At 38.9% G+C, this 72,089-nt stretch overlaps 3 protein-coding genes across 9 annotated transcripts; 2 read left to right on the forward strand and 1 right to left on the reverse strand.

Moving 5' to 3' along the window:
* The first annotated feature begins 4,053 nt into the window (after positions 1–4,053).
* Positions 4,054–20,470, forward strand: map7a (microtubule-associated protein 7a). 3 transcript variants are annotated; one of them, XM_028437658.1, is made up of 15 exons: positions 4,054–4,410; positions 5,029–5,130; positions 5,828–5,899; positions 5,997–6,160; positions 6,269–6,368; positions 7,555–7,671; positions 7,836–7,996; positions 9,555–9,679; positions 9,772–9,992; positions 10,908–11,070; positions 11,266–11,434; positions 11,515–11,607; positions 11,724–11,774; positions 11,908–12,133; positions 19,694–20,470. In XM_028437658.1, exons 1-15 carry the CDS (start codon positions 4,251–4,253, stop codon positions 19,702–19,704), a joined length of 1,935 nt encoding a protein of 644 aa, XP_028293459.1. In that variant the 5' UTR covers positions 4,054–4,250; the 3' UTR covers positions 19,705–20,470. The 3 variants fall into 3 exon arrangements, with proteins under 3 accessions (XP_028293459.1, XP_028293461.1, XP_028293460.1); XM_028437659.1 differs by having other exon boundaries at positions 4,060–4,410; positions 10,923–11,070; XM_028437660.1 differs by lacking the exon at positions 7,555–7,671 and having other exon boundaries at positions 7,860–7,996.
* Positions 20,471–23,684: 3,214 nt separating this feature from the next.
* Positions 23,685–38,121, reverse strand: pole2 (polymerase (DNA directed), epsilon 2). The gene is made up of 19 exons (XM_028437661.1): positions 38,004–38,121; positions 37,797–37,897; positions 37,642–37,717; positions 35,954–36,031; positions 35,694–35,787; positions 35,520–35,594; positions 35,355–35,438; positions 32,600–32,656; positions 31,917–31,965; positions 31,734–31,806; positions 26,551–26,723; positions 26,386–26,475; positions 26,258–26,312; positions 26,102–26,161; positions 25,943–26,020; positions 24,419–24,527; positions 24,099–24,275; positions 23,930–23,997; positions 23,685–23,817 (listed from the first exon to the last, which is right to left on the reverse strand). The coding sequence occupies exons 1-19, from the start codon at positions 38,072–38,074 to the stop codon at positions 23,799–23,801; spliced, it is 1,587 nt and encodes a 528-aa protein (XP_028293462.1). The 5' UTR covers positions 38,075–38,121; the 3' UTR covers positions 23,685–23,798.
* Positions 38,122–38,723: 602 nt separating this feature from the next.
* Positions 38,724–49,365, forward strand: LOC114456111 (kelch domain-containing protein 1). Of its 5 annotated transcripts, XR_003672792.1 has the most exons (16): positions 38,829–38,862; positions 39,018–39,125; positions 39,269–39,405; positions 41,404–41,474; positions 42,098–42,215; positions 42,312–42,424; positions 43,142–43,229; positions 43,472–43,555; positions 43,670–43,750; positions 43,851–43,909; positions 45,394–45,503; positions 45,587–45,659; positions 45,745–45,829; positions 48,385–48,498; positions 48,624–48,676; positions 48,978–49,043. XR_003672792.1 is itself a non-coding variant. In XM_028437663.1 (15 exons), exons 3-15 carry the CDS (start codon positions 39,286–39,288, stop codon positions 49,120–49,122), a joined length of 1,200 nt encoding a protein of 399 aa, XP_028293464.1. In that variant the 5' UTR covers positions 38,829–38,862; positions 39,018–39,125; positions 39,269–39,285; the 3' UTR covers positions 49,123–49,365. The 5 variants fall into 5 exon arrangements, 4 of the variants coding, with proteins under 4 accessions (XP_028293465.1, XP_028293464.1, XP_028293466.1 ...); XM_028437663.1 differs by lacking the exon at positions 48,385–48,498 and having other exon boundaries at positions 48,978–49,365; XM_028437665.1 differs by lacking the exon at positions 48,385–48,498 and having other exon boundaries at positions 39,269–39,348; positions 48,978–49,365.
* The last annotated feature ends 22,724 nt before the right edge of the window (positions 49,366–72,089 follow it).

Below are 72,089 nucleotides of genomic sequence, written 5' to 3' on the forward strand. Positions count from 1 at the left end.
AATTCAAGGCCCGGGGGCCAAAACCGGCCCTTTAGAGCAGTGGTTCTCAACCTTTCTCTTATTTCTGAACCCAAGTATAACCCCTTTGTCTGACTACAACATTTTGCTTAGACAACTATTTAAAAACAACTATATATATATATATATATATATATATATATATATATATATATATATATATTTACTGGAGATTTATATTTCACAAAGTGAAAGTACCTCACATGGGGTCCCAACCCTAAGGTTGAAAAACACTGATTTAATGGTGCTGGTGTCATGTACTGAGTTCACATCAGACTGAGATTATATACGCATGCGCGCACATGCGCACTACCGAAAAAAAATTTTTGCTAAAAAATTGTAAATATTTTTTGTTTATTTTTGTTTTCAGAGTGAACGGTGTTTTATTTGTTTATTGGATTAAGTTAGGGTTAGGGTTATAATCTCAATACCTAGGTAAACTCAGTAAGTGACACCAGAATAGATTTAGTTCTATGGTTTTTATCAAGTCCGGTCACTTTATTTGTTAATTTTCCACTCTCTCTCTCTAGTACCCCCTGCAGTGCCATACACCTCTCATCAAGCTCAGTATAGTCACTGATATTCAGCAACCCAACCTGGAGAGTAAATGTGTGAGTATTGGGGTTTAGAGATTTGGAAAGATACTTCATCTTGAGATGTAGGGACAGCATCCAGAATGTTAAGCAAACTGCCAGAAAATAATTATTGACTGTCATTGTGATATTTTTATTGGATGTTATTAAAGCATACATAAGTAACACATTTGAATATGCATGAATAAGCAACCAAGACCTTTAACTGACACCTCTGACAATGTCGTCTAGGGTGAAGCACACGATGACCTGATACCAACCGTGCAATCTTATCCCATGTCAGTGCAGTGTCCACAGGCCCTTTTTTTTAGGCTGGTTATCAACATCTTATTCATGCTTCATTGACTCTGTGGGCTCACCACCTGACTGTGGTGTAGTGTGTCCTCGTGGCGCATTTCAGTCCCTGTGGAAGTAGATGTTTGGAACATCCTGCCTGTGACTATAGATGCAACTGGAGGCCGTGGTTCACGGCAGTGTTTAGAAGGTTTTGAACTTACCACAACTCAAACAACGGAACAAAGGGCACCTAAATATCTCTCCACCATTCAAAATAGTTAATGGCATATAACAACTATATACATCACATTATTAAAATGTTGCTGTTACTTACTAGCCTATTATTTCTCACAGTAATAATAGGCTAATATGAATATAAATATGAATAATACTTGTGCAGTGCCCATAGGAAGTATGTATTGCTATAGAAAAGTGGGAGGTTCAGTAGCTTTTTCATGAATGGCCAAATGAGGTTGTGTTTGAAGATGGGACGTCAGGGACATTTAGGTTTGTTGTGAAATGTGCAGAGTGATAACTGTTTTTATATATTTTAGCTTTTAGCAAGGACACTGTAGGGAATTGAACCCCATCTATTCTGATTCCAGTTTGTTGTCCTCGCAGATTTGGATCTCCTCAGACTAGTGTTGTGTTCAAGACCACACTATCCGAGATCAAGACTTGCCCGAGACCAGAATACACCGAGACCAAGACAAGGCCGAGACCGAGACCATAAACATTTTTTTTTAAATTAAAAAAATATATAAATAAATAAACTTATGACAAGGTTTGACAGTTAAATAAAATTCTCTCTTGAGTTTTAGTTTATTTTAAATACATTTGACGGACAAAAAAGGTGCCTGCAAAAAATTAACTAAAATATTAAAACTACTACTGCTACTGATAAATTCACAATTATTCTACATATTTGAAAACAAGATTTTTATGTCAGCTGAATGTACAGCAAGTGTTTAAAAGCATTTATGCCAAGAAATAACATGGTGAAACTAAATAAAACAAACTCAAACCCTGGAACAGTCATGTGACAAATCAATCAACAGCTCTTGTCGAGAAAGATTATGATTATTTTGGATACAGTGGAAACAGAAACTATAAAAAATAGTTATATTGTGAACCTATTTATATTGTAGGGAAGATATTATATACATAAATGTAATTGGAGTCTAAAGCCACAAAAAACACCACTTTAAAAAGAAAATAGATTAATAGAGGACCTGTTTACAGTTATTTGAGTCATTCTGTGCCTGCGCAACTTGCGGTGAAGACGCGCTGGTGACGACATAATCCAAGATGGCGGCGGCCAGGACTACAGCCAATACTCTGTAAATAAAGCCTTAAAAGACATGGATATAATGAAAAGAGTGGATGGACAGAGGCATAAACATGCAGACTTTCACACGGACACACACTTATTAAACACATGGACCTCGGTAAACGGAACAGGCTTCACCGGACGGCAGACCCGTATTGAATGCACAGGCTATAATATCACCAGTTTATCATTTTACCAGTTTCCGAGACGAGACTGAGAACTTTAAAATTTGGTCTCGGTCTCAAGACCGGTCTCGACTACTACAACACTACCTCAGACCGGAACAGACTCGGACCAGACTTGTTTATTGTCATTAATGCACAATAGTCATTTTAGATACACGGAATTTGTAAAGTATTTATGAAATTCCTTGTTTTTATAGATAGATAATTTATTAACGGTATCTTTGCAGTTTAAACAAATCCAACGTCGCACACCCTTGAATTACGCAGCAGCCATGTGCACGTTCCACAGGACGTTCTACATCACTGTAGAGGTAGGACCAATGTTCCAATAACATCATCACTGTAGAGCTAGGACTAATGTCACTGTAGTGCTCGGACTGATGACATCATCAAGCTAGGACTGATGACATCATCACTGAGTCAGTCGACTCAGAAGGTGGGGCGTGGGGGTGGGGGATCCAAACAAATCTGAGTTGCACTCCCTTGAACCAAGCAGCAGCCATGTTGAAAGTCTCAGGTCAGTCTGATCCGGATCCGCAGAGATAGTTGAGGAACACACACACAGACACACAGAGATTCCTTGCTTTTATAGAGAGATTATTATTATTAATAATAATAATAATAATAATAATAATAATAATAATAATAATAATAATAATAATAATAATTAATTATTTTGTTTGCCAAGATAAGAAACTATTTATAAATAAGGATTCAGGAAGATATGTAATGTGTCAGATATGAATAATTTACATTGTTGTCAAATATATTCAGTTTATTGGGCAATAAGGGTTTCAATTGCAGATTCAGTCAAACTGTCAATATATCTGCTCACCATATACGTAAATCCATTGCGTATACATATTTGTCAAATAAGATAAAAATACTAATAGAGTAATCCAGTGATTCCCAACCTTTTTTGGATCGTGACCCCATTTCGATTTCACAATTTTCTGACGACCCCAAAGACATATTTTTCCCTAGAATTAGTTTTTGATCACGTTTGTTACAGTGTTACAAATACAGAATTAGTGACAAATTGCGCTAACTCAGATATTTTCATACTGCATTTCATTTGAACTATTTGAGAAAGTGAAAGTATATAATACAGTTGATTAAGAATGTGTGTTGTGTTTTAATTTACGTAAATATTTGAACACTGATAGGAATTTAAGAATTAAAAAATATGTTAATCATTAATATTACTTTTAATCAATTACTAGAGATTTCAGGCGAGCCTTTTTAATTTTCAGGTGACCCCAAGGTTGAAAGACACTGGAGTGAGCCCTTCAAAGAGTGTTTTTAATTTGTTGTCAAGTCCTCCATCTAGTGGTGAGCCTTTATAATACATTAAGGATGATTCATTGGAAGGAAACAGAACATCCCCTATTAAGGTCACCGTACCCTCATTACAGAGATAGGCCTATCACATCCATGGATGTTAGACTGTATATGCAATTGAAGACTGTGTCACTGTTGTCATGGCAACCATTGAGGATGGCAATCCTCCAGATTTTCTTTCATTTGATTTGCCTGCAGACAGTCCTGCATTTTTAGGGCTGCTTCCAAAGTGTAACTGTGATGGAGATATGACATGACGCTGTTGTACCATGTGAGAAAGTCAAGCACAAGCCTTGAAATCTTTAAAGGGAAAGAAGCCTTTTTTTAACATAAGCCCTGTGACTCATCAGAAGAAACAGTGTGCTGCGTATGTGTGGATGACATCACAGAAAAGCTTGTTTATCAGTTTTTTTTCCTCTGTATTTGTTTGAAACAGATGGGTAAGCAGCTGATGCAGGAGGCAGGTCCTTGCACAGTAGACCCCAAGGCGTCCTGAAATAGAAAAGGATGAGAGGAGGAGGGGGTTTGAGCCAGAGCATTGGTATGCCAGCCTCAGTGTACAGCATGGCTGTGCAGAAGAAGCAGAGTGTTATCCCTCCATCGCAGGGTCCGCTTTCTACGCGTACCATCGAGAGCCAGAAGAAGACAAATCGCCTTGAAAAGAGAGGTTAGTTGCTTCTTTGTGCTTCTCTAGAAGTATGAGCTTATACTGCATTTAATAACATGATGCTGCTCCCTTTATAGAGTCAAGAATCATAGCAGCTCATATAATGATTCTGGAAATCCTTTAACTTAAACAAAAAAATATGGTTGTAAACATAAAACGAATGAGCCTATATGTGCTGCATATTACATAATCCACAGCATCAGCATCCTCTGACCAGAAACAGTGACATCCATGTAAATCCTTGTAATGTGCATTTTACAGTTTCTTGTGGAGTCTTCACAGTGAGATTTTTTCAAATATAGTCTCAGTGATACACATGTGGAGCGATCAGGTGCTACTAGCATGTTCTCTCTTCATCCACGCAGGCAGCTCACAACAGCTGTTCTATTTAGAGCTAACCGAACCCTAAGGCCACTTCCATCATCATCAGCAGTAACCCCCTTAGGAAAGCCTTGTTAACACCATTAGTTTGGGTTTTTTCACACTCCATTCAGACACGAGTAATTTCAGGCAACAATCGTAGGTCTGTTCGTCATAGTCGGAGGATCGACGAGATGTTTCAATACAAACTAAACCTTTCTCTGAATGACATGGTTTTTGATTGGTTTTTCCTTTCAGAGAACGGTTCTACAAGCACGACAATATCACAGACCAAGAAAAGCTCAGTTTCTCCAAAGAAGTTTGGTGAAAACTGGAACAAAGGTCCACGAAAAACTGCAGGTTTGTTAAATAATTGTTAAATAATTTATTAAAAATAATAAATCAAAATCATTATAATTATAAACACATTATCGAGACCAGACATGGGCAACTGGTGGTGGCCCCGGGGCCACATGTGGTCCTTGTTTTAATTTTATGCAGCCCCCAAAGTACACGCACAAAAGTTTTAAAGAAAAAACTACACACAAAATTACAAAAAAACTGCAAAAGGACAAACAAATTCACATATTTACTCCAAAACAACACATAAGGGGAGTACAAACACACTCAAAAATAACTGAAAAATAAGGATAACAACAACAAAAATTACTTCAAAACACAAAGTGACAACAGAAATACACAGAATGACAAAAACATACACTAAGTGACAACAAAACTACACAAAATTACTCCAAAAACATACCAAACAACCAAAAAGAATGCAAGTAATGATTCTATTAGACCAAAAAACACACAAAAAGAGAGAATGACAACAAAAATACACTAAACAACAACAACAACAACAGCGGACTAAACTCTGTATTGTTCCTCTGTATTCATCTTTAGATTGGTCATTATTCTAAACTGAGATGATATTCTGATATTGTTGCTCCCAGATCAGAAAATCCCCTTTTTATGACCTATACTACTGTGATAAAAGTCGGAGGATCCATATTGTTAATAGCTAATAGTAGCACTTGTCTGGCCTTGTTTGCAGGCAGTGGAACAGATTACGACGAGAGATTGAAGGCAGTACGAAAAAGAAAAGAAGAGTACCAGAAGTTAGTTGGTGAGCTTTCAATGTGTTACAAATCACACAATGCCCTTGATTTCTAATGACATTAACACACATGTCCTTCTATAAATACTGGTTAATTCTTCCCTAGCCTCTCGGGAACTGGACAGATTGAAGAGGGAAGAGCAGGCAAGGCGTCTCTATGAACAACAACTACAGGAACGCAAAAAGAAACTCCTGGAGCAGAGGCAGAAAGAAGAAAACAGACGCGCTGTGGTGGAAGAGAAGCGACAACAAAGGCTCAAAGAGGAGAAAGTGAGCTTTGATGTCACACATTCAACTTTTATCTCCATCATTTGGGAGATCAGATCTGGTGATTGGATTGGGGAAAACCGATACTGACCTGTGCTTTTCTACATGAAGGAGCGAAACGAGTCTGCAGTGCGTAAGACTCAGGAGAAAAGCCAAAGGGCCATAAAGCTCATCAATGAAAACCTAAGAGGACGGAAGAGCACAAAAAATGGTATCCATCTTTTTTCTTCTCCTGTTCTACTTTATAAGGAAGCCCATTCCCATCATTAAAAAAACTAAGTAAAATAAAATTATCTAAGTCATAATCACAAGATATAGTAAGTCATAATTATGAGACAGTATCTCATAATATCACTTAAGATATCTTGTACTGAAGCATAATTATGAGATACTGTTTCATACTTTCTCAATTACAAGATACTATCTTATACTTAATCAATTATGAGATACTATCTCATAATTATGATATACTAAGTCATATTTTATGAGATACCATCTCGCTTTTGAAACACTGACTCTCACTGGAAATGTGTAGATGTTATAGTACCTCATGAGAATGAATCTAAAAATGAGCTTCAAGAGGGCATTGTATACTTGTACATGACAATGCAGTGAAATAACAATGAATTGTATTTTTACACATAGCCGTGTTGCCTGCAAGATGTTTGCAACTGACAATCTATAACGGTCTATGACGGTCTATAAAGATCTAAAAAAAAAGGTTTTTACGGGTTTAAAAAGGTCCAAAATGGTCTAAAAAGGTCTACAAAGATCTATAAAGTTCTATAAACGTCTATAAAGATCTATAAAGGTCTAAAAAGGTCTATACAGGTTTAAAAAGGTCTAAAAAGATCTATAAAGGTCCATAAAGGTCTAAAAAGGTCTATAAAGATCTATAAAGGTCTAAAAAGGTCTATAAAGATCTATAAAGGTCTAAAAAGGTATATAAAGGTCCAAAAAGGTCTATAAAGACTGCATCTTCATCCATCTTATTTCGTCTCCTGCACAGTTGGTTATTTCTTTCAAACGTCTGGAGGCTGATTTTGATATTGTGAGATTCCGCCAAAACAACTAAAATTTCAACATTTGTGAATCCAGGTCAAAAGTAGTTTTTCATGATGATATACGTCTGTTAAAATTTGTCTTAGCCACTTCCAACTGTAGCTTTGATGCATCACATGGAAGACCATTTAGACCTCTTAGATAGTATCTCATAATTGTGACTTTGATTTATTTGTTTTATCTTATTTTGCTTTTCCTAGTTTTTTCATTTTACATTTTTACTGGCGGGAATGAGCTTCCATAGCTTTAACAATCCTTTCTTCCTGTAACCAAAAATCCTGTCTTGCTTTTGCTCTTTCTAACTGCTTTATTCACACTGCTGATTAATGCACTAGTTTCTCGTCACTTACCTCTGACTGCATGGGAGAAGAATCTAGTTACACGCCTCCTTACACCCACATACTCTTATCTGGCCAGGAGCAAAAGTGCAGGCTGTCAGTCAGGACAAGAAGGTACCCTAACTCGTGACAGCCAAAAGCTCCTCAATCCTTCTTAATTTCTGACTCCACTCTCTCAATTCCAACTTTATCAAATCCTGCTGGTTCATTTTTCATCCCGTTCCACTGTTCCCCTCATTCGTGCATCTTTTTCCAAACTTTCCAAACCATGGGCTCAGTTTTCCATGTTTGTCGCCGTGCAGTTTCATTCCACTCCACGAACACATCCACCACCCCTTCTCCTCAAAAACCTCAGCAGCATTCTGCTGCAGTCTTCCAAAGGCTTTCTGTCACCCCGAGTGCCAACAACAGGCAGCAGAGGACCAACAGTCCAGCACTGGTAAACCCAAATTATGTTCATTTGTCTACATTCATTTTGTAGCCTTGATTTAACCAGGGTTGGGATCAATTACATTTTAAAATTGCAATTACGTCTGCAATTATCCATGTTAATTACAACTCAACTACAATTACACTGACTGGCATTTTCACCATTTACAATTAAAATTACAATTACTATTTTCCCCCTGACAGTCAATGACAATTACGTTCTCAGTTAATAAAAGTTTTAATTACAATTAATCTCAATTACTGAGCCTTTAATACATAACCCCATAAAACGTGACTTTCCTCTTGTGTTTCTGTCAGTTTTGACCCATGTCTTAAATCAGCTGTAACCAGGGGTGGACTAAGACAAAAAATATGCATTTCTATCGTACTACATTATCACCATGTTATTAAGTCAGTGATTCTCAACATGTGGCTCTTTATTGTCTAAATTTGAATTATTATTCCCCCAGAAAATGAAAAAAGGAAAAATTTAACTTATTTCCTTAGGCCATTTTGCAACTTTCTTTGTCCCATTTTTGCTCCTTTTCTGACACTTTTTTTATATCCTCTTTTTCTTATTTTTTTTTTTTCTTCTTTTATCCCATTTGTCCTTTATCTAATTTTTTTTTCTCCACTTTGCATCCAAATCAGCTAACTTTTGCCCAATAAATACCACTTCCTTCCTTTTTTTAAACCTGCATTTTGCCGCTTTTTGTTCCACATATTTTCCCTTTTTCACTATTGTTTGTTTGTTTAAGCTACCCTTTGACTATACATACCACTTGGTTCCTCTTTATTTGCCCATTTTTTGACCACTGCTTTTGGCCCATTTTAGTCACTTTACACTCTTTTCTTGCCTCTTTTTGGCCAACTGTTACCATGGTCGCTCGTCAAAAATTAAAAACTAAACAAATAAAAAACCTAGCGGACTGGACTGGCCCGCTTTGGCTCGCGGGCCACAGGGACGATGCCCGGTAGATGTAACATACACTAAAACAATAATATCTATCAACCAATTTATTTGTCATCTCATGGTTACCTTGTTAAACTTCCTTATCCATGAAAATATTGGTTTTAATATTTTTGATGTGGGCGTCTGAGCCTTTTTCTGTCACTATACCCCTCAATTTCAAATGTTTTTTAAATGGTAAAATGAACTTTAAGGGAACTTGATATGAAAAGTATTTTATTTATTTTTTAACTATAGACAGTATGTGTGAGCCATAGAACTGGAACATGGTTCTACAGGTTTGCATTGAATTCAATTGTAAATGACAGTTTTTAATAATAATAATGATAATGCATTGGATTTATATAGCGCCTTGTTTTGGTCACACAACGCGATTTACATGGCATTAGTCTTAAAGTAGTTTTTGTAGAATTTCCATGCCAATTACAATTACAAAGTCAATTATTTGAACTCAATTATGATTAAAACAGTAGCATTTTTTTTTAATTACAATTACAATTATAATTACATCATGATGTAACTAAAATTATAATTGACCCCAACCCTGGATTTACCTAATGGTTATTTTCTTATATGTTTATTTTTTTTTAACTTGTAGACCAGATCACCAAGGCAGCAAAGCAGTGTTAAAATACATGCAAAGAATGACTTAAATAGTAGACAAAGTGCTGTAAAAGCGTCCACAGGTAAACATGGTGGCACTGCTTCTCCTTCACCACAACGGTAAAGACAGCTTCTCCTGGGCTTTTCAAAATACGCCCACAACACCCACAAGTTGGACTAAAAGTGTTTTCTCCCCCTCCTGGATTTTATAGATCTGCCAAACAATCAACCAGACGACGCTCATCTTTACTGCAGCAAGAGCTCCCATCTGTCCCAGAGGAAGATGTTACTATCTGCAGCTCTGCTCTCTCTCCTGGAAACTCCAGGCCTGTCAGGACATTTACTGAAGGTCAAATGCAAGGGAATTCATCTAAAGCGTCTCGTCCAAACCCTCCTGACAGAGAGAAACATAGTCTAACAGCAGATAACAGAGGTGAGCTTAAATGTGTTTAAAAGAAATAATGTTAAATGATTTAATTCTGTTTATAATAAAAGTATCTGCATTGTTACCGGGGCTTCTATTTCCTGATTATGGACGCAATGTGTAATGGATTAAGGAGGTTAAGTTTTGCCGCCGTTTAATAGAATTTATGTACTCAAAAATTAAAGGGCGTATTCTAAAGATAATTTCGGGAAATATCCGAAATGTGATAAGGAAAAAGTTATTAGATTTCAGGGATCAATATCCAAACACAATATGAGGGACTGCTGAGTCTGTACGAGTAGTTTATGTATATTTTTGTTGTTGTTTTGGGTATTTCTGTTGTCATTTTGTGTATTTTGGTTGTTTTTGGTATCATTTAGTTCATTTTCTCTCATCTTGTGTGTTTTTTGTTGTCATTTTTTTTTGCATTTTTGGAGTCATTTAGTAAATCTATTCTTTTTCATTTGGTGTTTTTAGTGTGTTTCTGATGTTATTTTGTATATTCTTCTCTGATGTTTTGTGTATTTTTGTTGTTTGTGTGTTCTTGGTATCATTTGTTTATGTTTTTGTTGACATTTTTTAACAATTGTCTTTTATTTTGTGTATATTTGGAGTCATCTCGTGTATTTTTCTATTAATGTGTGTGTTTTTTGAGTTATGTTCTGCATTTACTTTTGGGGGACGCAAAAAAATGATGCCATGTATTTAAATTTCAATTGAATATTCAGGGTTTTGTTGGGTTAAAGAGATCTCTTCCTACCTGTATTGCTGTATGGACAAATGCTAAACTTCCACTTCTTTCTTTTCCTGACAAAAGCCCTAGAATTGTGCCATACACTTTGAATAAAGAGCTCATTTAAACTTTCCGTTTTCAGTATCTACAGTAAAGCTTCCAGTATAAGGTGGAAGTGTGACTTTCCATAGTGTTTTTGCACTCAGCTCCATCAACAGCGAAAGTCAAAAATCATTCAGCTGGAACTACAAACCCAAAGGATGGCTATGGCTCACTGGCTGAAAAAAAGAGACAGGCTCACCTACAACGAGAAAGCGAGGAGAAGGAACGCCTGCAACAAGAGGAAGCAGAAAGGTACATTTAGCCATTAAACTGGTTGGAATATTGCTTTCACTAATCAAACATCATAATACGTCACTGTTTAGAATCGACTGTATTGAATTAGGTTCAAGAAAGGAAAATTCAGTGCATTCAGTTTTTTTTTTTTTACTTTAGCGTCCTGTTGTTAAAAGAAGGTAGGTGGTGTTGAATTTTATTGTGTATATTAAGGCAAAAACAACAAGAACTGGAGCTCAGGAGGGCAGAGGAGCGGGCACGACAACAGGCTGAAGCTGAGCTCTTCCTCATGGAGAAGATGAGGAGGGAGGAAGAGGAGCAGAGGCAGGCTGAAGAAGAGAGAGCCCAAGCTCTGAGGGAAGCTGCCCTTCTGCAGAAACGCGTAGGCATTATGGACTTTCATATTATTGTAAGAGAAAGAAGGGGCTGCATCTCATGGCTGATCACGTGTTTATCCTGCAGCGAGAGGAGGAACAAGCCAAAGCTGAGCAGATGAAGCAGGAGCAACAGTTACTCGCTCAAAAAGCAGAGGCAGAACGCCAAGTCAGGAAGAAAGTAGGAATTTCTATTGATAAAGACATGTATACATACCTGCTATCATAATGTCTGTGCAATCACCAGACAAGTGAAAAACATGAAAACGCTTTCTAACAAAGCTGTTTTCTTCTCAGCGACTGGAGGAGATCATGCGGAGAACCAGAAGGACGGATTCACCAGATACAGTAAGATTTACCGCTACTTTTACTTTGAAAGCGCCTTGCCTTAAGTCTCTGACGACACACAGAGCCACATTCATTCATTCCCAAAGAGCTTCACAGCTTGACTAAAATGGCTCATGCCTTTTAAAAATTACAGACTTCGGTACCAGCGAGGGTTTCTCCAAAGGACACACAACCAAAGGAAAACACTGAGCCCATGCAAAGCGACAAGATAGAAGATGCTGTCAGACTTCCTCGGGGGACTAAAACTGCACAGCTGCTAAATAACGAGGCCGACATGGTGCCTGCTGTGGCCTTTAAGGAACGCAGTTCCCTCAGAATGATCAGCGGGCTGGAAGAAATCCAGGCTCACCAACGAGCAGGTGAAGCACAAGCACAACCTACAAACACTTGACCTTCCTGTGCAGCCTCTGGAAGGTCCATTACGGTTAGAATATTTAGATTATGTGAACATAAAAGAGATAAGATAAGAATAACTTGGGGACAATTGAAATTGTAATTGTGTAATTGATAATTAATTACAATTATGAAGTAATTGTAGTTAGGGTGCGAAGGCCATACTGGACCAGAGTAGGAAGGAATTGGCGTGGAGGAGAATCAGCGAGGAGTTGGTGGTAGCTGGGAAAAGTTCTCTCTGTAGTTTTCATCTTTGAAAGTCAGCACTGAGCTACGATAGCATTAGCCGCTAATCACACCGGCTTTTTTCACTGGTGGTTAATGTTTGTGAGAGGAGAAAAAGGAGCGCAGCTCCTCGCTTCAGCAGGCAGTGAACTCACCAAGTTGGATGTGTCGCTGGTGGGCGGGGCTTTGCTTCAGAGGTGCGTATGAAGTGAATTGGGGACACTTTTTGATCTTGCGGACCCTGCAGTACGTTTCGTGTGGCAGACACGTCCGGTGCCGCAGAAGACGCATTCGGTGTGAACACAGTCTTTTCAGGATATTTTACCATTTAAAAAAATATCAAATATTAATACCAATATTTTCATTGATTAGGAAGCCAAACAAGATAATAAGGTAAGAGATGAGAAACAAATTACATGATAGATAATATTTTTTAGCGTATTTTAATGGGCTTATTAATTAAAGGCTAGGTAATTGCGATTAATTGAATTTGAACTTTAGTAACTGAGAACCTAATTGTAATTGACTGTCATGGGGAAAATTATAATTGTAATTGGGGAAAAATGCCAGTCAACGTAATCGTAGTTGAGTTGTAAATGAATTTGAACAATTGAAGACGTAACTGTAATTTAAAACTGTAATTGCCCCAACCCTGAGAATGTAATTGTAATTGACTGACAAGCCAAAAATAATAATTGTATCTTTAATTGTAATTGGAAAAAATGCTGTAATCATAATTGAGTTGTACTGTAATTGAACATTGGATAATTGAAGACATAATTGTAATTGAAAAATGTAATTGACCCCAACCCTGGTATGAATAATAATAGCAGTTCTGTGTTAGTTGTGAGGAAGCAGAAATTAAACTAATTTTGACCCTTTTCTTACGTAGGAAATCACAGCATAATGTCACGGCAAATTTTTATAAAAAAGGTTTATTATAAAACTAAGTAAAAAAGAGTACAAAGATGGACAAAATTAGTGACCGCCCGGGCGGACGTCTGATGATCGAGTGGCACACAGTTCTAACTCATCACGTATATTCCCCCTCAGTCCCCCTTCTCTCCTCCCCCCAGGAGATAAAGAGGACAGGGTGGAGGTGATAGAAGAGGGTGAAAAGAGACAGTTTCTTCTTTGGGTCAAAACAACCAGTTCTCTGGTATCTCCTGATTGTCGTGAGTGTTGGAGGTGTGTGCGTATATGGTGTTTGTGTGTATGAATGGATGTGTATTGGGTGTGTATGTGTGACTATGTGAGTGTGTGTAGGCATGTGACTGTGTGATGCCTCTGTGTCTGAGGGATAAGATGTGTTTTGGGAAGCTGACCTGGAGAAGAGAGCAGAAAACATGAGACAGCAGAAATGAAAAGTCTCAACTTAAAGCCTTAAAAAGAATAAGGTCTATGAGTAAATATGTTAATAAATATAACTAACACGTTTGGCCCTGACAATCCACCCTTTTTGGACAAAGTCCAACACATAAAAAAAAGGCAAAATTAGTTAGTGAAAATGTTTAACCTTAGCACAGCCTAAAACACAAAACTTACTAAAAAAAGTTAGTGGAATTGTAGCTCAACCTCTCGTGGTCTGTAGGACAAACGGTACTGACACCGTCATAACACTATGGATATAGGCATTGTTTTTCAGGGGACTCAGGCATCCCCAAGGTTGGAGCAGGAAGAAAGGAGGAAAAGACAAAGAACCCCATAAACACATAATGAATATTACGTGAGACAAGGTCATATGCACAATAAAATCAAATATCCTTAGCTACTAAAATCATTGGCAATCACAGCAATGAATATGGAATACATATATATATCTGAATCCAAATGCATTCTTATGTAAAAAAAAAAAAAAAAAGGGAAGGGAGAGGGCCAACGTCCCTCTGATTTTTGAGGTATATTATTTTCCCATGATAAAATATAAATCAAAAATCAGAGGGACATTGGCCCTCTCCCTTCCTTTTTTTTTTTTTTTTTTTTTACATAAGAATGCATTTGGATTCTTAAAACCTTATGATAAATATCATTGGAAAATCACTTATCTGATCATTTTGGATGTGTCTCCGTTTTCCTCTCTCTTGTGTCCGCCTGCTTTTGTGCCCTCCAGCCTCCTCGACCTCCTCCTCCTCAGCCATAAAGGTCAAAGCCAGGGTCAACTGTACGCTCCCTTTGGAAATTTGAAGATCTGTCGACACTTTCGCAGTTGGATTGGAAGTCTCTGTAGTCTCTTGAATAGATATTATGTTAGAACATCCACAATATGTCATACTGTCACGTGTCTAGTTCAATCTATTTCCCCTTTGCTTCCCAGTTATAGTTATGGACAATACTTCCCTTTAATTCTCATCCTTCATCATAAGAACAGTGACCAGGCATGACGGCTGAAGGAGGCAGGATCGGAGTCGAAAAGGCGGTGGCATTTTCTGTTAGGAAACACTCAGAAACAGAAAGAGAGGAAAACATTAAGACTTAAATGAATAATTTAAAATATCCCTTTTCTTTGGTTGGATTTGATTTGTCTCCTTTGAGTATACAGCCAGTGACCTGTATATTGAAAAAAGAAACAACACAATAACAACAACTAAGACGAAGACATAGACAAGTGCACACAACAACGAGTATACACATACAACAACAAAAACATGGACACTGAACATGAACAGTAAGGTCAGTCAAGGTCAAAGCCAGTCATTCCACTGAAAGTGGTATTATATATTGAAAATGTCGTTTGGTGTTTTTAAACACCCAGAAAAATAACCTTTAAAACCTGGTAAACTTTTTAGAAGGCCCAAGGCCTAAAACCATAATTCTATTAACAAGCAGCAGTGAGATCTGAACACCCCACTACATGATTGGCAAAAACAGGGAGAAGATCTAGTGCATCAAAACCCAGGAGGAAAGGAAGGTGAAACAGAGGAACATGTGTAGTCAAACAGCCAATCATCGGTCAATCACTCAATGACACGTCCACGGCACATTCGCACTCACAACGCGGTTCTCTCAGGCATACGTAACGTGTCATCATTCAGTCATTCATGCACCGCACATGTTCATGCCTCAATTTTCACGTCCATGCATTCACAAGGTTTTGCTGCATAGTGTCTAAGTAGAATATAGGCCTCATCTAACCCACCAGCGGCGATAGCCAGTCCACCTCCTCTCTCGTGGTCAATGAGCTCTTATTGTCCCCCCATGCTTGGCAACCTTTTAGCGTTAATTAATTGCTTTTTCACTGGTATCATCTGATTAATAAGAGGTATGCTCCTTTTTACTTCCGTCTTGGCGGAGTCTACACTTAGATTATTGCCCATGGTAGTACTGACAGTCTGCTATCTGCTGATCAGGCAGAAATGGCACGGCAGTGCACTAATAACCAAACTCAACCCCGGTCCGCAACCGGGGGAAAACTCAACCGCTGTCCGTCTCCAGAAAGTTAAGAAAAACCTCCGAATCAGCAGGAAACTCAACCACTACCCCTAAAGAATGAGGGGCTTGGGAATAACTCAACCTCGGTCTCCTACCGAGGGAAAACTCGACCGCTGTCCGTCTCCAGAAAGTTAAGAAAAACCTCTGAATCAGCAGGAAAGTCAACCACTACCCCTAAAGAATGAGGGGCTTGGGAATAACTCAACCTCGGTCCCCTACCGATGGAAAACTTGCACAACTGCCAGGACTTTTTGGGCACCTCTAATATTATTCAACATTGAACGGAGCACGCAACCTCTAATAACCCTCACTCTAAGAGAACGTAGAAATTTGTTCAGAAAAGTATTCGGTTATCAAGCATGTATCAAATCAGGTGGACCACTATCCCCCAAAGAGCGCTTCCCCTAGCAAGGTTTATCCTTTTTTTCTGCACATTAAACCAGGACTTCTTGTTTGAAAAGTAATTGCCTATGTACTCATAGCAACTAATGGGACAGTTTTCTCAGGAAAAATTTGGTACCCCCCCTGCTGTCGAGTGGCTTCGGGCCGGCAAGACAGTCCGACGCGGTAAGGAGGAGGCGCGCAAAATGAAAACGATGAATGTTGAACTAGGCTGTCTGTCGCAAGCAGCTTCAAAAGGGTAAGGTACAGATTGTTTACGAGGGTATCGGTCAAAAATGTCAAAATGTAAACTTGGTTGAGGCTGCAGTCCTCAATCTCTGTCTCAATTTTCCTGAAATTGAGTAAAAACAAAAGAGTAAAAGAAGAATCGTTCAGAAATAACAAAGGAGAAGAAACGTGTGAGCTCAAAAAAAAAAAAAAAAAATCATGGCCAATAAAAGAATTAAAAAAAAATAAAAACTTCAGCTCCAAAAGCTGAGGCAACAGAGGGCTCTTTCTTCAACGGATGTAACCATATCTTGCATTGTGGGGGTCTCCCCTCAACAAGAAAAAAAAAAGAAAGAAAAGCAAACAAAAACAAACCTATTAGTAACACTATTTTCTTCCCTTTTGTTTGTTTTTTCTCATAAAGGCAAAAGCAGTGTAAATAAATGAGCAACAAAATGAATAAAAGCAAAGATAAATGATGGGCACACATGGTCTCATGTGGCAAACAGAAGGGTTCTGTGTGAAGTTATGGTGGTCCTGTGTTTCAGCTCATAGTGATGAACGTGAGTGTGTGACTGTATGTCTGGGCTGTCTGCTTAGAGCACACCTTTTAAGTGTATCTCAAAGCGTGTGAGAGAATAAATGAAAACAAAATAATCTAGCGTACAGTCAGAAAATAGAGGGGTTAGTATTGTCCTATCGAAGGAGAAGCTTGTTGGCTATTTGCTAGTTGTCCCCCCCCCCATGCCAAAGTTCAAGGCTAAAGTGATATAGCACTACCACCAAAGGCTGTGGTGGACTTCTTCTGGCTTGGTATCCTCGTGGCTTTTGAAACAGTGTCTTTTTTGGTGAGGATGTTCCAGCAGACGTGTGATCAGTCTGCAGTTGCTGCCCATCATTCAGGCAGTAATCGTGGCGTTTAACCCGCAACTCATTGGTGGGGGAGTGTCCAACCAACTCCGATGCCCACAGGTTCTCAGTCTTTGATGATGGGGCAGGATGTGTTAATCCCAGCATTGGCATGCGGCCCATTCCATAGACGATGAAGAGTTGACTTGGGACTGAGCGAGTTATTTCGTTGCAGCATTGCTTTGCTGAATGGGAGAGTTGAGTCCTTTGATAGTCCATTTCCTTCTGAAGCTTGGTCCTTTGTATGATGTTGACATTTCATTAGCATAAGAGTTGGAGGTGATTTCATTCATTAAGAGCTTTCATTGAAGATGTCGTTTCTTCAGGGACAACCGCAAAGCCAACAGAAACTAACAATAAAATAATAAGAAATGATAATGATGATAACAGTAATATTAAAATAAAATAAAATGAAATACTGTATTCATCTGTGTGTGTGTTTGAGTGTGTGTTGCTCATAGTCATTTTAGAGTGGACCCCAGATATATCAAACATGAAATCAAATAAAATTTAAAATAAAAATAAAAATAGTGTCTGTGTTGTAATGGCTTAGCACTATTCTGTAGGCCAATGAGGGGCGCTACCTCTCTCTCTCTCTGTGTGTGGGTGTGGCTCTCTCTCTCTCTCTGTGTGTGTGTGGGTGTGGCTCTCGCTCTCTCTCTCTGTGTGTGTGTGGGTGTGGCTCTCTCTCTCTCTGTGTGTGTGGGTGTGGCTGTGTGTGAGTGTGTGTGTGTGTGATTGTGGCTCCCTGTGCCACACGTACGTTCAGCTGAGAGAAAAAAAAACAAAAACCCAAAACGCACAGAAAACACAGCAGCTGACTCTCGTCCAAAATGAAAGCATTAAAGCCAAACAACCAAAGGGAGAAATCTGATTCCATTCACACGTTTAAACAAAATAAAAACAAAAAAGTTAAACTCACCGAAAGCATGATCTGAGTTCACATCATACCAAGATTGTATATGCGGATGCATATATTATTTGTTTATTGGATTGTTCATCTGTTTGATTCCCATTATTAGTGTTTTACTCCCTGTAGTCTTCACTACACTTTAGGTTAGGTTTGGGGTTTTAATCTATTTTGATATCGGTACAGAGGTGAACTCAGTACATGGTACCGGGGTGTTTTGGAAACTTTGGTTGCCTGTCTATCCTATGGTCAGGACCTCACAGGCTGTCCGTGGAGGTGACTGAACAAAACCAAAGTAAATAATGACCAGCCGTACTAGATGCCTGAACAAAAATATCCGAGCCCGAAGAAAAATAGAGGGAACTTATAATATTAAAAAGCAAAGAACTTCAACCATTTGACCCTCTCTCATGGCAGTCCCTTCACTGCGTCAAAACACAGAACAGCTGAAGGAGGAGAGAACCTCCAGAATGATGAAAATCAATACAGTGCTCGACTGGTTGCCTTTCTATCAACACAGAGCGAATATATATATGTAAAATAAAATTTATATATATATATATATATATAAAGGCAGCTTTACCTTAATAGTCCGAATTGGTGTTTGAGTGTCAACCGATGGTTCGTGGTCCAGTCTCTGTCCGAGGGGCAGCCCACCGTGGGGCAGCTTTGGGGTTTTAAGTGCGTCCACTGGTCCACGGCAGAAGCCCCCCAGAGTAGAAGATGGATCCTGTTCGTGATCGCCAATTTGTCACGGCAAATTTGCGGTTGACCTCGTTTGGAGACATGATTTATTGCTCTGGTTGAGTGATAGAGTCCAGGCGAGGCATTGATGATTTTATAAAAAAAGGTTTATTATAAAACTAAGTAAAAAAGAGTACAAAGATGGACAAAATTAGTGACCGCCCGGGCGGGCGTCCGATGATTGAGTGGCACACAGTTCTAACTCATCACGTATATTCCCCCTCAGTCCCCCTTCCCTCCTTCCCCCAGGAGATAAAGAGGACAGGGTGGAGGTGATAGAAGAGGGTGAAAAGAGACAGTTTTTTCTTTGGGTCAAAACAACCAGTTCTCTGGTATCTCCTGATTGTCGTGAGTGTTGGAGGTGTGTGCGTGTATGGTGTTTGTGTGTATGAATGGATGTGTATTGGGTGTGTATGTGTGACTATGTGAGTGTGTGTAGGCATGTGACTGTGTGATGCCTCTGTGTCTGAGGGATAAGATGTGTTTTGGGAAGCTGACCTCGAGAAGAGAGCAGAAAACATGAGACAGCAGAAATGAAAAGTCTCAACTTAAAGCCTTAAAAAGAATAAGGTCTATGAGTAAATATGTTAATAAACATAACTAACAATTTTGGCCCTGACAGTTGCATTGCTATCATTGCAGATGTTGACATTCACAGCTGTAATATGTGATATTTTGTGATTTCTCTTCCTATTTTCAGAAGTCATCTGATCACACGCTGAGTGAAGGACAATCAAAGACTTCAACATGAGCTGCCTGCAGCCATCTTGTTTGCTGATGCATGTATGAATACAGCCTGGCCTTACTGTGCAGAAATATGCATTTGGTTACTTTGCTGTATATAAACAGCAGTAATAATACAAAGCTAAACATGTATTCAATCTGCAGCAGATTTCTGGTTTAATAATGCCTACAAAAAAAAAGAAAAATGCAAATTTAAATAAAAAAAAAAGAACAAATGTAGGCTGAAAATGTAATGTTAGCTTGACAGGAAATAGAGCTAATAATCAGTTATACCATGTTTGTTGCCTTTAAGAGCATTGCAAACAATAATGCTACGTCACGCTAAAATCACATTGCCTATTTCTGATAGTCCTTTACATTAGAGCACTTTTCCCTACTCTGTTCACTGTGGAGGTAAAATAGCTAAGAGTTGAGCTAATGCTTAGGCTAGCCTTGATTTTGTAAATAAGATATAAAGCTGCTAAGAGTTCTCATAGACTCTGCTTAATTGTTTTAGAATATACAATGCACTAAGCAAAAATGAAAGCTATATTTGTTCATTATGTGCTATCACTTACAATATGTGTTCAATATTGAAGCCTTAAAGCAGGGGTCAGCAACCTGCGGCTCTAGAGCCTCATGTGGCTCTTTGACTCTTTTGCAATGGCTCCCTATACAGTAGCTTTAAAAAATATATTGAAATAAATAGTTGTTATTTTCTTACAGAGGCTATTAATGAACATTGACAAATACAATCATGATATAACAATTTGTTAACTTAAAAATAAATCATGTTGCAGTTGCAAGATACTGTTTTGTTTAATCAAATTAAATGAAATTAAACATTATTTTATATCATTTTAACTGTATAGAACTCAATATACTGTATTGTCTTCATTAAGAAGGTTTTTCTTTTTTGGCTCCGAAAGGACTTTAATCCAGGTGAGATGAGGCCAAATGGCTCCTTTGAGAGTAAAGGTTGCAGACCCCTGCCTTAAAGGTTAAGTTAGCTTATTTCATAGGTATCATATCAGATGTTAACCTGTAATGGTTGCATTTATGTCCTATTTGAATAAAGTTGATAACATGTTGCAATTCTGTTTTTTTTTATCTACAAATTGTAATCCTAATAAACACATTTACTACATCAGGCCCAAAAACAGAACACATAATCAAATTATAATTATCATTAATTCATGTATTTTTTCTTCAAAACTTTTGACAGTCGATGCTGTACAAGTCTGAGTGTTTACAGTAAAATGGGGGCCTTGTGTGTCTGCTGACTGTGTTGTACTTATGTGAGAAAACAAGTATCTCTCTGTGAAAGAGGTTGACACACAAAAGCAAGATTATTCTGCACAAAATACACGATAATGCTCAACAGAAGACTTTGCAAATTACAAAATCACAAAAAAGTGAATTCACGAGTAGAAAGATGGAATTCAAACATCTCGCAGTGGTTGGTAATGTCCTATAGTGGTATGTACCTGCGTATCAATGCAGGAATAAACAGGTCACGGATGAACTTGCAGCTGCAGTTATTCTGGTGCTGAATCTGGGACAATGAAGCAGCTGGTTGTTGTCCTACATTCTATCATTCTAAGTGGACTCATTATAGAGTTTAGATCGGGCCCAAAAAATCCAGCCCGACCTGACCCGACCCATGAACCTAATATGTAGGCCCGAGTCTGAAGCATACCCGATGTAAATTATCATTTTATTGAACGTATTGCTGCCGGTAGGTTAGTAGCGACCAGAGACGGCGCGCACACATGCACCGGAACTCTGCGGTGACTCGAGCCGTTATCACAGTTTTACAGGCTTTAATGGAGGTCGTGGGTACGCGCCAAAAATAAACAATCAAACACACAATTAACCATCTTACAGCATCATACACTAACGAAAAATGAAGCCTAATTCATTATGGGAAGCCTTGGCCACCACTGGCTGCAGACATGGTGCCTTGTTCCTTTTGATTGTGATTGATTCCTGTGATCTTAGCCAGGAAAAACACTCAGACAGTGGGTGAATATAATAACACAGTTTATTTTACACAATGAAGCAAGGCCTGGGACCTTCTTTCAAATGTCCTAGTATTTACCCACTTTGACGATCAATGAATAATTGAATTATTTAGGTAATTTTTGTTCATTAAAGCTTTATTCAAAGTTTCCTGTGTGCAAAAATCAGTCTGATTACAAAACAATATGTACAACTGTAACATCACATTGCGCCCTCATCTTCAAATAGTTGACTTTTCACCATCTCTTCCATTGTCCTACCCTGACTTGCCCTTTCTTAGGGAGGGCTAGTGATGGTCACAATTATGCAATAAAATAACAAATAAAACATGCATAGCTGTCATGAAAAGATTGCACTATGTGTAGTGTTGACCTTTGACATCATGTGCAAAAAAAAAAAGTAATTTCACTTCATATTACCTAATATTTACCGTACATATATGATCATTGTCAGTATTAACAAAAAAAAAGGGGGCGAAACTCTTGTGTGACAGACTTCAGTGATATTCCATGTAAAATACAATTATTACTATAATTTGTGACAGCTTATTTGTCTTCGGTTTCACGCCCAGGTAACAAGTGATAACGTAGTAATGTGTCATCACTGAGCTGAGGCAAAGCCTCCCCATTTATACACAGAGCAGTTAATTTATTACAGCTGGTGACCAATCACCAGCAGCTGGTGCCAAGCAGGAGAAAGCTGCTAGAAGGGAGGCCAAGAGTTCCTGCCTGCCCTACAAAATAAAACCCCATCCTGCCAGATGTACAGTTCATATTTGTAAACAACTTAAGAGACTTAAAATATCAATCATTCTCTATAAGGAACAACTTAAGTAATAATGACGTTGAGTTTCGAAATTGATATTGTATTCAAAATAGGTGAGGTTCCATGTGGATTTTATGTGATGCTTTGCACAGAATATAGTACTCATTATTTATTTATTTATTTGTATGAGTACTGAAGGGGGAGTGTTCATGGGCGTGTGGAGTTTCTTAAAATCAAACCGTGAGCTATAGAGGGAAATTTCTTTTAAGTTTTTTTTTAAATTTTCCTATATTTGCTGCATTTTCCCAAAAAATATGGGTAGCATAGTTATTTGAGTATGCTATAGAATGGAACTATGTGCCTGAAACAAACACGATACTCCCCCTTTAAGGGGAAGCATGTACAGAGGAAACAGAAGGGGACCAAGCACCAAGCCTTGAGGGGCTCCATGGTTGACAGGTATGGTGTGAGACATGCAGTTGTTGATGGATAGGAATTGAGATCTATTGGTGGGGTAGGAGGTGAACCAGATGAACTGAGCCAGAGATGCTAAGATGCTGTAGGAGTTGGAGAAGGATGGAGTGGTCAATGGTGTCAAAGGCGGCAGAGACGTCAAGTAGGAGGAGAATGGAGAGGGAACCAGAGTCAGAAGCAAGCAGGAGGTCGTTTGTTACTTTGAGTAGAGCGGTTTCAGTAGTTAAAGTAAGTAAGTAAGTATTTATTTATAAAGCGCTTTTCGCAGATAAAATCACAAAGTGCTGTACACAGAAACAATAAACATACATTTACATCACATGTGTAGCATCATAAAAGGGCAGTAAAAATTAAAAATAAAATCTTGTTAACTAAAAGCTTTTTTGAAAAGCGAAGTCTTCAAATGTTTTTTAAAAGTGTCCACGCAGTTCATCTCCCGGAGAGACTGGGGCAAACCATTCCAGAGTCTGGGGGCTGCAGCCTGGAACGCCAGGTCTCCTCTGGTTTTAAATTTAGTTTTTGGGAACCTTAGTAGACCCTGACCTGAGGATCGAAGGCTGCGTCCTGAAGTGTAGGGACACAACATGTCTGAAATGTATAGAGGAGCCTGGCCATGCAAAGCAGTGAAAAAGGGAAAAGTGGGTCTATATATTGAATTTATGTGATGAAGGTAAATATTAAAGTAAGTAACACACCCAAAAGGAGTATTTAGTAAAAACAATAAAAGTTTTATTATACATGATCATGAATATTAACCAGTTTCTCCTTCCAGCTTCACAAACGCTCCCACAAAGCATCTTAAAAACTATCTTTAATCTTCTTTAGAGTCCTTGCAGTTTGCTGTAAAGAAACAAGAATAAAGTTCATTCAATTAAACTTTAAAGGTTAATTTATTAGGAAAACAAACAGTTTTTCCTAAATATGACTGAAAAACCTAAGGAAAGCACCCCACCTGTCCTCAACGGTTCTGTTTGAGGGGTAGTACACTTTAAACGTGAAGCCACTTCTTGGGAATGAGCCCTAGCAAAAGTTAAAAAAAAAAAAAAAAGCAAACATACATTATGTTTAAATAACAGATGTCATTAGATCAGTGTGCCTAAGCATTCAGTTGTGTTAAATACCGGGTTGAGACAGATGCAATCGGTGTTTGTGATGTTGAACGGATCGTATTTGTCAGCAAAGATAATGACGTCAGGAACGGGGTACACCCTCAGGGAGAAGTCATACGCCCAGAAAACAGGACTGACGTGCAGAGGAAGTGGACTCAGGTGTCCCTGGGACAGGATGGTCTTCACAAACTGTGGCAAAGAAAATAATTAATTTATTTTCTACAGTAAAAACGCCAAAACATCTTCTTAAAGCAAATTATTTACAACAAAACAGATTCCACAAAGACAAATGAAGGAGAAATTTAATTTTTGTTCCAGAAACTTCAACTTACATGATTTGGAATGTCAAGATTAGTATTAGGCAACCTCACACAGTTCCTACACATCTTGTTGACCATGTCTTCCCTGATGATGACGATTTCCTGACTGCAGTACTGGATCCTAGAGACATGCACAGCACACCTGATCAACAAAGCGTATACCGTATAATAGCCTTAACCTAACCACTAGGAACAAAGCCCTAAATCTAAAAATAGGACCTAAAAACTAAGATTATATAGTAAAACACCAACATTACTCAAACACAATCCTCTATCTACACATAGTCCGCTATGGGTGATGTCCAGTCAGACACAGTCACTTCTCTTCTGATCCTCGTTGTATACCCACCACATTGCTTACACACCACGCAACACCATACTCATTCTCATTCCACTCACACATAGTTTAGCACCAGGTGTTTCCATGCAGGCAGACCTGCTAATAATGTATTATGTTTTGCTGCGGTCAGTGCCTTCTCCTCATCCTTCTCTCTCTTTTCAGGTGTCGTGAAGCTGGAGCTGGCACTTCCTGATGTGTGGTTCACTGCTCAACTAGTCTGGGACACTCTGATGTTCTATCTCTTTATCGTGTTCAGTTCTCCTCTCTCTGTCCAGTAACCCCAACCAGTAGAAGCAGATGCCTGCCACCTGTTAAAAGGGAGTTGTTTGCTTCCCACTGTCGCTAAACGCTTGTTCATGTGGCTTTTTTTTCTCTTAAGAATTTTATAATTTGATAGCACTGTGATTCGACTATTGTTGTAATTTACGTTATCAAAATAACGTTGAATTGGGTTGAACATCTACAACCAGACTGCCACAACATTATCATGCAAAGTCTAACAAAAAGGCCCTCATTAATCAACCGTTCATACGTTCAGACCGAAGCGTACGTGCATTCGACCATATCCACGTAAGCTTCGGTATTTATTGATTTTGACATGAGCGTGCTATGTATCATTCATGCTTTTAAAATGTAAAGTATACCCTAAACTTCATCAGTAATATTCAATCAGTAATATGATGAAGTATAGGTGAAATTGGCTAAAGGCATAATAAACACAGTCAAGGAACAACATTTAGTTATTTAAGACCTTTTTTTAAGGGTTTTCGTTAATTTATTTTTAATGTTATTTATTGCTTAAAGCATGCGGACAACTGATGCTGACATGAACGGTATATTTCCCTGTCTCTCCAGCATATTTGCTGTGAAATTGTACGCAGAGCACACAGGGGGACGGACGTCACCTGTGAGCACCTTTTTACAGTGGCTGACAGGGACAATGGTGCAGCAAACAGCAAAACACTGCAAAACTATACCTTTAAGTCCAGTTTTCACACTGTCTAAAAGCACAACTTTGTTTTGCTCCACCTCAGATGTGAGGATTTCCTTTCTTTTCTTGCCAGTGTTATGAATACAAATGATTCATAAACCACATGTTGGTCCTGTCGTATGACCAAATGTGAACTCAGATTTGCACCCGTTTTTACACAAGTTTGATAATTGAGGGCCAAAGAGTTCAGCTCAGCTAGTTTTACCTGCATGGGTTGGTTGTGAACACAGAAAATGGCACCCTCTGTCTGAACTCTTCAGTGATGTGATCTGCTAAGGCAGGCCTAAGGGAGCAGGTTACAGAGTCTGAACATGACAAAGATAAACTCACATAAAATGATAAAAAAATACAAGTTTGGTCATACCGGGGCAGGATGGTACCTGGACCCGGGTCTTCAGGACCAGGAACGAACACAAAGCGGCTACTGCAGATTCAGGACCAGCAGATTTGAGTCAAACACGGTGAAGCTTGAACACTTAAACGGTCTAAAGAGCAGAGTGAGGAATGCGATAACGCTTACCTGCTGTGAATGCTGGTGTTTGAACAGATTAAATCTGCCAGATTCTTCAGCGACTCTACAAAAACAAGTGTGTGAGTAGGGGACTTTTCTCCTAATAGTGTGTATAAACAAATGTATTTAGACGTCACCTTTCAGAGATTTGATCTGAGTTTTGCCATACGGAGCCGAAGAGAAGTTCCCACAGAAAACGAAACATGTGGGAGGCATGGCAGCATATCCTGGAAGAGAACGCTAATGACTCAAAATGTGCTTTTTTTTTTTTTAACGTGTATACATGAGTGTTGAAGTCCAACCTGAGAACATGACATTGAGCTTCTCCATCACTTCCACGCTGTCTAACCACACATCTGAGATAATAACAAACATGGCGTCTTCATTCTCCTCCTCCAGCTGCTTTAGCTTGGAAGAAGCTTTCACTGAAGTGGTGGACGGACCACCGAAGAAGTTCATGTTGCCGTAATACGCCCTGTGGTCCACAAACGACACAATGGTATTAAAAAGAAGCTACAACATGACCAATGTGCTGATTCCCACTTACAGTATAACTTACCTATAATATATACTATAACTAATTTAATTTCATTTATTAATCAACTGCCTACTCTCCACTGCTGTTGTTACACGTGTACCTATTCTGCTTCTTATTTTGTTTTAGGCAAGACTGAAGCTATCTCTACAATAAGGTAAAAGTGCAAATTTTTAAAGCAGTTTTAGTGGTAGAGATTTTTCTAAGGCCTTAAAAAATGGTGAATTAACTGATATCTGAGAGGTTTTTAAAGTGTTTTTTTTTTTTTTTTTAGCATTTACTTGGCATGCATCAATATACCAGTTTTTCCAAAACCGATACTTCTCCCACGCATGCAAAAAACAGACCATAAAACTTTTCTTTTCTACAAAATACTAAACTATTACATTTATTCAGACAACAGCCATCCATCCATCCATCTTCTCCCGCTTAGCCGTTTCCGGGTCGCGGGGGCAGCATCCTCAGTAGGGAGGCCCAGACTTCCCTCTCCCCGGCCACTTCCTCCAGCTCTTCCGGTGGGACCCCGAGACGTTCCCAGGCCAGCCGAGAGACATAGTCTCTCCAGGGTGTCCTGGGTCTTCCCCGGGGCCTCCTTCCGGAGGGACGTGCCCTGAACGCCTCACTAGGGAGGCGTTCAGGGGGCATCCTAATTAGGTGCCCGAGCCACCTCATCTGGCTCTTCTCGATGCGGAGGAGCAGCGACTCTACTTTGAGCCCCTCCCGAATGACTGAGCTTCTCACCCTATCTCTAAGGGAGAGCCCAGCCACCCTACGGAGGAAACTCATTTCGGCCGCTTGTACCCGTGATCTTGTTCTTTCGGTCATGACCCAAAGTTCATGACCATAGGTGAGGGTTGGAACGTAGACCGACCTGTAAATAGAGAGCTTCGCTTTTTGGCTCAGCTCCCTCTTTACAATGACGGACTGGTGTAGAGTCCGCATCACTGCAGACGCCGCACCAATCCGCCTGTCGATCTCTCGCTCCATCCTTCCCTCACTCGTGAACAAGACCCCGAGGTACTTGAACTCCTCCACCTGGGGCAGAACCTCATCTCCAACCCGGAGAAGGCACTCCACCTTTTTCCGGTCGAGAACCATGGACTCGGATTTGGAGGTGCTGATTCTCATTCCGGCCGCTTCACACTCGGCTGCGAACCGATCCAGTGAGAGTTGAAGGTCATGGTATGTTGGAGCCAACAGGACCACATCATCTGCAAAAAGCAGTGATGCAATACTGAGGCCCCCGAACCAGACCCCCCTCAACGCCCTGACTGCGCCTAGAAATTCTGTCCATAAAAGTTATGAACAGAATCGGTGACAAAGGGCAGCCCTGGCGGAGTCCAACCCTCACCGGAAACGATTTCGACTTACTGCCGGCAATGCGGACCAGACTCTGACTCCGGTCATACAGGGAACGAACAGCTCCTATCAGGAGGTTCGATACCCCATACTCCCGGAGGACCCCCCACAGGAATCCCCGAGGGACACGGTCAAATGCCTTTTCCAGGTCCACAAAACACATGTGGACTGGTTGGGCGAATTCCCATGACCCCTCAAGGACCCTGCTGAGGGTGTAGAGCTGGTCCACAGTTCCACGGCCAGGACGAAAACCACATTGCTCCTCCTGAATCCGAGGTTCAACTATCCGGCGGACCCTCCTCTCCAGTACCCCTGAATAGACCTTACCGGGGAGGCTGAGAAGTGTGATCCCTCTATAATTGGAACACACCCTCCGGTCCCCCTTCTTAAAAAGGGGGACCACCACCCCGGTCTGTCAATCCAGAGGCACTGCCCCCGATGTCCACGCGATGTTGCAGAGTCGTGTCAGCCATGACAGCCCCACAACATCCAGGGCCTTGAGGAACTCCGGGCGGATCTCATCCACCCCCGGAGCCCTGCCACCGAGGAGCTTTTTAACCACCTCGGCAACCTCAGCCCCAGAGATAGGAGAGCCCACTCTCGGGTCCCTGGGCCCTGCTTCCTGATTGGAAGGCGTGTCGGTGGGATTGAGGAGATCTTCGAAGTATTCCCCCCACCGATCCACAACGTCTCGAGTCGAAGTCAGCAGCGCACCATCCGCACCATACATAGTGTTGACGGTGCACTGCTTCCCCCTCCTGAGACGCCGGATAGTGGTCCAGAATCTCTTCGAAGCCGTCCGGAAGTCGTTCTCCATGGCCTCACCAAACTCCTCCCCTGTCCGGGCTTTTGCCTCGGCGACCGCCGTGGCTGCACTTCGCTTGGCCCGTCGGTACCTGTCTGCTGCCTCCGGAGTCCCACAGGCCAAAAAGGCCCGGTAGGACTCCTTCTTCAGCTTGACGGCATCCCTCACCCCCGGTGTCCACCAACGGGTTCGGGTATTGCCGCCACGACAGGCACCTTGCGACCACAGCACCGATCAGCCGCCTCAGCAACAGAGGTGCGGAACATGGCCCACTCGGACTCAATGTCCCCCGCCTCCTCCGAGACATGGTTGAAGTTTTCCCGGAGGTGGGAGTTGAAGCTCCTTCTGACGGGAGACTCTGCCAGGTGTTCCCAGCAGACCCTCACTATACGTTTGGGTCTGCCAGGTCTAACCGGCATCCTCCCTCCTCCATGAACCGTAACCTTAACGTGGTGGAGGGGTTTGAGTACCCGAATGATCCTGGGAGCTATGTTGTCGTGGGCTTAATGTCCCTGGTAGGGTCTCCCAAGGCAAACAGGTCCCAGGTGACGGGTCCGACTAAGAGCAGTTCAATAGCCATATATGTATAATAAAAAACAAAGGCAGTTCACGTCGCCCGGATTGGCGCTACCGGGGCCCCACCTTGGAGCCAGGCCCTGGGTTGGGGCTCGAGTGCGAGCGCCTGGTGGCCGGGGCTTTGCCCACGGGCCCCGGCTGGGCAGAGCCCGAAAGGACGACGTGGGCCCGCCCTCCCGTAGGCCCACCACCCGCAGGAGGGATCATATGAGGCCGGTGCAGTGTGGATCGGGCAGTTGTCCAGGGCGGGGGCCTTGGCGATCTGATCCCCGGCTACAGAAGCTAGCGTTAGGGACGTGGAATGTCAGACAACAGTTGTCTGAATAAATTAAACCTTGACATATCTATCTATAAACCAAGGAATTTATGTGTGTCTATGTATATGTGTGTGTGTGTGGCTGAAATATCTCTGTGGTTCAGGGACAGACAGAGCTGAGACTTTCAACATGGCTGCCTTTTGGTTCAAAGGTGTGCAACTTCAGATTTGTTGAGACTGCAATAGTACCGTTGATTAATTATTTCAGAAAATTGTGTGCGCCAGAGCCAATCGCTGCACGCCGTAGCCACGTGTGCGGCAGAGCCTGTCATTGGAGAGCCCACCCCCACCTCCTGGTTTTAAGCGGAGCAGCAATCTGCTGTGAGTGTGTGTCAGGCATAAATTTACATTAGGAATTAAGTGTTTACAAGGTCGGTTTTAAAAGGATTTAACTTTTATTCTGAATGAAAGAGGAATGAAAGTTCCCATGCAAACGTGAGTGTCTCAAAGTGTTTCTCCAGCCATAACTTTATGCTGGTGCGTAGGGCTGGGCAAAAAAATCGATTTAATTGATTAATGAAATTTGTAGATAAAAATTATTTTTATTTTGCAAATTTGGGTTTAAAAAAAAAAATAATAATAATAATTTTGTTTTTTCCCCCACCACAGTTTTTCCAGACTTATGCGTTCCAATGTGAGCCAGCCCCCTTTGTTTACATGTGTTTACCCTTTGAGTAGGCTATATGTGTGCCACAGGCATGTTCAATGTTTTATTTGCACTATGCTGAGATGCTACGGGGAAGTTTTTTTTTTTTTTTTTAAATTGTAATGTTATGTGTTATAGAATATGTAGTTATCTGATTTCTTAATCAGAAAATGTAAGCTACTGTGTGCTGCTGCACTTTAGCAACAGCACACAGTAGCTGTAGGGAGGGGGCGATTTCAAGCTTAAACCTGGGTTAAAGCTTGAAATTGTTGAATCATTGAATCATTTACTTTTTATTTTGGGATTGTTCTATGCATTTTAACTCTTGAGGACAATCACAGCAATAAAGTTGCACTTTTGACAATATATCTGATGTCTGCAGTCATTTTTATGTGGATTTAAAGAAAAAAAAAAATCGAATCGAATCGAAACTCAAAGTTTTCTTTAAAATAATCAGAGATTATTTTTGGGCTAAATCGCCCAGCCCTACTTTTTCCCAATTTATTCATTTAAATATATGAAAACACAATAGTTATCATTCTACACATTTCACAACAAACCTAAATGTCTCTGATGTCCCACCTTCAAACACAATCTCATTTGTCCATCCATGAAAAAGCTACTTAACCTTTTTTTCTAAAGCAATACATAATTCCAATGGGCACTGCACTAGTTATTCAAAAAGAAGACAAAAATAATCCTGCTGGAATTATCAATCCAACTGTTGGGAACAGTCTCCCCCTGGTGGCCAATCCCCCATAAAACTACAACAAAAAAGACAGGCCACTTCAACAATAGCACGCTTTGGTATCGGTTCTTGTTATGGGTGAACTTCAATGAGTATATTAGGACGGTATTGACCTGATACCAGTATCAGTATCGATACATCCCTAGCGTTTTAGTAAATTCAATCACTCTCACTCTGAAGCATATACCCTTGATCATGTTTACTATCCCTTGGTCTTCTCAGTGTGGACTTTGCATGTTCTCCCTGAGTGAGTTTCCTCCCCCAGCTCAATATTAAGCATGTTTTCTTCAGTAGTTTCTAGTCTAACAGTAAAGGGGGGGAGGGGGGATGAATGGATATTAATCATTCACATGTTCTTATGAGTCTTTGATGTTTGGTCATTTAATCAACAATGATTAACCATTTTCGTGAGAGTGTAGCTGAGATCTATGGGTGGGATTTTTGAGACAAATCTCTCCCCATACCGTTCTCATATTTAGGAAAATATCAGCCTCACACACCTCGTAGCTGATGATGGTTCTGTTGGTGGAAACCCAAATCCATTGACGTGAAACACAGAGTCCTCGTACCAACCTGTAGAGAAACAGTGGAAGGGATTCATTGCTGCCAAGGCTTTCTCTACATCTTAAAATCACAACATATGTTTGGTACTGATACATTTTGGAAGTTAAATGTAGTCCTACCTTCAGCCAGCACAAAGCAGGATTCTGTGTACAGGCCATTGTGGAACTGGTGAGATCAACACTAAGGAAAACGCTTCCGATAATCTGGAAGGTGTTATTACAGGGTTCCTACAGCTTCAAATTACATTCAAGACTTTTGAATTCCATTTGAAATTAAATTTAAGACCGACTTCATAGTAAACTTAATCGGGGGAAAAAAAAATGACAGTAAAATACACACAAAAAAACATCTAAATCACTCAAAACCCCTACAAAAATAGCCAGAAATCTATATGAAACAACAAAAATACAAAATAAAAATAAAAAACATTGAGAAAAATCTTTGATAGACAGGTAAGTGTCTTTAAATTTACATTTCCCCATGTTGTTAAAAGCTGCTACAAGCATGACGCTCATCTGCACAGAGTCCCTCTGCAACCACGTCACTGTTTTGTAGTTGTTTCGCTGTCATGATTAAACGATGTTATAGTAAATCACATGTTACCATTTATTTTGAAATGTGACACTAATTACAATAATAAAATTATACTTAATATAAAAATTTAAGACTTTTGAAACATTGATTTAAGACATTTTAATGACAATTAAGGCCTTATTTTTAAATTCATGAATTTAATGCCTTTTAAGACTTTTCAAGGATCCACAGGAACCCTGTATAATTCATTAAATAAATCAAAGGATATTGCTTTGGACAGGTCCAGCTGAATAGTTCCGCTTTGATCCTCCAGATAGAATTTGCCCTGAAAATAAAAAAATAATGAATAGTCTACAAAGTGATTGAGATCCACTATTATCATTTTTTCTTCTTTTTTTTTTAAAGGGGGGGTATTATGTAAAATCAAGATTTATATCATGTTACAATGTCATTCACTCATTCAAAACATGCCTGGAGTATTGCCTTGGTTCATTCACGTATGTTTGAGTAATCTTTAAAAACTCTGACGGCATCCATTTTTAGGTGTAAAAAAGCCCGAGTCCTCCTAGGAACGCCCCCACCTCCTAGAAACACCTCTGACCTTTCGTCACCGCTGTGCCCCTCCCCCGCATCTTGATCAGGCAGCAGCACAGCTGCACAACATAGCTTCATAAAGATGTATGCGATTTCATAGCAACATGTAGCTTCATAATGTAACATAACTGTCCTTAGCCAAACATCCGGCTCCAAAATTATACTATTTGTTGTTTTTACCATAAAATAAATCATTAATCAAAAGTTTAGCTGTTGCCCTTCATGATTAAAAAGATGGTGCATTTTACGTTATATTTATGATTTCATTGCAACATAGTTTGATTATATATTACTGAAATTACACGTATTTATTTATTTACTTATGACAAAAAGGTTGAATATTACCAAGCAGACAGGTCTTGTAAGAGCCTCTGAATTCTCTCAGGTTCGTCTTCAAAATCACTTTCCAGGTCAGACGCAGGATCAAATTCGTACGGATGCACAATATCCTTCGTGGCCATTGTTCACAAAGTGATCAAGTGTAGCTCCTTTCCAATAGTCAAATTAAAATACACTGAAGATCGATAGTAGTTTCAATGCGTGTGGAGGAGATGCAGTGGTGTTGTGATGATGCCACAAACAGCATGCTGAAGGGGCGTGTTGGAACTGGTAGGGGCTTCTTAAAGAGACAGAGGCCTATTTCAAGGCGTCTGATACAGCCATGATGTGAGTGCAAATTTATTCAAGGCAGTTATTTTAATTGACTGTATTTACAGACCAACATAAGGTTGCATCATCATTGTAGTGTGCTATAGAATGGAACTATGTGATTGAAAAAAGGTAAGGTACAGTGCCTTGCGAAAGTATTCGGCCCCCTTGAACTTTTCGACCTTTTGCCACATTGTAGCCTTCAAACATAAAGATATAAAACTGTAATTTTCTGTGAAGAATCAACAACAAGTGGGACACAATCATGAAGTGAAACAAAATTTATTGGATATTTCAAACATTTTTAACAAATAAAAAATCGAAACTTGGGCGTGCAAAATTATTCAGCCCCTTTACTTTCAGTGCAGCAAACTCTCTCCAAAAGTTCAGTGAGGATCTCTGAATGATCCAATGTTGACCTAAATGACTAATGATGATAAATAGAATCCACCTGTGTGTAATCAAGTCTCCGTATAAATGCACCTGCTCTGTGATAGTCTCAGAGGTCAGTTTAAAGCGCAGAGAGCATCATGAAGACCAAGGAACACACCAGGCGGGTCCGAGATACTGTTGTGGAGAAGTTTAAAGCTGGATTTGGATACAAAAAGATTTCCCAAGCTTTAAACATCCCAAGGAGCACCGTGCAAGCAATAATATTGAAATGGAAGGAGTATCAGACCACTGCAAATCTACAAAGACCCGGCCGTCCCTCTAAACTTTCAGCTCATACAAGGAGAAAACTGATCAGAGATGCTGCCAAGAGGCCCATGATCACTCTGGATGAACTGCAGAAATGTACAGCTGAAGTGGGAGACTCTGTCCACAGGACAACAATCAGTCGTATACTGCACAACTCTGGCCTTTATGGAAGAGTGGCAAGAAGAAAGCCATTTCTTAAAGATATCCATAAAAAGTGTCGTTTAAAGTTTGCCACAAGCCACCTGGGAGACACACCAAACATGTGGAAGAAGGTGCTCTGGTCGGACGAAACCAAAATCAAACTTTTTGGCAACAATGCAAAACGTTATGATTGGCGTAAACGCAACACAGCTCATCACCCTGAACACACCATCCCCACTGTCAAACATGGTGGTGGCAGCATCATGGTTTGGGCCTGCTTTTCTTCAGCAGGGACAGGGAAGATGGATGGAGCCAAATACAGGACCATTCTGGAAGAAAACCTGATGGAGTCTGCAAAAGACCTGAGACTGGGACGGAGATTTGTCTTCCAACAAGACAATGATCCAAAACATAAAGCAAAATCTACAATGGAGTGGTTCACAAATAAACATATCCAGGTGTTAGAATGGCCAAGTCAAAGTCCAGACCTGAATCCAATCGAGAATCTGTGGAAACAACTGAAAACTGCTGTTCACAAACGCTGTCCATCCAACGTCACTGAGCTCGAGCTGTTTTGCAAGGAGGAATGGGCAAATATTCCAGTCTCTCAATGTGCAAAACTGATACAGACATACCCCAAGCGACTTACAGCAGTTATCGCAGCAAAAGGTGGCGCTACAAAGTATTAACTTAAGGGGGCTGAATAATTTTGCACACCCAATTTTTCAGTTTTTTATTTGTTAAAAATGTTTGAAATATCCAATAAATTTCATTTCACTTCATGATTGTGTCCCACTTGTTGATTCTTCACAAAAAATTACAGTTTTATATCTTTATGTTTGAAGCCTGAAATGTGGCAAAAGGTCGAAAAGTTCAAGGGGGCCGAATACTTTCGCAAGGCACTGTAAAGGTGATTGATCCTGGTTGTACGGCAGACTCACCTCTTTCAGCTGCGTGATCATCCCGAGTACGATCACTTCTCCAAGCTTAGCCGTGCTGCCCAGCAATGCTTCTATTGTCTTCAGCTACACAAAACAGAATTATTTGACTATCTTAATTACAAAACAAATGCATAACGGCCACTACAGCTGTCTTGGTTTTGATACCTGAAACTTATTTTGACCTTCTTCAACAGCAGCTCCTATTGCAGGTGGGGTGAAGAGCTCGTGGCGATGAGTGCGCTGCGAAATGTGATGGTGTACATACAATAATTAAACTACACAAACTAGCAGTGCAGCAACAGAGGTCGGTTCCTCTGCTGAGATCAGGATCTCACTCACCTGTTGTAAGATTGTGTAGCGCTCTCTGAAGAGCTCAGCTTTGTCTTTAGCCAGTCCGCACAGACTGGGAGTGGGATGGGTGGTCATACTGATTCTAAATGGAAAAATAAATAAATAACATGTAACATTCAAGAAAGTCCCCCAAATTACTTAAATGTGTCCATAAGATCAAATCAAGCCTTATTAAAACATTTGATGTCACTTTTTAATTTGATTAAGGGAAATAATAAAAATAATAATAAAACCATCTCTTTACTCACGGCAGAAATTTCTTCCTCTCAACACTGTAAATGTATCGTGGTACATCAAACGCTCCAATAATGTTGAAAATATTATCCCTTAAGGAAAAAAAGAAATAAAAATGCAGATTGAAAAAAAAAAAAAAAACATTACTCTAACATCTCAGATCACATCCCACCAATCCTAAGAAACTATATATTATTCAGAAAAAGGTTTTTAAAATTAATTTCACATTCAGACAAATTTGTTTCATCTGCTCCACTTTTTAATCAGTTATGCGAATCTACCAATCCACAAGCTAAACATCTATCTGACATATACTGTATTTGTAGTAAGCAAGACATTTCTGTCACTTAATTGTTTTTAATTTTACTTTAAATATACAATCATGCCATACTAGACACAGTAGTGACATTATTTGTTATCTTTATCTACCATTTGCCCATACATCACATCATTAATTAAGACCCATAATCCTCCTGCTCACTCTTTAAAAGGCAGTTAAAAAAGGGAAGTGTATCCTAGCACGTAATATGTATCTATATACCAGCAGTCTATCCGTACGAAACATGAAGTTTTCCAGAGTTTTTCTACATATGCGTAATGTGCCTGTGTTAACGCCGTGTTCAGGATGGCCGAGTGGTCTAAGGAGTCTGACTCAGGGATTCTTCCTTCTGCTGCCGTGGGTTCGAATCTTTTGTCATATATAGTTTTTCATTTTAACATATTTAACGTGGCAAATTCCACCTTTAAAAATACATATACAGGAAATTAAAAAAAAACAACATTTTTGGGTATTTCCTGTGTTGGTTATAGGGTTAGGGTTAGGGCTCAAATAAAAGGGTTAGCGGGGTAGCTAAAAATAAATATGAGCTAAAATAAAACTGACGGAACTTTAAGTCACATGGTGCACCTATCACGTGACCTAAACTGGCCAATGAGGGGCGCTGCGTATGAGTAGACTGGTAGTCTATTGATACATTTCCGTATTAATAGCCACAGCCTCTTTTTAAAGAAAGTGTCTATTTGTACAGTTACCGTACGAACAACCCCGGTGCTATTGGTACGTTTACCGACGTACACGTACGTAGCAGTTTAGGTAAGGGTTAGGTTTAATCTTAGTCACATGACCTAAACTGGCCAAATAGGAGCACTGCATAGGGATAGAATGTCGGCATATTGATACGGCAACCGTACGGATAGTCACTGCCTTAACAAAAAAAAACATCTTATCCATTCACAAGTCCTCCTACATTACATCTACTCTCTCACTTTCCTCTATGCCTTTTCACCATAATTACAATCAACGTGTATGTATGTTTGTATTTGCATGTGTATACTGTACTGGTGTATGAATATGTTTTAATTTTGTATTTCTTTATTTGATTTTCAATTAATATTTTGTTCAATATTTTCCACTGTCTTTTGATATTGATTTGTGTGCACTTTGTCTGTACATTATTTGTTCTCGTATATCAAAGATTAATTGTGCATTCCGTATCCTGATTTTACGAGTATTTATTTGTTAGCCTTTCATTTTAAATTGTATATGTTTCCTCCTTGCACCTCAGTATGAATCGATAACAATGTGTTTACACACCATGATGGATCACAGTAATTTAACCTGAATGACAAACTAGAATGTAAAAGATTCTTTAGGAAAAGTGCATAACATAGAATCCAAAGCTAGAGAGAGCAGTGATCCTACCTGGTTTCATCACAGGACTGAGAGCAGTCCAGTACAGCACTCTCTATGACACACAGCTCTATCATACTGGACGACACTGGGAAATGACATAAATCACATTGTTTACAGCTGAAACCCCTCCAGGCTGTGTTTGTTCTGCACTGTTTGTCACTTACATGGCTGCTTCTCCACCGCATCCAGGACCTTCTCAATAATATCATCCAATTCAGGTTCATTGACGGTCTCAAGGACTTCTACAAGGAACCTGCAAGCTTCCCTGTGGTAAACCCAGATACACACGACGTGACACTATTATTAATGAACAGAAACACAAAATCGCAATACTTAAACACAAAACGTGCTCATTAGGATTAAAAACATACGGTCGAAGGATTAATCCTCTCATCTTGAATCCAGCGGACACTTTAGTCTTAATTTTCCGAGATATTTCCATATTGTCGTCTGATTTACAGGCTTCAACTCGAGCGTTGGCGCTAAATATCCACTTCCGCAAATAATGTATCACTTCCGCTGAAGCAGTTCCTTTCAAAATATTGGTTGGATTGTGATCACAATGTTTCAGCAAGCTTGTATGGCATTTTAACTAAACTGTCCGTCAAGTTGGGCCAAACATTTTTCATTTTTTTAATTCATTTATTTGTTTATTTATTTATTTTTTTTAGCAATTCTCTAGTTAGATGTAATCAAAAAAGAAAAGAAAAATAATATATATATATATTAAAAACGAGGTTTTTAAGTTATCATCTCATGATAAAAGCTAATGATTAATGTATTTTATGTTGCCTTATCTTAAAAACATAATCATCCAAAGTTTAGCCATTTCTGTTTCAGGAACAACTCATGTGTAATAATTGTATCACTAAGACTAACAATCCTATATGATCAAAACATAACTAGGCATTACAATTTATAAACGTTAAAAAACAAAATAAAAACAGCAGCTGGATTGAACCAACATCTTCTTTTTGATTTTAAATCTCGACATTTGGAGAAAAAAATATTGTAATTCAATTTTCCTAATTCATAATTTTTTTGAGGGATAACTTCCTGCACTGTGTTGGTGATAGACCTTTTATGTTGAAAAATCAATGAAACCGGAAGTGTCTCCATATTTTGGTGCCTGTCATTCCAGCTTGTTTACACGGGTCATCGTATGGGTAAACATCTGTTTTTGTCAACATGAGGAAATAATACACCTTAAATAAAACTCCTCTGTAGTTTGTGAGTATGTTTGAGCTTGATTATACTTTAAAACTCTTATAGGAACGTGGATACACGAGCACATTTATTGCAGGTTTTGGTGGAGCTGATAAATATCTCTATAAATTCTCAAACGGCTTATATTTGATCTTATTGTATTTTCTGGCACTGTTCAGTTGTCAGTTATGGAGGAGAGGCTCTGCTCGGAGCTGGTGGCCCGGGAGAGGAGCGGACACACGGCTGTGGTGGACACAAACCTGCTGTATGTGTGGGGAGGATACATGGTGAGACTTTCCCTTTCCTTAATCTATGTTCTATTCATTTTTTTTTTTTTTTTTTTTTTTTTTTTTTTTTTTACAGTTTAAAAATATACTACTATTATAAAAAAAAAAATTCTTATTATTTTCTTTCACTACTCCATTTACAGCTTCTGACAAAAGCTCAATGATATTGGGGCGACCGTGGATCAGTGATAGAGTGGGTCGTCCAATAAACGAAGGGTTGGAGGTTCGAATCCCACCCTATTCGTGTCATTGTCAAGGCGCTCTTGCCTCGTATGATTGGGTATGAGTTGTGCATTAATGTTGGTGGTGTTCAGAGGGGCCGTAGACATGAAATGGCAGCCACACTTCTGTCAGTGGGTAGATATGGCTACAGTGTAGCTTACCACCACCGGTATGACTGATGTGAATGACTGGTATGAATGAATAATGGTTTCTGTATGTGCTTTGAGTCTCCTCAAAAAAAGCGCTATATAAATCTTAACCATTATTGTTGTAACCCACGACCACTGATTGACTGCTAATGATAATGCATTGGATAGCGCTTTATCATGGACACTCAGAGCACTTTACAGAATTTAGGTATAATTCTTTCATTCTATTGTAGCCACAGCTGCCCTGGGGCAGACTGACAGAAGCGAGGCTGCCATAGTGCGCCATCGGCCCCTCACTCACACACTACATTCATACTAGGCAATGTGGGTAAAGTGTCATGCCCAAGGGCACAATACCACTGGAGCGACTGTCCCCAACTGTGGCAAATAGAAATTCAGGCTTTACTAGTGAAGCAAGATGTTTTTAATGACCCTTATTAAATGCAAATAATGGGGCGGGGAAATTGAAATTCAAGCTTGCTTTTGAAAACATTACAACCAATCAGGGAGCTGGATTTGATTACAATCCCTCCTACTTCATTTGTATTAAGTCTACTAGTACTACTTGTGAATGTTTTGGCTTCACTAGTACACTACTATGGAAAGCCGTTTGAGCATAAATTTGATATTGAAGGTGTCAACCATTATTAAGCTCTACGAGTGCTCATATTTGGAGTATATGTACTCAATTGTGGTTTACTAGTGCGTGAGTAGACTTTTACGGTGGCTGGGAAGTGTCAGGTGAATGCATTTACAGAAACGAACACAAATGCAAACAGGTCACAACACGAATGCAAACAGGTCACAACGGAAGTGTTTCCGACGGACCAGTATTACAAACGGACACGTTTCTGGCGGATGTTTTTAACCCACCAGAACAGAGAAGAACAAGAAGAAGACATCGAAACGCGTATGAAAGTAAGCTAAAGTTGATTAGGATACACTTATATTTTTCATATCAGGCCATCACATCATAATACCCGTCCGTCTGTAATACCGGTCCGTCGGAAACACTTCCGTTGTGGCCGGTTTGCATTCGTGTTGTGACCTGTTTGCATTTGTGTTCGTTTCTGTAAATGTATTCACCTGACACTTCCCAGCCACCGTAGACTTTACTATCGAAGCAAAAACTGTCACTAGTAGCACTAGGGAAAGTAAAGTCAGTCTTGCCATTGGCTTTTGAAGTTATTATAATTGCTAATCAGGGTCGTGGATTTAGTTCTAATCCTTCCTATGTCATTCCTAGTACTACTAGTGAATCTTTTGCCTTTGTTAACACTACTAGTAGACTAAAAACAGTCAACTTGTACTACCAGTGAGACATTTTAAGTGTACTAGTCATAAAGGTTTTTGGCGTACTAGTGTGAGAGTAGACTTTACGAGTCGACACTTTTGTGTTACCAGTAGTACTAGTACACTACAAACAGTGTACTAGTAATACTAGTGAGATTTTAATTGTACTAGTGGTAGTAGGGGACACACATTTTGTTCTACTAGTAAAGTTTTTGGTGTACTAGTGCCAACAACTAAACCTTACTAGTAAAGCAAAAGACATCTACGAGTAGACAATGTTGTGTTACTAGTAGTACAAGTACAGCTAGTCTACTAGTACTACTAGTAACACAACATTGTACTAGTAGATGAATTCAGGGCAACATTAGGCAAAGTTACTGTGTAGCTTTAAGTTTTTGAAGCGTACAAAGAGGAGCCTAACAGACACTTAAAACCGATTTATAGCATTAAAAAAAAAAAAAACTATATTTATATATATATATGTGTAATTTTCCTGTTGAAGAGTCACAGACAGATTTTCATACCAAAGTATTCTAAAAATTAAAGAGCCTCCAATATTTGTGTTCCATGCTGACTTTGGTTGTACTGAAATAAGCGTGTGTTTTTCTTCCCAGTCCATTGATGAAGAGGAAGTGTTTTTGCCCAGCAATGAAATCTGGGTGTACGACTTAGATGAAGGCGTATGGTGAGACACCTTTGAACTCTTCAAATTGCTGTTATAAAAGAAACATTTACAGTATATATGTATATATATATATATATATATATATATATATATATACAGTAGCTGATTTAGCAAGTTACAGTTATAATTAGGGGTGTGTATCGCCTGCCATCTGGCGATACGATTTGTTTCTCGATACATAGGTCGATAGGTACGATACGATATATCTTTATATTAAAGTATAAGGCGATTATTGGGATTTTTTTTAATATATATATATATATGACTTAAGAAGTAACTAATCTGTAAATGTGTACACCTCCACAAGAACATTATTATTGGCATATTTTACACTCAAAACATTGGCTTTAACATGCCATGTGCCAACAACTTAAAATAAAAAAATAACAAACAATTTGAAGACCAGTTGTGTTGTTTAATGGTTTCCAAGTGTAAAGTAATTGACAAACTTATCATCAGGAAATGGTTACTGATTATTAGCTTCACGTTCCTTATTTCCAACAATAGTGTTCGTCACATGTTTAGGCTTGTGCTTAGTTGGTGATTTATTCACAATTCATCGTCTAGCTATACTGTACATACTGGTTATGTATTTTTTTTCTGGGTGTTTATCATCTTTAAAGGCAAGTGTTTCACATGAAGGGGGAAGTCCCGCCCTCTATGTCTGGCACATGCGGCTGCTCCTTAAAGGGATCCATGTATATATTTGGCGGTTGTGATGACAACGGACAAACCAATCAGGTGAGACTTGTGTTATGTATCGCACTGCTTTTTGTCCTAATATTGTCCCACTAATAAATTAACTCAACAAGAAAACATTCGTGCATTATTTGACAGATGTTCTGTGTTGATCTGACGGATGGTAAATACATGTGGAGGAAGATTGCGTACGAGCTCGGTTCTCCTCCATCACCTCGAGACAAATTATCCTGCTGGGTTTATAATGAAAGGTAAGCACAGTGAGGAGATTAATTACTGAATTAATTACTCATTAATTACACTTTTCAGTCAAAATGTTGCTTCAACTCTATAAAATATTGCTTTATTATGAGAGTGAAGCAAACTCCGATCATACTAAATGCATATAAGGATGATTAAGGATGTGTCTGCTGTGATTTTAGTTTTCAGCAATTTTTGTTGATGTAATTATGGAACGTGAATATGTGTGAGAGTGTAAGTCCCGTTGTCAGGATAAAAAAAACACCAGTTTTAGTTTTATAAAAGCACATTTAGCTGTTGCTAGCGGTGAAATTAGCACAAGTTAACAAATACTACAGCTTGAGACTCGAGTTTGAATCAATAGCTGATGTTTTTCAACAGGGAAACACAAGGTTAGACCCTAGAACTACATCATGTGATCCAGATTGCATGATTGTACATCACAGGGGCGTGAATTATAAATTTCATCCAGTTGCGGAGGAGGATCTTACACACATGACGTCACGCGTTTTGCTTTTTATTTGATAAAACATTCCCCTGAAGGCAATGCTTCATTTTCATTTTATTGCTCATTGTCATATGTGAATTATACATGCAATTAACAATACTGCCTCACATAAGCATTGGTTCTGGTGTGGTGTGTATGACTGATTATTTAAAAGAAAAAAAAACAACTAATTATTTGTTTGTTAGAGTCCTAATTCTTCCTACTGTATGTTATTCTCTAGGCTCATCTATTTTGGAGGATATGGTCACAAACAGCTGACTGAGTTCGACAGCAGGAATAAAAGCTTCGTCATAGATGAAGCATCATGGGTAAAGGGATTTATGTATAACTTTCTGTACTGTAATATTAAAAAACAAAACAAATGTTCTTCGGCCAGTCTTAGATATTTGTTTCTTTATGTATCATTTCTATTAATAAGGAATTTAAATGAAATGGATTTAAAGCAACTTTTGGGACCCTTCATTGTTTCTTGGTATTTATAACTGATGTGTGTTGATTAGGATGTTTTAATGTCTGTAAATTAATGTTTAGTTGTTATTTTTTCTCTGAGGTGACAGATATCTTTTGGGGATGGAACAATGAAGTTCAGATTTTTGACCCTGTCCAAGCCACTTGGAGTCAACCGAACATTCAGGTAACTCAGTTTAAGGTTCATAGTTGAATATTTGCTGCTAAAATTTGAAAATGAATGCAGAAATCTTTGCTTTTTATACGTTGATTTGCATTGAAGCACTGCTGTGTTCGGCAGGGTCGACCTCCTGCTCCCAGAGCAGCTCATGCCAGTGCCACGCTCGGCTCCAGAGGATACATTTGTGGAGGCAGAGTCACGGTGGGGGTCCTACCTGCTATCCAGTGCAACTCTTATTACTGTACAATATTCTGAGCTAAGAAACCTAACACATCATCTGTGTTTTTAAACATAAATTCAGGAAACCCGGATGAGCGACATTCATTTTCTGGACCTGAAAACATGGACATGGACAGAAATGTATGTTTCTATTAGAGATGTCACCATACAACTGTTTCACTTCCGATACGATACCGATATTATATCTTTGTTATTGGCTGATACCGATATGATCTGATACAATATTGGCACCAATCATACATACTTTAATTACTCATTCTTAGAGACATATTGGATTTATGAGGTAGAGGATTAGTGCCACTGAAAAAAAAAACAGAGCCACTAGAGGAATAAAAAAATAAAAAAATTTCAATTAATTTAATCATCTGAATCATATGGTTATCTTTTTTTTTTTTTTTTTCGCATGAATTTTTTTTAGTCTTATTCGTTTTGTCTTGGGGTTTTTTTTAAATTTTTTTTATTTAGTCCTATTTTTTTGTTTTGGTCTTTTAGTTTTTTATTTTTTTTTTTTAATTTTGTCCTATTTTTTAGTTTTTGTTTTGGTCTTAAATGCAGACTGGAGAAGAATTACAAATGTGTTTAAGGGGGCGTAAATGTCCGCTGATAAGCCACAGGGGTTGGAACTGTGGCCATCTCCGGTCACAGATTTTCTTCGGTCACAGATTTGGGCACAACAGCGGTCTTCCCCCGCTAACGGAGCCTCCGTCCTGCGCTGCTGATGTTTTCCAGTTCTGCTTAATACACAGACATGTTACCGCTACAGCTAACGCTAGCATGTATATTAGTCAAAGTATCTGCCTACCAGCTGCAGTTTGAGGAGAAACACTTGATGTTGTGCTGCCTTGACGTGCAGGGGTACTCGGACCCTCATTTGCTGTGTTGCGCCGCCATCTTGGGCAAAAGTCAGGTATTGCGACTAGTGGACGTCACGTGGACGGAGTCGCGAGATAACGTTGAAGTCGACTAGTTTGTTCAACCCCTAGGTCGCAACAACTTTTTCCGGAGTTATTGTCCTTGTTCTGTTTTTTTTTTTTAACTCTGTTCGAGGTATCTTCAAAGACGACAGCTTGTTACTCATTTTATATTCTGATGTGATAATATTTTCTTATGTTTACATCTAAGTTCTTAGATTTAGGACATTTAGGAAAAGGTTGTGAGTTATAATGACAACTAATCTGGCGGGGGATGTTGATGACTATGTCTTCTTGTTTTATTAGTTAATTATATCGGCGGCATGGCCAATGTCTGCTACTTCATTTTAAAGCCAACTTCAGTTGATACCGATAACGTGACGATAATATCGTGCATCACTACTTATTTTGTATTGTGGAATGTTAGAAAAGACTTGATCAAGTGATATTAGTCAGAGAATAATAGACAACAAAAGCAGGTATAAGAAAAACTGACCCATTTATGATTAACCAATGGGTTACAGACATTTTAACCATAAACACAGGAATATTCTACAATTGAACTTAGTAAGTCCAATAAAAACAATGTATATTATATTGGAGATTTTAGATCCAGGCTGTATAATCGGATACCATATGTGCTAACTCTATTTCTCTATTGCATACATTTATAATATCCCTCATGCTTTTCAGACTCCCAGCATCTTCCTGTCCAGTGGGCAGATCATGGCACACACTCACAGCAGTGTCACACAACACCCTGTTCTTATTCGGTGGTCTCAGTGCCGACTGCAAACCAATGAGTAAGACCCTGAAACCTCTCTTTTGCTTTCATTTCTCTGTTCATCTTCATCTTTCTCTACTAACGCTATTTCTTCTTCCCTAGGTGACGGCTGGTTGATCGATGTTGACACTAAAACGTGGACAGAGCTTAAGCATCCTTTCCAGAATAAACCAAGGTATCAAACAGTGAATGTTTCATCTATCACTAAGTTTTATTTCTTGTCAGGCAATTGTGTTAAACGGAGTTAATTCTCTTTACAGATTATGGCACACAGCAAGTCCAGGTAAAGACTGTGACGTGGTTGTGTTTGGGGGAAGCTGTGATTACATCCTCCTTGTTGACAAAGTGAGTAGACAATGACAAATGATCATACACCCACTCGTATTATCGTTTGGGATTAATCTATAGACTCCAATTAAACTGTTGCTTGGTTAAGAGAAAAACACCAACAGGAGAACATTTAAATCAACAACACAGAGACTCAGAGCTGCTTAATATGGAGGACGAGGAGTGCCACAATTAAATACATAAACACACGTTCATTAATTAATTGTCAATAATTAATTAAATGTGTCAATTTATTAAATAAATCCATTTTACATTTCATTTTCATTCTAAGAAGTATATAGTGTAAATGTTTCACTATTTATTTATTTCATGGTCTGGTGTTGCAGCACTTCATTAATTAATTTTTTCGAAACTCGCTTGTCACAGTCTGTGGGGGCGGTTTCCTAACACTTGATTGGTTACCTTCACATTAAGTCAAGCTAAATCAATCCCTGACAATGGATTGAGGCAGAGCTAATACATTTTATTCTGATACACTGGGTGGCGCTATACAATCCGTACCTTGATTTTATTCTACTCGTACAGTGCCTGTCGGTAGTATGTATTCATATAGTGGGAGGAGCTTAAGTAGAGTTGTCATTTATGACCAAATGAGTATGTGTTTGAAAATTGGATGTACAAAGAGGTGTACATACTCTGTACTCTGTAGTGTTACAAAGGGTTTATTTGCAGGTGCAAAATTAAATAACGTGTGTGATTTCCCAAGTTTCATTTTATGGGACATGATAAATGTGTTTGTTTTTTTTGTCAATTTTATATTTTTTTCATTTGGTGTATTTTTCTGTAATGTATGTTTTTTGGAGTCATTATGTGTATTTTTGTATCTTTCAGCTGTGTTTTTGTGCATGTTTTGTTGAATTATTGTTTTTTGTTGCCATTGTAGTGTGATTCTGGAGTCATTTTGTATCTTTTTTGGTGTAGTTTTGTGCATTTCTGTGCATTTTAGTGTATTTTTTAAAATAAAAAAATTAGTTTTGTGTATTTTGAGTTATTTTCATATTTTTGTTGTCTTTCTTTGTAATAGATGTTTTTTGGAGTCATTTTGTGTGTTTTTGGAGCCCTTTTGTGTATTTTTGTTCATTTCTATTGTCTTTATGTGTACTTTTTGTATAAATATTGTTTCATTTTTTGTTTTATTTTACTCATTTAGTATATTCCTATTATAAATACTGTGTGTGTGTGTGTGCGCGTGTGTGTGTAGCGAAAGAAAAAAATCGACCCGCTGGAACTATTTGAATCTTTTGGAAACTCTTCCGTTGTAATAACTCTCTCTCTAAACGGCTCTGTGGGCGTTCAGCATGTACATCAAATGTGTGCATTTGGTTATAGAGCACATGGTGAAAATGCGCCAGCGCCCCCTCACACACTGAGGTCAAAAGCTGAATAGGTTTCACTTCTGGGCAAAACTTGAAGATGCCTTTCGGACGAAAAAGAATTAAAATAAATCTTTTGAAATCACAAATCAAAATAACAGATGCACACACTCGGGCTACGTGGAAACTGTTAAAAAAGTTTCAGGTCGAACAGACACCGCATAGGGGAGAAATTTGCTCCAGACACACACACACACACACACAGACACACACACACCTTTCTTGCATTATAGATAGATATTCCTGCTTCCACATTCTCAGCGAGGTCTAAAATCTCTCTCACCAACTCCCTGGAAAGTTTATGCAAGTTTATCACAAGCACTCGAGTACATTGTCGTAGCCGCCATGATTAGAAAGAGTGAAGACCAAAGCAATGGATTTGGCTGGATTGATGTTAACCCCGTCCCCACAGACTTTGACGAGCGACTTTGACAGATAAAATTAATTTATGAAGTGTTACAACACCAGACCATGAAATAAATAAATAAATAGTGAAATATTTACACTTTATACCTTTCAGAATGAAAATTAAATGTAAAATGGATTTAAATAATTATTGACACTTAATTAACTAATTAATTAATGAACAGTGTATTTATTAAGTTAATTGTGGCACTCCTTGTCCTCCATAGCTTAAACATCAACAGCTTTGCACATCATTAGTGTCTTGTAAGGACCGGTGCCAAAGTGTGTTTACAATTCTGTTTGCAAATAGTAAATGGACTTGATTTATATAGAGCTTTATCCCCAAGCTTTACAGTATCAGCTCACTCACTCATTCACACACCAATGGGACAGAGCTGCCATGCAAGGTGCTGGTCGACCACTAGGGTTCAATGTCTTGCTCAAGGACACTTCGAAGCATGGACAGGTACTGTATAGACTGGGATCTAACCCCCAACCTCTCGATCAGAAGACGACCCCCTCTACCACCACGCCCTTAGATAGACACAGTACTGCTGATACATTCAATAAACATGAGTATATAATTCCAATAAGTTCATTTTGTCTTCTTTTTTTAAATAAAATTATTCATTTATTCACACTTTTTTTTCCAGGAAATTTACTTTGAAATTTACTTTGATCTCCTGACGTGTTTCAACTGCATACTGAGCTTCAAAATCAACAGGGATGGGGGAACATTTTTTACTCTCCCATACCTGGGACTCTCTTTTCCAGAGACCATTAGGAGACAGGGGGCGTGGCCTGACAGGACTGTCAAGTTGACACATTCAACTGATTAAAGCAATCAGCTGACACCTCTGAGGAAGACTGACAGTTCAGTCAAAACATGTAAGGAGATCAAAGTAAATTTCCTGAAAAAAGTTGTCTGAATAGATGAAACCTTAACATCTTAAAACATGCAAGTACTGAGGTTTATTTTGAAAGAATTACAAAAGAATCAACATTTCTTTCAGGGTCACTGCAACGATGCACTTATTTTCCAGACGCAACCACATCCTCTCTTCAGGTAAAAGCTGTTTATAACTGTTATAGTCTAAAATGAATCCTTATAATTAACCCAGATATTGATTTTAAGAAACTGAAGATATCTACTAATGAAAGGATATCAAACCTGAGCCCCAATACAAACAGTATGTATGTAGAATTAGGTTAAATAGCCTTTGGTTCTTGAAAATAAGCATGGAACTATTGTATGTTAACAGATTAGTGTTAGTTGTAGTAGTTGTCTACTTTTGTTGTGTTTAGGACATATTCCTAAAACAAAACTGACCAACTTTTATTTATTTTTAATTTTTTAAACCTGACAGGATTTGTGAGGATTTCATTGCAAAAAACGTGAGGAGCTCTGAGATGCTGAGAAATCAGCTTCACCTGCTGCCACCCAAACTACTGACTGCAGTACAGAGGAGGGCGTCGTTCTACAGACCATCAAAGAAGCAAAGCGTTAGCTAGAAATGTATATATATATACATATATATATATATATATATATGTTATTTCTGAGGCGATCACCATAAATGTACTGCCCATGTATTTTGTAAGTACTGTGCTGCCTTTACCTTGAACTTCTCCACATCTGTTTCAAAACGTTTAAGTGCAAAGTTTTATTTAATTCTATTGTTTTCCAGAGAAATCTTTTATTTGTACAGTTTTAGAGGCTTGTATGGCTATTGAATAAATGTGGCACAAAAAGGTGTTTGTGTGATGTGAAGTTTTTTTTACAACATGACTATTATAGCGTCTGTCATTCCACAAGGTTACATATAAATATTTTTGTTGTGTAAGCGCAATATTTTTTTTTAAATTGTAACATGGGAAAGGTAAATAAAAAAAGATAAATTTGCATAAACACCAGTGTTAATTTTGGCAGCAAATTTTGATACAGTTTTAGTCATAGTCTTTTGACTAAAATGCAACTAAGTTTTAGTTCAATTATAGTCAGGATTATTAACAAATTAATTTGACAAAAATAACAATGAATCACTCTTCAACAAGGTTACCATACATCAGGGATGGACTGGCCATCAGGCATACTGGGCATCATTTCGGTATACGCCGTCGACCAGAAGTGGGCCGGTCCGCTACATTTTTTTTTTGACGAGTTAGTGGAGGCAAACATGGTAACAGGTGGCAAAAAATGGTCCAAAAGTCACAAAAAAGTGGCAAGAAAACAGTGTACAGTGACTAAAATGAGCCAAAAGCAGTCAAGAGTGGCCAAATAATGGGCGAATAAAGAGGAACCAGGTGGTATGAAATGGCAAAAGGTAGCTGAAATGGGAAAAATGTGGCAAACAATAGTGAAAAAGGGCAAAAATGTTGAACAAAATGTAGGGAAAAAGGAAACAAGTGGAATTTATTGGGCAAAAGTTAGCTTATTTGCATTAAAAGTGGCCAAAAAATTTTAAAAAAAGATATATTTAGTAGCAAAAGGAACTAAAACCTGAAAAAAAGTCTCACAACTTTTGGAAATAGTCAAAAATGAGAGAAAGGAAGTTGCAAAATGGCCAAAGGAAATAGGCAAAAAGGAGTTCAAAAGTTTCCCCCTTTTAAGGTTTTCTTAAGGGTGGAATTTTTGTCCTAGTGCACCCCTGCCATACATACTATATACCATTCATTATGTAAATATGTTTCTTTCTTGCTTTTTGTTGTTTTGTTTTACAAAGTGACATGGGAAAGGTGAATAAAAACATAAATTAGCATAGAAACCTATTAGTTTGGTGCACATGCTCACTCTGTCCTACCACTATGTGGCACAATGTTAGTTGGATCTTTTCATGAATTGCAGCTGCAGTTTAACTGGAGAGTCTGTGCCACATTCCTTTAAAAAAAAAAAATTGTGGAAAAGTGCCTGAACGGTGGTGAGGAACTGGACCCTTTAAATAAACATCCTCTGCTCATACTTTTGCAGTGTTGCCACGCACAGTCCTACTTTTTTTTTTTTTTAACTACCACTGGAAGAAAACAATTTAAAGGCAGTATATGAAGAATGTCTAGAAAACTGTTCAGCTTCAGCCGGTTGGAAATGACCATTTACTGATTAACAGACAGGCTGAAAGCATGTAAGTAATGGGTAACAAATGAGTTTTGTGCCCAGTGGGAGTTGAGCAGCACTGAAAGGATGACAGGGACACCCCACTGCTGCAGATAACAAACCAAGGAGGCCTCTGTCAGTGAGCAGATGAGCATCTGGCACCCACTCAAGTTTCTGTTATAACATTACAATTACACTTTAATGCTTCACGCCGTTAAATAAGTTACGTTAGGTAAATGAAGAAAATAAGAAATGGGGAAAACGCAAAGTTTTGTAATATTTATCATGACAATCTATATTAGGGGTCACCAACATGATGCCTGTGGGCATGTGAGGGGTCCTTAGGCCTGTTCTAACGGCATAGTCAAATGAGATCAACCTAAAATCTGATTTATTCACAGAGATAAATCAAGAAGATAAGTGAGTTAAATATGGCTACATTTGATCAGAAAAAAAAAAAACAGAAAGAAGAAGAAAATGTTGCAGATTTGATGTTGGGATTGTGATATTATGTTGAATTGTTTTAATTGCCAAGTGGATTTTTGAAATATTATATTTTTTTTTAATTTATTTATTTATTCAGTTCATTTCCGACATGGTTGCATTCACAGAAATTCAAAATCACATCATTGTTTTTTTTTTTTTTTTTGTCCTTTTTTTGTCCTTTTTCATGCCGGAAAGGGCGACGGAAAAAAGCATTATGCTTATCCAGATCCGTCCCCTAATTTGAACACAGATAATTTTACATCCAACCTCGTTTCTTCCCTTTTTTTTTTTTTGTATATATATTTATACATAATTGTTCAATTGTAAAAACATGTTACATGATTAAAAATGGTTAACATTGTTAATAGTGGCTAGTAAAAGACAAACGTGATGATTTCCTATGAAATGTAATACAAATAAAACATTACATAAATTAAGAAAATAAAGCGTTGCATGTTAAAATCAAAATTTTCTATACCGTTTTTTAAAGAACTGCTATTTTTTCTTCATTATTTTACCCTTTAATTAAAGTGAAACTGTAAAATTTAGTATTAAAGAAGTGTATATGAAATTTAAAAATCCCTGGGACCTTGAAAAAAGGAGCAAGCGGGTCAGAAAATGGATGGATGAACAACGGTAGCCCTTCAGATGAAGTAGCTCTGTGGTTTCACACAGGTTGGTGACCCCTGATCTATATACTGTATGTAGATCTGGTATGTATGATCTACATACTGTATGTAGATCAGGGTTTCCTTCCCTCTTTTAAAATGGCATCTAGAACTATCTCCTGCCCCGTTGAAAAGAACGTCTTTGTTGCTGCTTCCTCACTGGAGGTCAGCTGAACTCTCTCTCAATTGTGTCCATCAGCTCTTCTTCTGACCCATCGTACAGGATAACTGGCATGGTGAGAGAAGAGACCTGGCAACTGGCAAAGGTCCTGGAAGAGACAGGAAGAACTTTCAAAATAAACATCCATCTGTAATGTTGTTTTTCATTTACTCCAGATGGGAAGTTCTAGAAATCAAGCCACCCTTATTTATCATGGATAAATAAATTATACATTATTGAGTGGAAAATGTTTGTGCTTCCTGCACATTTGTTAACACAGACGTGGGCAACTACTGGCCCAGGGGCCACATGCGGCCCTCACTAATTTCTTGCAGCCCCCAAAGTAAATACGCAAAATGACTCCAAAAACACACTAAACTACAACAAAAAAAAAAAAAAAACATAAAATGGGAGAAAAATATAAATAAAATGACAGAGAAAGTTACGGAATGACAACAAAAACCAATAAAATGACATAAAACATACCCAAAATAAGCTTCAAAATCACAAAACGACAACAAATGTACACAAAGATAGCTCAGAAATCACAAAATGACAACAAATATACACATAATAGCTCCAAAATCACAAAATGGGAACAAATGTACATAAAATGACTCAAAACGCATAGGACACCAGAGATCTAACGACAACAACAAAACGCAGGATAAGAGAAAAAAAAGAAACAAAAAAAGACCCACAAAATAACAGTTGGCCACCTCTGTGTTAACATGACAGCAACAGGCAATTGTTTGTTCTTTCTCTCTTCTTTTGCCAAGTTGGGCAAATCTGATCCGCCCTGAGAAGAAAGAGCAGGTATTCCGATCCCTTTAAGGTGAATCTGATCCAGTCCTGCTCTGACATCAATTATTTATCCCAGTTGTTTACTTACGATTGTTTTTGTGATGTGAGAACTGCTTCCAACAAAGCGTCACTGGTCAGAAAACCCCTGGGAGAGGACTGATGGAAGAAATGAAGATAAGATAGGATAATATTAACAGTGCGTAACAGGATTCTGTAGTAGAACTTTAAAAAAATATCATTAAAAAAAAAAAGTATGAAGAGTATTTACATTGTGGTGAAATGTGCGTTTTGGAGAGTGCGTAAAAGCAGAACGGCTCTTGTTTACGCCTCCTGTCACACAGAGTTCCTCCTCCGTGTCATCCATTCCAAACGGACACAGTCCGTGCGTCCTGGTTCCCAGAAAAGTCCTCTTTGGAGGAAGTTTTTGCACGGCAATCTTTTCTAGAACGGTGCAACGTTTACCCTCAACATCATCGTCTTCCTCAGAAAAGTCCGAGTCGTGCCCTTCGCTGTGGGAGTCCGGCTGCGCACGATTACGCACGTTGCGCAAAATGCCATTGATTTTGAGCGGCTTAAAAAGACCGTTGTCCTGTTTGGAAGGAGCAACACTGGCTGAGGTCACCTCACCGACAAATGCAGGAGCCACTTTCTTCCTTCTGCTCGTCCCAATGCCCATATCTGTGCGTCACTGGCCTAAATCATCCAAACACTCAGTCCCATTTCCAAAACACGCTCACCAACAGCTTCTAGAGTCCTGATCCAAGATGATTTACAATTAGAATATTTGTAAGAAGCTTTTATAGCAATCCTGCTGCAGCTTAGTAAATAATATGCATTACAGGTCCATTTTAAGGGTTTGTTTGGACCACGAGCCTGAAAACAACTCTGCATCAGCAGCAAAGTATCAGTTACATAACAGTGGTTCTGGCCCCCGGGAGAAAACCACGCCTTCTTATAAAGAGGAAACACACACTCTTCATATTTTCGTCATTTTTACTATACTTTAAAGCTTTAGAATTCTTTGTGTAGTGGAATGCTTTGGAGTGATTCATTATTAGTAAAGAGCTTCATTCTAAGGACTAAGGACTTTGATCTGAATCCTTGGATATAAATGTAAATACTGACTGGAAAATAAGAGATGTATGACCCTAATGTTCTCTCACGTCCTTGTGGGACAAAATACTAATTATGTAGGTGGAAAACAATGGTGATTTGCTAAATGTTGTCCATCTAATCTAGGATTCATGAATGTTTTGTCCTTCCTTTAATCAGAGCGCTTCAAAGCCATGATAGACTCCACTCCACTCATTCTCCATCTGCACCATGAGGCACATTCCTCCAGACCCAGTTTAAAGTAGTGGGAGTTGAAGGACGTGCAGATCACATGTTGTGGATTTCCATTAAATAACATGTCTAATCTAAAGCAATAAATTGTCAATCATGTCAATACAGTATATTGATCAGGGTCATGGTGCATTAATTGCACACTTTGGGCAGGTCACCAATCACCACCCTGTTATTGACCACTGAATAGAAAAGAATTGGAAAGCAGTTGCAGCATTAATTTAATATCGATGATATCAACCAGAGTTAAGCTCTACTGGTGGTCAACTATGCAGTACATGTAGACAATTTTGTGTCACAAACATTATGACAATAAGCCATATATGCTAATAAGGGGGTGGGAAGAAAGCAAGTTCAGGTTTGCTGTTGGCTTTTGAAATAATTACAACCAATAAAGGAGCTGGATTTGTTATAACCCCTCCTACTTCATTTTATTTAGGTCTACTAAAGTACTAGTAAACCCTTTGGCTTTACCAGTACCAGTAGTAGACTAAAACAGTCTCACTATTAGGTGAGGTTTTGATTTTACTATTGTACGAGATAACAAAAAAAAAAAATGCTTTTCAAGTAAATGTCATGGCACACTTGTAGACGGTTGTGTTACTAGTACTTACTCATTTTGGCAACACTTTACTTGAAGTTTTATACATAAAGGCTGACATGACGCTGTCATTATGACATAGCTGTCAAGTTTTGGATTTGAACATAAGGAAAATTTACTACGAGCCGTCCCACCCGACCAGCCAAGCTCCAGTATCTCTTATATTTTAAGACAGGTGTACAAGAAATCTAAAAGACCCACTTGTCAATCATTTACTAAATACAATTATGTGATTAGAATCTGGTAGGTCGACCTTTATTAACATTAAAATGCTGTGAACATTCCTACTAGGGCTGGGCGATATGGACCAAAACTCATATCTCAATATATTTTCTCAAAATGGTGATATTTGATATAAATCTAGATACTTTTATCAAATAAAGTCTGACCAGAAAGACAATTCTGGGTTAAATTTGCTGATGCAAAATGCTACACAGGGACATTTATTAACAAACAGTTGTACAATAGGTGCACTCATTAATCATCTAACTGAGCTTTACATGTTGTTCTGAGAACTAAAAGCAGCGACTCCTAAAACTAGTATTTTGATACATAATAAGCTATTATATATATATATATATGAAATAATATAGTTTTCTATATCGCCAAAATAGAAAACTCGATACATCTTGAATCTCGATATATCGCCCAGCTCTAATTCCTAAATTATAAAACAGCCTAAATAAAAACATAAATGTGTATATGAAGCACATGTGTTTATTTAATATACTTACAGTTAATAAACAAGCTAACACATGATATATTTACTGTTATTTTCACGTTGCTTGTCTTTATGTTAGACATTAACATTTTATTTTCATTATATATTTTCTTTTAATTTCTCATGCTCACTCATGTGGTTCTCTGGTATTCCCTAATGACTTATTAGACACATTTATTACAGACTTTACATCCTTTAACACTTTTTGACGATTGTGATTGGCTGGTTTTTCATGGTGACTTACGTTGTTCCTTCCTCTGTGGTAGAACGTTCAAATCTCAGTTATTAATCTAACAGAACGTGTAACTGTGTCCCATCCTACTGCTCTTTATGACGATAAACTCTCTGTCACATTTTACACAAGTTCTTAGTTTTTTTCACCGGAACGTCTTCATTCATTCATCTCTTTTCCAGAGGTGGGAAGTAACAAAGTACTTGTACTTCGTTACTGTACTTTACTTGAGTATTTTTTTTTTGTTGCGACTTTTTACTTTTTCTCCTTACTTTTAAAACACAAGTATCTGTACTTTCTACTCCTTACATTTTTAAAAATCAGGTCGTTACTTTTAAAATCTCCAAAGGTGAGCGACAACACAACGTAAAAACCCGGGCCAACCAGCGCTGAAAAACAGGAAGCTAAAAAAAAAAAAAAAAGAAAAAAAAAAGAAAAACAGGAAGCTAGAGGACGCAAGCTAGTCAAGCACATGGATAGTCACGCCGTGTTTGTTACTTGTGACTGTGAATGAGTCGGTATGGAGGAAAGTGAGCAGGACAGCGTCATCGAGGATGATACCGCAGACACCGAAAGACAAGAAACACGGCACCCATGGCCTTACCTGAAAGAACTTTTTGTTGTTGTTGGCTATAAGAATGATTCGTGGCGGATGCAGTGCATCCTGTGCTTGCCCAAAAAACACGAACTTTTAGCATTCAAGAATTCACCGTCCAATCTGAAGAAGCACATTTAGGTTTGTTATTTAGCTTTCGTATTGTTGTTACTAGTATAGGCTACATTTGATTAATTCTGGAGGTTTTAAAATGATATAAGTGTCAGTAATGCTTTGGGGGCACTATTAGTTTGCTAGAAAGCTGGTGCTAGCTTGTGGTCTGCCGCACTAGCTGTAACTTATGTCACGTTTGCATTAATACGATTTACACATTTATTTCCCCACTTTATTTCACATTTATTTCAACACTTTGTGGTGTATAGTATCTCAGTGTTACGAATATATGCTTGTATCATTTTAATGCAAGGAATACATTTGAGCTGACCTGTTTTTATATTTGTTTGCAAACAGAGGAAACATGCCAATCATTTGGAGAGATACAAAAATCTCACTGCAGCTCCATTGAAAAGGAAGTCGTCCACATCTGATGAAGGCTCATCCAAACAGCTTAAATTGTGGGATGTCAAGAGGGTCTCACAGAAGAGTGTGGATGAATTCATTTTGAACTTTGTCATTCAAGGTCTGCACCCAGGCAGCATTGTCGAGCAGCAGGGTTTCAAAGCTATGATCAATCACCTGCAACCAGATGTGACAATAATGTCCTGGGGCACAATGATAAACAGGGTCGAGAAAGCTACAGTAGAAATGAAGAAAAATCTTAAAGCTGCTATGAATGAGGTTGAGTTCATTGCAACTACTACTGATTGTTGGACCGCACACAGGAGAAGTTTCCTTGGAGTCACTGCACATTGGATTGAGACAGAAACTATGACTAGATGCTCTGTAGCACTGGCATGCAAACAGTTAAGAGGTTCACACACATTTAGCCTAGCCTAGCTCGAGCACTGAATGACGTTCACACAGAATTCAACATTCGGGACAAAATTGTACGCACAACAACAGACAATGGGTCAAATTTCATCAAAGCTTTCCGGGTGTATGGAGAGGGGGAGGAAAATAATAACCAGGAAAGGCAAAGTGAATCGGATGCAAGTGAAAACAGTGAAGGTGAGGAAAGAGAACAGGAGGGAAATATAAACTTCATTGAAGCAACAACATTATTGAACGAAGATGATGGCCTTGAATACCAACTGCCCAGGCACCATCGCTGTGCCTGCCACCTCCTCAACTTGGTGTCAACTGTTGACGTTTCAGATGCCAATGCAAATGCAAACCTACAAACGACTTTCCCGGTCAGCCTTTTCAAAATGCTGGGGCCTGTGGAATAAAAGTGGGAGATCTACTGCTGCGGCTGAAATCATTGAGGAAAAATGTAAACTCCAGCTTCTGAGGCCCAATGACACAAGGTGGAATTCCATGTACCTGGCTGTTGAGAGAATAATAAGAATCATGAGAGAACAAGGAGAAGGAGCCATCACAGCTGTGTGTACTACACTTAAATTGCCCATGTGAGTAACTTTTATGATATTTATATTATATTAAGTTTAATAATCATGTAACATACAGTTTAAAATGTGTAATGTAGTTTGTGCTTGTTTCTCTTTAGTAGCCACTGATGTTTTATCATTATTTTTTTTATTCATTTTTTAATTCAGGTTCTCTCCTGCTGAGATTGCCTTTCTCAGTGAATATGTCAAGAGAATGTGTCCTGTTGCAAAGGCAATTGATGTTCTTCAAGGAGAGACCAATGTGCAGATGGGTTGGCTCCTTCCCACTATTACTCTTCTCAAGACTAAACTACAACACCTTCGACTCTCCTCCAAGTGCTGTGTGCCGCTCATAGATGCTCTTCAATCTGGACTTCAGAAGCGCTTTGGTGAGATGCTCAAGGATCCTGAGCTCATTGCAGCTTCCATTCTGGTGCCCAAATTCAGAAGATGCTGGACCACAGATGAGGGCCTTCTACAACTCGGTGTGTATTTTTATTTGTTTTATTTTTTTGTGCATTGATCTGTTATATATACTTAAGAGACATGTATTTGAATAGTTAATGCAAAAATGGATTAGGTGTACTAATATTGCTGTATTTGCACTGTGTTTTTGATAGGCCTTGACTACGTCAAAAGCCATCTCAAAGAGCTACCAGTGACTGTCAGTGACTCCACGCCTTCTTCAGAGGAAGAGGACTTCTTTTCACCTATCAAGCAAGGGAACTTGCAAGAAAAGACCAAACAGCTTGAGTCATACCTGGCCTGTCCCAATGACACCATGGAAGTCTTGAAGTCATTTCCTGCAGTCCTGAACCTTTCACTACAGCTGAACACTCCACTACCTGCTTCTGCTGCCTGCGAAAGGCTCTTCAGCACAGCAGGACTCATTTTCCGACCCAAAAGGGCACGCATCCATTCACAAAACCTTGAAAACATGCTTCTGTTGAAGCTAAATCCAAAATTTTGGTAGTTTGCTTTTCCCCTTATATATCGGGATGGTTCCATTTTCCCATTGTATAGTTTGGTCATACTATAAGCTCCAAGTTGTTTGGGGTGTTTTTGCACTTTGTTTTTCTTGCACTTTTACAGTTTGTAGTTTAAGTTATAGGAATGATGAAAATACCACATTCTGCAGGTGCTCTTAAATGATCTTACGGGTATTACTACATTGTCGGATGTGCATTTAACTTCACACAAAGTGACATTTATTTTGTTCGGTGCAGCAGTACTCTGAGTTCAGTCTGAGTAAAAGAATAAAGAATTTGAAGGTCAAAACGAGATTTTTTTTTTTTAAGGGGAAAAATATCGATTTACTTTTTACTTTTTTACTTAAGTACATCGAAGAGTATGTACTTTTTTACTTTTACTTAAGTAAGGCAGAGGTTGCAGTACTTTTACTTTTACCAGAGTAGTTTTTTGCACAAGTATTAGTACTTTTACTTAAGTACTGAACACTAGTACTTTTGACACCTCTGATCTTTTCTGAGTTGTTTCCGGGTTTGTTGCCGCTGTCGTCACTAATCTCGCGAGAACTGTTAGTCAGGCCATTTCAGGTGGAAGTTCTCGCGAGGCTAGTGACGGCGTTCAGTTTAGTAAGGCATCTTTTCAATATTATTACATTAAAATATGGGATATTTACGGGAAAATACTAATACGGGAAGATGGCGGGAAAGAGGGGTAAAATACGGGAGTTTCCCGGCCAAAACGGGATACTTGACAGGTATGAATTATTATGACATGACACCTGTCATTAGCATTAATAAGGTGTCATGAAGGCTGTCATTAAGTGTTGTTCGTTACCCTAACTCTTCATTACTCTAACCCTAACCTAACCCTACATAACCTCACTAGATCCCTCCACCTAACCCAAAAAATGCCAACATAACTCCAAAGGTGTCATAATTTAACACACGACACTTAATGACATACAGACTTTATGGCACCTTATTCATGCTAATGATAGCGTAATGTCAGCCTTATGTATAGAACTTCAAGTAAAGTATTACCCTAGTTTTTACAAGTTACACATCTTTTTATGTCTGCTCGTAGTATTTGTATTGTCCACTAGTAGGCATTTATGTTTTACTATTAAGGTGTACTCATGCAGTAGTGTGGCAAAAACCTTTACTAGTACTTACTTAATAGAATCTCACTAATAATAATGTATTGGATTTATATAGTGCCTTATTTTGGCGACTCAAAGTGCTTTACATGGCGTTATTCTTTCACTCCACACTTAGTGGTGGTAAGCTACTAGTATAGCCACAGCTGCCCTGGGGGCAGACTGATGGAAGTGAGGCTGCCATAGTGCCCCATCGGCCCCTCCGACCTCCACCAACACATTCATACTAGGGTAAAGTGTCTTGCCCAAGAAGACAAGAACAATGACTTGACTAGAGCGGGATTCAAACCCCCATCCCTTCAGTTATTGGATGACCCACTCTGCCACTGAGCCACGGTCTCCCACTAGTACTACTATTAGACTGTTTTAGTCTACTGGTAATACAAGTAAAGCCAAAATAATCAAATGAAGTAGGAGGGATTATAATCAAAACCAGCCAATGACAAGCCTGCATTTGCTTTTCCCGCCCCCTTATTGGCATGTTAGGCTTAGTTACTAGTGGCACTTTTTGCTTCAATAGTAAAAGTGTACTCACTTGCTAGTAAACCAAAATTGAGTACATGTACTGAAAATTTGAGCACTGGGAGAGCTTAACTGTGGTCCTGAACTTCCTGAACTCATTTTGTAAAAATAATAATTTCTCTTATTTTGTGTGACATAAAATTCAAGCACATTGTTTTGAAAATGTTATAATTCCTCAAGTTTGTGGCTTAACTGATGATTCTCCCTATCGAGAGGTTACGTGGGGATTCAGTGGGAGCTTGCAGAGAATAAACAAGTGATTTGATTTATCTGCTCCTCATCAGCAACTTATACCCGCCGTAAAGTCCTTCTGTGTTAGCTAATAGATTTTATCGCAGTGAGTGAGGCCAAGAGTGTGTGAGTTCCTGTCAGCTCGTAGTGGAGGCAGCAGTGACGGATTAAGACTGAAGAAGAGGAGGCATTCCTTTCCAACAGTTTGGGCTTCCCAGAGATTCCTCAATAAGTCTTTGTTTGGTCCACTTGCCCATACAAAAGACACAGCGGGACTACCTCCATGCCAAAGCTGTTCAACACCAATCCACCCCGAGTTTAAAAAAAAAAAAAAATGCTGTTTGCTATCTTTCATTATGTGCCTCTATTTCCCTGTGTGCATTTCCACCTCCCCGTGCTTGTGTGTGCACATCTGTGTGAGCCAGACAGCTGTGCAACCTCTTACTTCCTGGAATACGACCAAGTCAAAGACACCTGTCGTTGGACTAAACCATGAATGTAAAAAGAAGGATTATCCTCCTGCAGCACCAGATGAAAAACAAACTCTTCTGCTCTGTATAATCATCTAAAAACATGTGCAACATGAGACAAACTTTTTATAACTGTTCAGAGAGAAAGTAGCTCAAATGCAGCTGTGGAAAGAACAATCCTGTTTTCGTGGTCTGATGTAATCCAATGGCTGCTTTTTGTTTAGTAAAGGTCATTTTTTCAAAGACTGCTTGCAGAGAAAAACAAGTGAATGAGTGTAAACTTAAACCAGGGTTTAGGTTTTCAATTATCCATGTTCAATTGCAACTCAACTATGATTATGGTGACCAGTATTTATTCCTAAATGACAATTATTTGTTTTCCCCTGAAAGTCAATTACAATTATGTTCTTAATTACAATTTTACTAGCTTTTGTTCATTTAGCATTGTGATGATTTTATGTGGTTTTGTATTTGTGTACGATGTTGTTTTTACATTTTAGTTAATTGACTTTAAAGTCTTATGTATAAGCACAACTAGGGACAATAGTTAGAATATAGCAATAGCTATAAACTATTTGTTCAAAACATTAGTTACATTCACAGTATTGTTACTCTGTAAAATTGTATCGTCCCCATTAAAAAAAAAATCTATTACTCTCTACCAGGCCGCTAATCCCCACCATCTGTATTGGTGTAAATATTTACTGAAACTTGATATGAAACATATTTTAATAATTGTTAATTACATATGTGTAAGCCATATAACTGTTTTCTGTTTAATCAAAATATCATTGACATTTTTTTAAATAAAAATTCTATGGTAATTACAATTGGAGTATTTGCATTTCCAAAAGAAAATGCAATTGAGGATGCAGGTGCTGGCCTGCGTCACACTGCATTAACTTAGCATTAACATTAACTTAACATTAGCCTGGCATTCGCATTGGCCTAGTTGTAACATTTGTCTAGCATTAGCAATAGCCTAGCAATAACATTAGCACTAACCTAGCTTAGCATTAGCATAAATCTAGCCTAGCATTAGCTTAGTATTAACATTAGCCTGGTGTTGCATTAGCCTGGCGTTAGCATTAGCCTGGCTTTAGTATTAGCCTAGCATTAACATTAACCTAGCATTAGCAATTGCATTAGTCCAGCATTAACATTAACCTAGCATTAGTTGAACATTACCAATAAGGTTGAAAAAGATTGAAATGGGTTGAAAAAGTTAGCATGAGCCTACCATTACTATTAGCCTAGCATTAGCATTAGCCTAGCAATAGCAGTAGCACTAACCCAGCTTAGCATTAGCATAAATGTAGCCTAGCATTAGCATTAACTCAGTATTAACATAAGCCTGGTGTTAGCATTAGCCCAGCATTAGCATGAACCTAGCATTAGCAATAGTAATAACCTAGCAATTGCATTAGTCTAGCGTTAGCATTTACCTAGTATTAGCTGAACATTAGCAATACGGTTGAAAAAGGTTGAAATGGGTTGAAAAAATTAGCATGAGCCTACCATTACTATTGGCCTAGCATTAGCATTAGCTTAGCAATAGCACTAGCACTAACCCAGATTAGCATTAGCATAAATGTAGCCTAGCATTAGCATTAACTCAGTATTAGCATAAGCCTGGTGTTAGCATTAGCCCAGCATTAGCATTAACCTCGCATTAGCAATAGTAATAGCCTAGCAATTGCATTAGTCTAGCGTTAGCATTTACCTAGTATTAGCTGAACATTAGCAATACGGTTGAAAAAGGTTGAAATGTGTTGAAAAAGTTGAAGTCGCTGGTTTTTAACAGTTTGTTCTGTTTTCTGCCTGCACCAGTGTATCATTACAGAGATCAGGCTGTCACATCTGGAGAAGAATTCAGCAGCTTTCAGCTAAAGGGGAGGAACTGGTGCCGGATGCAGGAGGCCACAGCCCAGCTTTCTACATAACTGTGGTTTGTCTCATTCTGAATGTTCCTCCACCAAAGACACACTTTCACCACAGAGAAAAAAAGAGGCTCCATTCAACTCCAGTTGTACATTCTGCATAGTTTTGCATGTGATGTGTATACATGTCGACATGCATGGCATGCACAAGCACATATAAAATCGCACTATTCACACACTGATGAAGTGGTGTTGTCATCTGCTCTGGCTTCTCGACAAAAAAAAAAAAAAAAAAAAACATGTTGCGTCTCCTCCAGCAGGAAAACATTGAAGTGTGAGAGGTTGTACTCAACTGACTCATTTGAGGACCACCAAGAGAATTCACAGCTGTTTGAAAAGAATCGATCATATGCTTTTGTAAGCTAGCATATGTCTTTCTACAGAGAATATTAAAGAGACAGATGCCAGATGACAGGCATTACAGCAGGAAGACAAGCACCAAGTTGACAGGGTGAACAGTGGAGATTCTGACTGGAAATCTTGGTTCAGTTTTAGTTGTATTTTTACTAAAATATGTACCTTTCGTCAAAAATAATTATATTCTGTTTATCCATTGTATAGATTGCCTATTTATTATCCTGCACAATTTACACTACATAGTTGTATGGGCTGTGTTTTATTGAATTACATTTATTACACTCATGACTTCATCACACCATTTCATGTCTGATAATTGTTTTTATATATTGTCCCATGTTTATTTTTTTTTTTAATGTTGTTTCCTGTTTGCTTCACCTGCCCAGGGACCGCAGATGTAACTTCGCCTTTGGCTAACTCTGGTCCCATCGTGCGATTGTACAATGTTCCTGTTAAATAATAATAATATAAAAACATAAAAATAAAAAATTTAGTCGATCTTTTTCAGTTATATTTGTCTAAAATATGTATATATACAGATATATACATATTTGATGTGATCATTTGCCAAGAAATCAGTTCTGATTGGATTTTGTCCCAGGTGACAAAAACAGTTTAATTTTTATTATTCAATGAAAATTTGAATACATTTTTATATATTTTTGTTAACATATATTTGTTAAATTAATCAGTCTAATTGTCAATTTGAAAAAACTGTGACAAAAATATTTAGTCAACATAATTTTCTTTTTCTTTTTTATTTACATTTTGGACAGAGTCTGTAATACTGATTGATGATGAGGATGATAACACTGATCCTTAGCGACCAGGTCAGATTGACTTCACTTTTTTAACCATTTCCAAAATATATAAATTACTTTTCAAAATTACTTCTGATCAGTGCTCGATCTTTTGAAGTGCGACAAAGTCTTTCTTCTCACTGACTTTATCAGACAATTTAACTGTTGCCGGACACATGTACATGGAACACAAAGCAGAGAGGATTCCTTCGCTCAAGGACGTGATGTACTGTGCAAATGCACAGAGCTGGAACTCTAACACAGTGGCATAAGGTTGTCAGGACAACAAGTCGTGCAGCTGAACTGTAAAAACACAGAGGAGCATCTTTATTTATCTTTCAGCTATTTCTCCTAATCTGCCAAAAGACCTATGCTTTTATGTTGACGTTGGAAGTACGTCACACGGATGCAGTCCTGACCTCTGGATAGAGAGAAAAAGGCTCCTTTCATTCCCACAGGGGTTTTTATACTCGTTATGTATTCCTCAGACAACCTGCAGCAGAACAAAAGAGAAGAAAAAGAAGGGGGAAAAAAGCAGGCCCTGATCCCTCTCAACTTGACTCTTGATGCCTACAAAAGGACAAAAGGAGTGTTCACATTATAACCATCAGGTGGTGCTAGCACTCAAGCAAGACATTTATTCCCTAACAATAATAATATGTTCTTGGACCTCTTCTGTTTAGCCTTTATATGCTTCCTTTAGGACAAATTTTACAGAACTGTAAGGTTGATTATCAGAGCTACGCAGATGACACACAACTATATCTATCACTGAACCCAGATGACTATGGTCCCATTGAGGTGTTGTGTGACTGTTTAGAAAAAGTAAACTGCTGGATGAGTAAAAACTCCCTTCAACTAAACCATGATAAGATGGAGGTGATTGTGTTTGGTAACAAGGAAAAGAGGACTGCTGTCAGCAATTATCTTGAGTCTCGATCTTTAAAAGCTAAAGACCAAGTCAAAAACCTTGGTGTTCTGATTGACTCAGATCTTACATTCCGCAGTCAGATCAAATCTATCACAAAAACAGCCTTCTACCACCTAAAGAACATCTCCAGAGTGAAAGGTTTAATGGCTCAGAAAGATCAGGATAAACTGGTCCATGCTTTTATATCCAGCAGACTGGACTATTGTAATGGTCTTCAGACAGGAATCACCCAAAAGAGCATCAAACAGCTACAGCTGGTTCAGAACGCTGCAGCTCGGGTCTGAACCAGAACAAAGAGGTCAGAGCACATTACTCCAGTTTTAAAGTCTTTACACTGGCTCCCAGTCAGCCTCAGAATAGACTTTAAAGTTCTGCTGCTGGTGTATAAATCTGTGAATGGGTTTGGTCCAGAATACATCAGTGACATGTTAGTCAGGTATGAACCCAGCAGGTCTCTCAGATCTATGGACACAGGTCAGACAGTGGAGCCCAGAGTTCACAGTAAACATGGTGATGCTGCTTTTAGTTGTTATGCTGCAAAGAAGTGGAACAAACTGCCAGCAGAGCTGAAGTCAGCATCCAATGTGAACATTTTTAAATCAAAGTTAAAGGCACTTTTTTTCTCTACTGCATATGATTGAGAGAGAGATTTTTTGTCATGTTGTTGATGTCATGATGATTTTACTGATGATTTTAATTGATTTTACTGATGATTTTAAATGTTCTTATTGATTTTAAACAATTGAATGTTTTATCATGTAAAGCACATTGAGTTGCCTTGAGTATGAAATGCGCTATACAAATAAATTTGCCTTGCCTTGCCTAATAAACACCACTCAACAGAAATTCATACTTTTCTATACATGTTTAATAACTAGTTATTTAGCTAGATATTGAGTGCTGGGGCCATTATTTTTAAAGTTTAAATGGTTGCACAGCTTTTTTTATTTATTTATAAAATAAATGAATGAATAAATCAATAATGTTCACTCCGATCAACACCACTTTATTTCACAGTTACATGTCCAGCTGAAAATGTTAAATACTGCACACGTAAATGTGTGACTACAATGAAATCTGTGCATTGTGGTGTTTTTGTAGTGCATCTTGTAACAATGATCAGGCAGGTTGTGTCCTCCAAATCCCTGATCGCTACAGCTCTGAGCCCTTTTTCAATCAACAGCAGTGGCGTGTCCAGGTACATTTTATTGAGGTGGCCAAGCTGGGCCAGAAAGTGGGTTTGGGGTGGTCACAGACTAATGTCTCAGTGGGAGATGGGGCATGTTGCAAAACATGACATTATTTGTTGTTTATTATGAATTTGCATAAATGTCAGCAGTTCTTTATATAAAACTGATAAAAATAACGAAAAACAACAATGCTGCATCAAATCGCAATTTTTCCAATCAGTAAAAGATTCTCAAATCAAACAATATTATTATTTCAGTCAGGATCACTTTAGTCAAATAGCTTTATTTAGTATGCATTTTGGATTTGGTGGTAAGGCTTTGTTCTGGGATCTCTCTGCCCTTCCCAGCATCTGCGTGGAATGCCCAAAGCAAAGGGAGCTCCCGTTCGCTTTTTCATGAGCTACATGGAGAGTGATCAGCAGGACCCCCTGGAACAGAAGCACATGCGTTAGATGGCAACAAAAGACAGTGTCTAATTCGACAAAAGAGGAGGAGCTGGGGTGGGGGTGGGTTGCAAGGCTTTTGAAGACGAAGCGTGCGGAAGTAGGCGTGTTGCCATGGTTTAAATGTAGCGCTGAGACCAACTCTAACCAATGGGAAGCGTAGAACATGATCCGCTGGATGATTAACTGATTAGGGGATGGATGGTGTCAGCTGTTAACACCTACTGACAGATGAAGGGGCTGGACTAGCTTGACTTCCGAGCCTGCCTGAACTAACGCAATGCTTAACTTTTTGAATTGATGTAAAAAGATGGCCATTACAATTACACCAACAATCTTAACTGGTTCCTTTTCATATTTTTCCCTTTTTAGGATATTAACTTTTCCACATTGAATGAAGTCCAACATTAACAGTTGAAACTTTTGCCTGTATTTTATTATTTTAACTTTTTATTGTGTTGCACCTCCACAACTGCAGCGTCAACATGTTCAGTTTAAAGAGTTGTGTTCAACTAAACTCTCTGTGAAGTGCATGGCAGCTTTGTTTTTATGTTAATCATTACATTTCGTAAACAGAACCGAGATGTGTGTGTATGTGTGTCAGGGTTTGGGTCAATTACTTTTTTCAATTACAATTACATCGTCAATTATCCATGTTCGATTACGATGACCAGCATTTTTTCCAATTACAATTAAAATTGCAATTAAATTGTTTCCCCTGAAAGTCAATTATAACCATGTTCCCAATTACTAAAGTTCAATTACAATTAATCACAATAGCTGAGCGTTTCATGAATAACCCCATAAAATGGAACCTTCCTCTTGTGTTAGCTTTCCGTTAGCATCTCTTATGCTAACAGATCAGTTTTGACTCAGGCTTCCTTATCCATGAAAATATTGGTTTTAATATTTTTGGTGTGAGTATACCCCTTGATTAAATTTTTTTTAAATGGTAAAATGATTCTAAAGAGAATTGACAGGTAAACTTAATATGAACCATAATTTAGTGATTGTTAAAAATTGTTAATAAGTGTTAACTACTTATATATAAGCCATTGAACTGTAACATGGTTCCACAGGTTTGTGTTTAATTAAATTATAATACACATTTTTTATAGAATTTCCATGCCAATTACAAAATCTATAATCTGAACTTTGATTACACACAGCAACTGATGCTTTAAATTGCAGTTAAAATTCTAATTACACTATAATTGTAATTAATTATAAATTATGCAATTATAATTATAATTCACCCCAGCCCTGTTGTGTGTTGTACTGAAATCACTCGGTGCGTACCTGTACCGAACCGACCAGCGTGTAGATAAACTCCTAGTAGGAGGGGCTGTGTTGTGCATGTATATCGAGAATTCAACACTGCGTTGACTGCAATCTGGGTTGATGGACTTGACTTGGGTTGATGGACTTGACTTGGGTTGATGGACTTGACTAATTATAAATCAGGGCTGGGTCTGTGGCAGTGTGAGAGGGACGGATACCACCCTGCACCACCACCATCTCTACCCACCACTCCAAACCCCCTGGCTAAGCTACTGGTCAAAAAGCTATACAATCAACAGAAAACAATTACTGCCTCCCTCAGACGCTCAATACAGGCTTCTGCTCACTTCCTAATTACCGTACCTAAAGGTAAGAGGCTTAATTTGTTGGGAAACTCACAGCAATCAATCTATACCTGGCATGTTTGTCAGTGATGTCAAATAGAAAGACCCAGGCTTGTTCATTTCAGCTTTGTTTGCTCAATTTCTCAATCTATTATGTCTTTGTTTAGCTATATCTTTTTATTTGTCGCTTTTTTGTTATGTTTCTGTCTCTTTCTGTAATTGTAATAAATAACTCACTCTAAACTTCCTTGTCAGAACACAGGTTATGAGTATCTATTTTTCTTTTAAAACTTTCTCCTCACCGATTAAATGTTAATTCTTCATCACTGTGTCAAGATGAGTCATCTTTCCATCTGTCCTAACGTAATGAGCAGCAAAACATTGACAAAATAGTCTCTGAAGATCCCCGAGTGTTGGCTTTTTCCACAGCAACATCGACCTGGGTTGCTGACCCTAGGAAGAAGCAAAGACAAACAAAAAGAAAATCTTTAAACAAAAACTAAACAAATCAAAACACACCACAGGGGCCAAGGGCACTCTTCACCCACCAATTTCAGGATCTAAAAATGGGATGGTCTTACCACTAAAAGAGGGTGTCACTGGTTAGGACCCTGGAGCTCCCCCTGGATCTGACGTGTTGACTTTTTCCAGTGTTTTTCCAGCTTCATCCTCTACCTGCAATTTGTTATGTGGAGAGAAAAGGTGATTAGGATTCACACAACATGATACCACATGGAAGGTTTGTTTATTCATTCCATTTAGATGATTATTGATCTCATCAAGATTCCTGTCATGAATCTCATGACACTGCTCCAAGGCCAAAAGCACTTATAATACACATGGTAGACTCATAGTGGACTTCTATGTCCATGACCCAAAACATTTGGCAACTGGAAGATCTCTGTGCTGGTCATGTTTAACACAGTGTGCAATGTAATCACTTGCTTACAGCCCTTATGAACTATTTCAACTTGCGCCCGTACACAGGTTTGTGTTGTGAGAGAAAAGACGTGTAGAGGGGGGCGTGTCACTCACTTATTCACATGTTGTTACAGGAGAGCTGATCGGAGTGGGCTACCTTTTCGCACAGACTGGCCAGGTCCTGGAGGACATCCCAGAAGACACGGAGCGACCTCAGGACGAGCAGCAGGTGGATGATAATGAGGAGGGGGAAGAGGAGGAGAAGCAGGATCTCGATGAGGGTTTCCAGGAGCTGATGTTTCACCTGGAAGGCCTCCCGGAAAACCCACTTCTGCAGCCACCGGAGTCACAGAGGCCTACGGGTCAGCCACAAATGGAGGAGGTGGGTAAAAATAAATCCTTTATCAGTGCCTCCATCTGATCAACAGGACTGAGGACGGTCTTCTCTTCTACAGGTTTATGTGGGCGTTAATGGCGCTCCCGGCTACCAGCATGTGGTCGAACTGGCTGAATGTCTGGTCCAGCTGCGCTTGCTCAACTGTGTATCTCACAGGCAGGCGGAGGAGATAGTGCAGTTGTGGCAGAGGCTGCCTGAGCGGGACAAAGCGCCAGTCATTTTTCCACCCAGGTTCAGGGAATAGTTGACGCATGGCCGGTTCAAAAAGCCAAAGTCCTCCCGTGCATCGACTGATTCACGGGCTGGGCTGGAGAGCTTGAGGAGGTGAGTGACACTAAACACTAGTGTTGTGTTCAAGACCACACTATCCGAGACCAAGACTTGCCCGAGACCAGAATGCACCGAGACCAAGACAAGACCAAGACTTTCGGGAGCCGAGACCAAGTCAAGACCAAGACCGAGACAAGCCGAGACCAAGACCAAGACCATAAACATTTTTTTTTCAATTAAATTTTTTTTATAAATAAATAAAATATTGGTAAGGTTCAACAGTTAAATAACATTCTCTCTTCAATTTTAGTTTATTTTAAATACATTTGACGGACAAAAAAGGTGCCTGCAAAAAATTAACTAAAATATTAAAACTACTACTGGTACTGATAAATTCACAATTATTCTACATATTTGAAAACAAGATTTTTATGTCAGCTGAATGTACAGCAAGTGTTTAAAAGCATTTCTGCCAAGAAAGAATAATTCTTGATTCTGATTCTTTGAGTTGTGCAGGTCAACAGGTTACAGATTTCACAAGATCATTTTTTACTTTGAAAAACCCTTTACACAGGCTGTTTTTATTAATTCACTTAGTTGATATAGTTTAATTTGGTTGCTGTAATGTAACTAGGGTATTCAATTAACAAAGGTTTCCAGCTGTAACTCTAAAAGTGAAACTTTCTGAAATAAAACTACAAACAAGTTGTCAGCAGTCTAAAAAACAAAGAGCTACAGGTAGATGTGAAACTAAATAAAACATACTCAAACCCTGGAACAGTCGTGACAAATCAATCAATAGTTCTTGTTGAGAATTATTATTATTATTCTGGAAACGCCCTGCAAACGCACCACACTTACTTTTTTGTGTATCTTTGGCAGATGTCTCAGCAGTCAGGGAAGCGGACCAGCGCAGAGTCCAGGAGTCAGCCGCCTGGTCGAAACGATCTGCATTCTCCTGTGCAAGATCTTTCCCCAGAACCAGACTTTATCTGGTGTTCGAATCAGCGGCTGGAGTAACATCGTGCGGAACTACGGGTTCATCAGGGAGAACGTGTTAAGTCACCCGATGCTCTCGACAAAGCTCCAGCTGTTTGAGATCAACCAGAAAATGCAGCCTTTAACTATTATCTGCTATGTGGATTCCTAACAATCATGTGCTCTACCAGGTTTAACAAGTGGAAGGCGCGTCAGGAGAACGTGGTTCTCTGTGTTGGCCAGATGGACAACATCCCACCGCTGACAGGCGACCCTCAGCCTGCAACACGGAGGATGGCTGCGCCTTTACACCACGCAGCAAGCGTCCATGTCCCTACACCACACATGGCCACCAGTGCTTCCCTTGTTGCCACGGCAACAGCAACCCCAGCAGCACCATCAGCGTCAGCACCATCAGCATCAGCACCATCAGCATCAGCACCAGCTATAGTGCTGCCTCCGCCACTGCCACCACCAGTGGTTGAACGTCAGACACAGAGGCTGCCAAAAACCACTGCGTGGAAGCGGAAACAGTTGGATCTGAAGAAAGAGGAGGCTGAGAGGGAAGGACTGGCGTATGTTGGAAGGGCCAACTTTTCATGCACATGTCAGTTGTGTAAGCAGCCAAAGACAAAGGCTTATGGACACAGCCGCTTCCATAGTAAGAAGCGAAAAACAATGCTGCACTTTTGTGAGGCAACTGCTGGGGGTCAAACTGCGGAAGAATGGCTGAGTGAGAGGAAGCGGGAGGAGGACCAACTTTGATTCCTCAATAAGGAACAAACACGTCACCGTAATGTTAACTTTCCTGCTTTATCCATTTTTATCATGGAATACACTGACTGACTGACTGCTGTTTCACTTTTTCAAAGCGTGTACATCTAATTCTATAACTTCTGCACTGACTATTACTGTTGCTAATTTCCACAGTTCTTTGAAACACGGCAAGCCAGACTGAAGAAAAAGGTAAATTAGAAGAATTCAGGTTGCAAAAGTCAAAATACATTTAATGTAACATCGCTGCACTGCACTCACTGTTGTCCTTTCTTTTTTTCTTTCACAATACTCC

Source organism: Gouania willdenowi, chromosome 22 (assembly GCF_900634775.1).
Source record: "Gouania willdenowi chromosome 22, fGouWil2.1, whole genome shotgun sequence".
Lineage (NCBI taxonomy): Eukaryota > Metazoa > Chordata > Actinopteri > Blenniiformes > Gobiesocidae > Gouania > Gouania willdenowi.

What these genes read in the sequence shown, in the direction of transcription:
- LOC114456111 (XM_028437663.1), top strand. Translation starts at nt 39,286, where the DNA reads ATGATATTGGGGCGACCGTGGATCAGTGATAGAGTGGGTCGTCCAATA. An exon ending in TCATAGATGAAGCATCATGG is followed by an intron (nt 43,230 to 43,471) that starts GTAAAGGGATTT and finishes TTTTTCTCTGAG; the next exon opens with GTGACAGATATCTTTTGGGG. An exon ending in GGAGTCAACCGAACATTCAG is followed by an intron (nt 43,556 to 43,669) that starts GTAACTCAGTTT and finishes TGTGTTCGGCAG; the next exon opens with GGTCGACCTCCTGCTCCCAG.
- map7a (XM_028437658.1), top strand. Translation starts at nt 4,251, where the DNA reads ATGAGAGGAGGAGGGGGTTTGAGCCAGAGCATTGGTATGCCAGCCTCA. An exon ending in GGACCAACAGTCCAGCACTG is followed by an intron (nt 7,997 to 9,554) that starts GTAAACCCAAAT and finishes TTTAACTTGTAG; the next exon opens with ACCAGATCACCAAGGCAGCA. An exon ending in TCTAACAGCAGATAACAGAG is followed by an intron (nt 9,993 to 10,907) that starts GTGAGCTTAAAT and finishes GACTTTCCATAG; the next exon opens with TGTTTTTGCACTCAGCTCCA.
- pole2 (XM_028437661.1), bottom strand. Translation starts at nt 38,074, where the DNA reads ATGGAAATATCTCGGAAAATTAAGACTAAAGTGTCCGCTGGATTCAAG. An exon ending in GAGAGGAAGAAATTTCTGCC is followed by an intron (nt 35,788 to 35,953) that starts GTGAGTAAAGAG and finishes TTTTCCATTTAG; the next exon opens with AATCAGTATGACCACCCATC. An exon ending in TCAGATCAAATCTCTGAAAG is followed by an intron (nt 26,313 to 26,385) that starts GTGACGTCTAAA and finishes TTGTTTTTGTAG; the next exon opens with AGTCGCTGAAGAATCTGGCA.